We start from the raw sequence: 72,089 nt of genomic DNA, 5'->3' as shown, positions 1-72,089 counted from the left end.
TCATTTTTATAAATTATAAACCAGTATTAAGATAGTTGTCCACAAAAATCCAAGGTTTATTTTATTATTTTACATGAAAAAAATTGGCACAGATTCCCAAATAAACGTTGCTTAGCATCAGAGTAGAAGCAAGAAATTCTGTTTTATTGCTACCATTCTGCTAATGATAAGTCAGTTTAAAATGTAAATCTAGACATGTTTAAAATACTTCTGCTTCTTGCCTGGTCCAAGTTTCCATGCTCTTCATACTTTCACAGTTGTAAAGCTTAGAATTGCAAGGGAGGTGGAATGGAAGAAAATAATAAATGGTGCATCACAATGATTGAAGCACATAAATAAGGGTGGGCCATTCAATAGTGGGATATGAAGCTATTAAGTTCAAGGTCTAAAATAGTCTATCACCTTCGCAACTCAGCAGAGAGGGGAGGGTCACAGAAGATATGACAGTGACAATGACCATGCAATCAGAGTGGTGCCCCCCACCTTTCATATGCCCTATATGGCCAACACATATAAAACAAAGAATGTTGCTTCAGTTGCATGATTGTGAGTGCCATCTTGACCATTTTGACACCTTTTCCATGGGTGCCTCTGCTATTCAGGGTAGATGAATATGCATATAATCCAATAGTGCTTCTCTTTCCTGCAATAGGAATTGCCCAAGCTTCTCATTTGCAGGAGACTGATGTGTAAGTAATGGACCCAGAAAGAGAAGCTGGATAACTCCGTTAAGTAGCAACAGCACAGCAAAAATGCCGAATTGTGATGGATGGAGTCATATGAAAATATCAACAAAGTGCCTTAAGAGTTGGCAAGCAATGGCAGGAATGATAACATAGTTGAATGGCATGAGATTAGGACTTATTAGGCCTTTTCTTAGTGTTATGACAGAAAGTGGTGCTTTGAAGTAGAATGAGAAACGCAATAGGGTAAGACAGCAAGTCACGTGATAACATTCAACTGAGATAAAAGGAAAGGAGAAAAAGAGGATGGAAAAATACATTCAGTGGTAAAATTGATGTTGGAACAGGAATAAATGTAGATGGACCCAGATTATAAATTGCATGCTTTAATTTGCCACCCATGCCATGTAACATGGAAAGGCATTTTATAGACAGACTGCTTTTAGACTAAAAAAAATTGAAAGAAAGAAAGAAGGAAGGAAGGAAGGAAGGAAGGAAGGAAGGAAGGAAGGAAGGAAGGAAGGAAGAGGGGAAGGAATGAATCTTGGAGCATGATTCATAACAGGTACCATGACACGTAAATCCTGAGAAGGTGCGATTTTCACGTGAAAAAGTGTATGTAGGCTTTCCTGTGAAGTTAATTGCTCTGCAAATCATAGACTATATATATTCCCTGTTGTGTGTCAGCTTTGGAGAGAGCAAGAGAGAAAAAGACAGCTGAACTCTGGGAAAGCCACCCTTTCATATGTAGGTTTTGCCCTTCAAAGGTTGCAAATGAGACAAAATTCTATGCTCATAAAAAGTAATAATGATAATCATCTACAATTGAGGAAATGTGCCACTGATCTTGCTAGAGAGTGTAATTTCAGACTACAGTTTATGGAGTCTACATGTCTGCCTTCATCTTTTTTCCTCCTGCAGGAAAATTTCACAAGATATGAATCGTACAGACCATGGGAACAGCTCGAGTGGCAGCCTTTTCTCTGACTTGATATATACCGAATTTTTCTCAGTGGGAAGATTTAGGAGATGGGATTCCCAGTCTACAGGCTAAAGTACTATATTATCATGAACTGATCATGTTGGTGAGCTCTAAGGCAATTCATAATTACTGTCAAAGAGGCACTTGAAAAGCAATATATAAGAGCCTCTGTATTTCACTTTTGCTTTCCCTGTTACCCTTAACTTATTGCCTGCTATCAAAGCTAGCTTTAATTTTATGACCCAAATTAGATAAGGTCCTGAACCACCATTTCCACAGCTATGTTTGGTGCCTGCACTTATAAAAATGTACAAAGCAGATGATCTGGAGAACGTTTTAAAGATCCTCCAAAGAAAACTAACAGCACAATCCTATGCAAATCTACTTTGAGCTCAGTGACTACAAGATTAAAACATTGCCTGGGACTGAATATCATTGAACATAATTCTAAGATTCTTACAATTCTAAGATTCTACAAGTCTAAGATAATGCCTAGGAGAGATCCTAAGCATAGTTTTCTTAAGCTTATAGGCTTCAGAAAGGCCTCTGTTGATGGTCCACCACAGTGCTTCTCAAACTTAACCACTTTAAGGTCAGTGGACTTCAACTCCCAGAATTCCCCAGCCAGCATGCCAAATGTGTGTCAAAGTTCACATATTTTAAAATGGCCAAATTTGAGAAAAACTACATTTAAAATATACAGGTTGGGAAGCCTAATCTAATCTAATCTAATCTATGTCCCATGGTATGTTGGTAAATGTATAGCGTCTGGCTCTGCTAGATCCATTCCCATTGCCGGGTTGCATTGCTAGCTACCAAACAGCTGATTGGTGCTCTAGGTGTCACTTAACTTTGCTCTCCACTGGCTCATGAAATGCCAGAAAATTTAATAATTGGCCCCTACAACCAATACAGGCTGGATTCAGGAAAATACTGTCTGTATCTTATACACCCTGCATTTATAATTCGGCACCTGAATTATTGGCTGATGTTTTACAAGTCTATATAAGAATGGGCATGCAGGCATGCAGTAGGAAAGGCACGTTCCATGCATTTCAATAAACCCACAAATAGATTTCACTATTATCCATTTCCCAACAGTAATTTTCGCTAGAACTGTATGCTCTACCAGAAATGTCATACCAGAATATACAAAATAAAAATCTACTTCTCTGCCACTTGGCAGGTCTACAATGAATCCTGTAAATGAATGATCTGCCTTGCATTTGTTTACTTCTGTTGCATTCGTGGTCCAATCCTTGTGTTAGCCAAGAAAAAGTAAACATACATTTTGTAATGTCATTATCATATTTCCTAGTACACTGTTTAATGAATCCAGGAATACAATGAATTCTTATGAGTTTCAACAGGAAATTGGACCTGGTATTATTTATATTCCTATCATCTATCTCCTATTTCAAATGAAATTTTCTACAGTAATCTAAAATGAAGGTCATTTGTTTATCAAGATTACAGGTAGTTTTTTGACTTACGACCATAATAGACTCGAGAATTTCCATTGTAAGTCTTGATGGTCGTAAATCGAGGCATTCTCGTGGCTGACCTATCTTACGACTTTCTTGCAGTGTTCATTAAGTCAATGTCATAGTCATAAAAAGAGTCCATTCATTTCTAGGGATTATTTTTTTTTTGCCAGAAAAAGCCAAAAAGATCAAAACCTGGGAAACAAATTGTGGCCATGAGATTGCAGAATGCTATAACTGGCTGTAAAGGTGAGTCGGTCACCAAACTTCCAAAAGGCAATCATCCAGGAATACAAGGAGACCTCCATCATACTGTTGTGATCTGCCAGCAGCCTGCAGAGCTGGCAGCAGAGTTGGATGAGGAGGAGGCTGGGAAGGACCATGGGCCAGTCCTGGAATCTGGGGAAGGCTCGGACGATGGCTCTGCATCAGAGGCAGAGAAAGGGCCATCTGGGAGGTATGTGCCGCCTCCGGAGCCTCCAAAGTCAGACCTCAGCGAGGCAGAGGAACAGGGGGAGCCTGTTCCCAGTGCGCGCATGCGCAGAGCTACCAAGAACAGCTAAAACAAAAGGGACAACTCGGGAGTAGAGCTGGGAGATGATTGGCCCCTCCCATAAGACTTAAAAGAGGAGCAAAGGCACATGGGCCTTTGCAGGAAGCAACGTTTGTTCATTTGGTTCAGCTTAAAGCCTAAAGCTCTGTTTGATTCTGGATTCCATGTGGCTTTGCCAATTAAGTCTTTGGCAGCGTGTCAACGGAGATAAAGGTGGGTGATTATCCTGAAGGACTTCTCCTGAAGGACTCTTTATAACTAATTGGGACTCATCTGTGAATGAACAGAATTCACTGCTGTTGCAATAAAAGAGGTTTTTGGGACTACTCATGTGTTTTAATGACTCAGGAAGCCTAGGTCAGAACACATATCTTCAAATTGTCACAAAGCAAGCAGTCATTAATTGAGGAGTACTCTATACACATAAACAAAGGAGAGAGAAAGAGAGTTTCCAATTCATTTAAGACGTTGAGTACAGTCCAGAAATGGTTATTCATGCCTGGTATTCATAAGTGGAACATCCTATCAACAAAATGAGTGTTTTCAGTCTTGTAGATTTGCTTTACAGTTTGGTCCTGTAGACTGCATGCATATATAATATTATTAATTGCTTTTTTAAGATTGGTTTATCTGAAAAATAAATATATATGTTTAGTTTAAATTCATTATTTCTAATTTATTTATTATTGCTTCATTCTGTAGAGTCAATAACCTATATACAATAAAGCACTATCTACCATCTTTGTGATAAAAAAACCTCTTCACCTCATAATTGTGTATACAGTATATGTCTAATCACACTTGGCCAAATAAAGTGTTCTGTTCTGTTCTATTCCGTTTCATTCCGTTCCGTTCCATTCTGTTCCATGCCACCCTAACAATCCTACCCAATCCCATCCCACACTCCCTGCCCTACACCACACATCCCACCCCACCCCACCCCACCCCACCTCACCTCACCTCACCCACCCCACTCCACTCCACTCCACCCCACCCCACCCCACCCCATCTCATCTCATCCCATCCCACTCTATCCTACCCTACCCTACCCTACCCCATTCCACCCTACCCCATGCCATGCTATGTCATCCTATCCTACCCTACCCTAACCTACCTTATTCATTTCCATCAGGTAGAAAAAATAAGTTAAAAAATCTTTTAACAAGTAAATATCTGGCTCTGTATATGAAAATAATGTTTAATGAAGCAAATGTGTAAGCCCACATAAGAATGTAGGCGAAGTAGCAAGATTAGTAGAGTATTATGTTAAGGACATGCCAAATTGCAGTAATTTTACATAGCTGTTGGATCCCTAATTATTCTCGAAGGTTTTATCAATCAGTCATATATACTGTAATCACACTCTTTTGGTTTTGTAGGAGGAGAGCTATATTAGTCTAGGTGGCAAAGAAATCAAGAATCGGTAGCACCTTTTTCGACTAAGACATTGTATAAAAGGCACTTTTATAACTTTTGTAAGGAAATCAACCTTGACTGATCTTTGGAAGAGCAGATACTGAAGCTGAAACTCAAATACTTCTCTTTGAGAAAAAAGAGCTCATTGGAAAAGACCCTGATCATGAAGTCCATGGGATCATGAAGAGTTGGACAGAACTACACAAACCTTTGTAAGCTGCATCTCACTCCATCAGATCTACAGATGACTCCTGGCCACTACATTGGAGAAGTCCATGAAGTTTTCTTGGTATTATTTTTCAGAAGTTATTTGTCCATGCCTCCAACCTTGAGATAGAAGAAATGGCTTAAAATCACCCAGGTGGCTTTGTGCCTAAGATGGGACTCAATAGAATAGAATAGAATAGAATAGAATAGAATAGAATAGAATAGAATAGAATAGAATAGAATAGAATAGAATAGAATAGAATAGAATAACAGAGTTGGAAGGGACCTTGGAGGTCGTCTAATCCAATCCCCTGCTCAGGCAGGAAACTGTATACTATTTCAGACAAACGGCTGTCCAATCTCTTCTTAAAACCTTCCAGTGTTGGAGCATTCCCAACTTCTGGAGGCAAGTTGTTTCACTGTTGTTTAATTGTTCTAATTGTCAAGAAAATCCATCTTAGTTCTAGGTTGCTTCTCTCCTTGATTAGTTTCCATCCATTGCTTCTGGTCCTGCCCTCAGGTGCTTTGGATAATAGCTTGACTCTTTCTTCTTTGTGGCAATCCCTGAGAAATCGTAACACTGCTATCATGTCACCCGCTAGTCCTTCTTTTCATTAAACTAGACATACCCATTTCCAGCAACTGTTCTTTATATGTTTTAGCCTCCAGTCCCCCAATCATCTTTGTTGCTCTTCTCTGCACTCTTTCTAGAGTCTCCACATCTTTTTTACATCGTGGTGACCAAAACTGGATACAGTAATCCAAGTGTGGCCTTACTAAGGTATTATACAGTAACTATCAAACTCTTGGTTTCTCTAACCACTGTACCAAAATGCCTTTTCTCTTAAAAAAAAAAAAAAATCTAAATTGCTACTGCACCAGGTTCTAACTTTTATTCATCCCAATTCTGTGTGCAGAGGGCTTTCTCCTATTTATCATACCCAACTCTGTTGAAGGTAACCCCAATTATCTTTGGAATTCTGCTCCTGCATTTGAAGCTGCAGGATTTGTGCTATGCTTCCTATTTGAATTCAAACAGGAGCGGTCATGGGACCTGCCCATACATGATTCCCACCCCTTCCCTTGGGATTTTCCAGCTGCATCCGTCAGCACCCTCTGCGTCACAATCAGAATGACAGTGTATTGCATAAAGATGCCAAGAAAGCAAATAACTTCCAAGAATTCAATCAAATAAGACATGGCACACACTATACGGTGCTTGATTCAGTCCAATTTTGCTTTATTCCTACTTGGCCTGTAAATTAAAGACAAATATTATGGTCAGGTTAGCAATTGCTATTTGCATACATGCAGACACAAAGGTGTGTGCTGTGCATATGCACACATTCAGTGTCACATAAAGCTGTCCCCTCTGTCGCTCACATGGCTGATTTTTCATTACTGAATGCCAGATACCCCACTCAATTATTAAAGAGTATCCTGTTATATTTATTACCTAGCTGGCTGATATTACTGCCAATTGTCAAATCTCAGCTTCCTGTTGTTGATTTTCATGTAGGAGAAACACACAGCTGCTGGACTGGTGCCAGAGCCCCGTCAATCTCTCCAGCTAGCTTCAACCTCAGGATACATAAGAGCAACAGCAAAATTGGAAGATCGATTCCTTGTCCCTCCTGCTGTGCCAGCTGCTATTGAGAAATTAATATGAGGATCACTATAAATAAAAGATAAAAGATGATATGGCTTACTGTGTAAAATATTAAGGCTGGACACAATATGCTCTATGAATGTCAACCAAAAAGCCAAGCTGTTAACCCTTTAAGAGTAGACACTGCTGTGTGGGTGAGAGGAGAAAAATCTGCCTATAATTAAAAGGACCTGTCTTTGAAACTGAAATAGGCATGTGGGAGCATAAAGATGCAACAGAATAAAAATGCTGAACAGATATAGACACTAAAGATGGCAAGGTGTCTAGTATGCTAACCATCCTTTCAATGGTTTTACTTTACAAGATGGTATTATTGCTTAGGATGGATTTTGAAGGGAAGGACAAATGGCATTAGATAGATATGTGGAAGAATGATCTATACAGAGCTGTCCAAACTTGGCAACTGCTTAGCGCATTGTAAGCCACCCTGAGTCTCCGGAGAAGGGCGGCATATAAATCAAATTTAAAAAAAACAAACAAAAAAACTTCAAGGCTTGTGGAGTGCAACTCCCAGAATTCCCCAGTCAGCCATGGTCTTGCCCAATTCTTCATGCTGGTTAGAGAATTCTGATAATTGAAATCCACAAATCTTAAAGTAGTAAGTTGGATAGCCCAGATCTCTACTTTTCTTAAGAGAAAAGTGTAATATTGTTGAGGAAACCTGTTACCACTTTATTCCTGAAGAAACATCTGGGCTATTACCAGTCCTTTCATCTATTGCCAAATGGATAAAATGGGGTACAACATGACATAACATGTGCATATCTATCACTTCTGTTTCCCGGGCTTGTATTTGGCTCATAGTGTTGCAGAATTGGGCAAGGCCATTTGGAGCATCAAACCCAATTTCCTGGTCAGGGTGAAAATTCAAGTAAAACTATTCCCAAACAAGGTCTAGTCAACATTTCTTTCTAACCGAATATTTCTAACAAAAGAATCCATTTGTTGTAGTCTTAATGAAAACATTGGAGAGCTCACAATTCAGGACATATCCCTATGAAAACCCACTTGACAATTTGAAAAGAACTTGTCTGTGAGTGTTCTGATTCAGTACCATATCTAAACAATATTTAACCAATTTGCAAATTGGAAATAGTAGTATGCATCATCAAGTGTTTTACAGAAATAAAAATATATTTCATCCAAATTAATATGATTTATATCATGAAATAAGGCTGAATCTTGGCAAATTCATGTAGTGATTGCTATTTTAGACCTCACTTAAAAACATTGAAATCTCTTGTTGATATATTCCGAAAATGTTCCATTATTCCTGATGCACTGATTGGGATGTTATTTCTTGAGTTTTATTTCTTCCCTTTTTGGACAATAGTTGACCTGTTCCTGTTATTAGGTACGTCACTCAATCTCCAGGATTTCTCAGAAATAATAGATTATTGTCTAATTCAGACAGATTATCAAAACATTCATTCCATGTCCCAGGATGCAATTCTTCTGATGTTGGAGACTTTAAAGCTATTCCTTGCTTATCTTACTGTCAAGGTCAATCTGCAATCCTTTTCCTTCAACTTGCTGAGTGAAATTGGAGGAGACTGTATGACATTAAGAACTGAGCAGTTCTGTTGTTATCTCTTAGCTTTTGGCACATTCGCTGAGTAGTTGGTATACCGATCCTTTTTCTTTATTTTGAACATATTTTGTTAACATCTTTTCCTGACTCTAGCTCAGACTGACGTGATCTTCACAAATCAGATCTGCCTGTTTAAACTTTTCCTTAGTGATTTGTCCTTCTTTTTATTTTCCATTTGTATGTTTCTGAATCATTAGATCTTCACTAACTCTTTGGTACAACTGTACCACCTTCTACTGTCTTATTTTTTTCCCCATTTTGGAATAATTAGCAACTGTTCCTATGTTTTTAAGAACTTCTTTCCTTCTTTAACTTCTATTCCCGTGTGCTTCTCCTGCCATGAGAATTCCATTTAACATTGTTTTAGGTTTATTAAAATTTTATTTTCCTTACGTCCAAGATGAATAATCTTTTTCCCTTTTAGTATCCATCAAAATCAAGAGCTCCATTCTTACATGGTCTCTGCCAGATGAAGAAATGTGAAAGAGTATTTAAAAACTATTCTGGAGTGGGTCTGAAAATGACAGCCTCACACCTCATCAGTAAAATGAAGATGAAGGATAAAATAGCAGTTGTTATATTCACTATTGAGCATTCGGGGCACTATACTAGATCTTGAAGATTCTAGTATGAGCAGATTTCTAGATCTGAACAGGCAAAGAGGATATGGATAATTAGAAAGAAAGACAGTTGGGAGAAGAAAGAAGGACAGACTAATTATATCACTTTCTGTGCATCCTCAATAAAAATTACAGAGAACAACAACTGCAAAAAGTATCCTTCGCCTCACATATATATATAATTACTTCTTTCCAGCATCAAAAAGATTGGTTTTTCAATTGAAATATTTTTCCAACAAATTATTATTTTCAAGAATATACACTAGTGATAACATAGATTTAACAACAATGTACTTTCCAAATTCAACCAGGGAAATATATGATAAGTCACATGACCCATGGACTATAATGATCATTGATTGGAAGCAGAGGTGGGTTTCAGCAGGTTCTGACCAGATCTGGAGAACCGGTTTTGGAAATTTTGAGTAGTTTGGAGAAACGGTAGTAAATATTCTGACTGGCCCCGCCCCCATCTATTCTCTGCCTCCCAAATCCCAGCTGATTGGGAGAAAATGGGGATTTTGCAATAACTTTCCCCTGGATTGGAGAGGAAATGGAGATTTTACAGTATCCTTCCCCTGCCATGCCCACCAAGCCATGCCATGCCCACCAAGCCACACCCACAGAACCGGTAGTAAAAAAATGTGAAACCCACCACTGATTGGAAGGGCCTGGATTAAAGCCAATTGCTAGAATCAGAAAATAAATGGCATAGGTCTAGAATTGTCAAATGAGGAATGAGGAAAAATTTATAATGTCAAAATACAAAACGTTGAATGGTGAAAATAGTTTTTTAAAAAAGAAACTCAAGACATTAAAAAAGCTGAACAATATTTGGTTTTAAGGCTATGTCTGTTGGACCTACAGCTCTCTACTATAAAAGTGCAAACAGTAAGAAAGGAAGGCCTACTCTTCATAACATCCACACTAGCAATCATTGCATAGGAGAAATAGCCTTCCATGGGGAATAGCCTTGAAAACATTAAATAGCATTGAGGGAATAGCAGTGAAAACAGGAAGATCACCAAGTACTGAATGTCAAAGTAGCAGGTAATAGGAAATGACACTGAAAGGAAAAGAAATAGCCATTGAGAAAATAGTATTTAGTGGAGAAATACCATTTAAGCAATTTAAGGGAACAGCAATGAACAGCCTCTGAGAAATAGCAATGGGACAGTAATTACTGAGGAATTTTAGGGAAGAAAGAAATCCACATCTATCTTTATATCTATATATCTTTATCTTTATATGCTGTTTTTCTTTGGAGGAAAGAGCAAAAGAAAGAGAGAGAGAATGTAAGTGTTTGACTTTCCAAGCTAAGCAACTCTCCCTTTTCTTATCTAGAAAAGGTGGGGAGATTTGCTTGTCTTGGAAAGTCAATTGGAGGAATCAGGATTTCAACATGAGTAGCAGGATAAGGAGGGACTGAAAAACCAACTTATAAGTAACAGAAAGATGGGAAGTGGATGAGAAAAGTCAAGGAGTAAAAAGTGAAAGAGGAATGGGAAGTAATAGCAATAGCATTTAGCCTTATATACTATACTCTGTAGTGTTTTACAGCACTCTCTGAGCAGTTTACAAATGTCAGCATATTGCCCCCAACAGTCTGTGTTTGAGGATTGTTATGTGTGTTGGACCTGGTCTTTGGGTGTTAAATTAATTTTGTTGTATGGGTATACTGTGTATACATGGACAATGACAATAAAGTTATCATCATCATCATCATCATCATCATCATCATCATCATCATCATCACCATCATCATCATCATCATCTTGAAGGTCATATGTTCATCTACTGGAAGGCTCAGCAGTCTCCTTGATCTATCTGCAAGCCCAGCTCAGTGGAGGACTCCACATATCTCTGCCTCCTTCATGGTCCCAATGGTTGGGTTCAATGAGACTTGGCTTCAAATGGGTCAAAAAGGTGTTCTCTAGATAATGAAAGACTTTTGGGGAAATTGAGAACTCAGAGCAGGTTATCCAGCTTTATAGTTCCCCACTGAATGACTTCAGCTAGAGATAGAAAGAAATATTCAAAGTGAGTGTTTGTCTTCTCTCTGGGAGGTCAAAAAATGTCAGTTTGCCTCATGTAGGTTCTTTTTGGGGGCTTCTGAGCATCCCTTCACTTAGAGGCAACTTCATAGAAACAGCCTAATTCTGATTTTCTTAACAAATTGTTGATCTCATCAAAATGCCCCTTGCATTTTGATGAGATCAGCAACAGCATGGAGGAGGGGGAGGCAAGTAATGAAACGTGAGGCATGATGTGTGATACAAAAGCCATCCCTTATATAGCTGGAAGCAACATTGTCCTGACAGTATGAAAGAATAGAGTTTGCATTGTGAAAATGTGACTCACATTTTATCGTTATGGTGTCTTCATAGTTAGGAATGGTCACCTATACATTAATGAACTTTATAATCCAATCATCTGTTCCATGGGGTGCTACATGCTTGATCCATCTTCTCACAGGGGAAGTTTTAACTCACAGGCAAATGACATTTGCAAGATGGGACACCATGGAGGACAAAGACGTAAGATTTCTGATAAGCATTTTTCTATTGTAACCCCAGGTCTGTTCAATTATCCGCTTTTCTTCTGCAGTCGGTATAGAATGATGACATATTACAATTTCAATAGTGAGATTCTCTCAGAACAAGCTTAAGGGAAGGTAGGTTGATCAAATTTGGGCCTTTATTACACCTTACTATTAGTTAGAATCAAATGAAGAATTGCTAATTTCTTTGCACCTTCAGCCACTCCATGAAGGAGAACTTATAATTCTACTACCACCTCATGCCTATTGAAACAGCATTTTGTTTTCAGGAGTGCCATCTACATTTTCCTGACAATGTTGCCATTTTTTACTTGTTTCTTATTTTAACTCAGATGCTGTCCAAAGTGCTACAAGCACATTTCCAGGTAAACAGTGTTCATATCATCATTTCTCTTTCACTGATAGGATTCTCTTGACAGATATTGGACCAGAAGTCATGCAGGCATAAATCAAGTACACAAGGCCAGATAAAGTATGTTTATTGCAAGAATTAGGAAGGCTGTTAAGAAAGAATCCAGTGACTGCCAGGTATAAAACACAAGTCCAGTTTATAGTAAGATCAATGTTAAATTCTTATGCCTTTTTCTTCTGCCTGTGTAATACAATGTGCTGGAAGTCATGTACTTTGGAGTAAACTGAATGGATGCTACTTATTTTTTGTTACTGTATTGTAACTAACTAGTCCATTTTCAGGCCACTTATTTTTGAGGTCAGTTGTGGGAATGGAATTAGCTTTGACATTTACCTTCCAAATATTACTTGGCTTTTAAAATGCCTTCTTCTTCTCCTAAAATATCCTGAAAATTCATTGTGACTTGAGATCCTGCTCTGATATAATTAATTAATTGTATAATATATATACTTAAATATATTAAATTAAAATCTTATAATATAATATAATATAATACACACACACACACACACACACACACACACACACATTGTATTTTTCAGACTATAAAATGCACTGTTCCACCCCCAAAAAGTGGGTGGAAATGTCTGTGTGTCTTATAGAGTGAATGTTGCCAAATCCCCACCCATCTGCCGGCCCCCACCCTTCAGCCTCTGCCTCCCAGCAATTTGCCTCCTTGCAGCAAACAGCAAACAGCCTGGTCAGCTTCAGCACAACCTGATTTAGAACGAGCAGCTGATTGGCGGTTGGATCTGCCTCCTGGAATACCACCAATCAGCTATTCTATGCTGCCAGGATCACCGCTGCCCATCGGTGCCAGTGCCACCCATTGCTATTGCCATCCATCTCCACCTCCGCGTGCTCCATTTTTGGCCTCCATGCATCCTGTTTTTTGGGCCCATTTTTGGCCTCTGCAAGTCCCGTTTCAGCCCATTCCAGGAGGTGGGAACAGTGATGATCCCCACTACCTGAAATGGGACAAAAATGGGATGCGTGGAGGTGGAAAATGGGGTGCATGGAAGCCAAAAATGGGGCATGCGGAGGTGGAGATGGGTGGCAGTGCCGACAGGTGGCAATGGCGCCAATGGGCAGTGGCAATCCCCGCAGCCTGGAACAGCTGATATTAGTATTCTAGGAGGCAGATCCAACCACCAATCAGCTGCTCGTACTAAATCAGGCTGTGCTGAAGCTGACCAGGCTATTTGCTGTTTGCTGCAAGGAGGCAAATTGCTGGGAGGCAGATGCAGATTTTTTGTTTCTTGTTTTCCTCCACAAAAGCTAGGTGTGTCTTATAGTCCTGAGCATTTCTCTTATTATAACAATGGGGTGCTCTCAGATGTATCAGCTTTATGGAAGATGTCACAAAACAGCTTTGTACCAGGTTGAGGAAAGCTGATTTCAAAGCCAGAGCCAGCCTCTCTACTCATTGTTGTCTTGGAATCTAAGTGGGTAATCTTTTGTGTGTGTTACATTCTCAACTTTGTAACCAGTGTTTGTTTAATAAAAATCAATATCAATCTCCCTTTGTAAAATGGGACAATCATTTTTAGCTTATCTTCCAAATAGAAGTTAGAAGAAAATTCTCCATTCTGTGGAGGAATTCTTCCATTCTTCTATACTTAATATTTATTTAATACTTAATATTTAATTCCCTGATTATCAGTTATGTTAGTTACATCCCATCTTGTCCTTTTTAACTTGATCTGTGCAGAAGAACAGATGCTTGGATTTGTACTGTTTCTATATATATATATATATGGTACAATGGAATTATGTGGATTGGTATCAATAGGGTCCTTTAATCTGTTGGAAACACTTACTTTTCCCTGTTCTTTCCTCAGGATAATTCTTACATTTTCAAAGGTTGGCATTAGGGAATTTTAAATCCCTAGGAATAAGGACCGGTTATTGTTAATAGCATTCATTTAGCATTAACCAGAAAGAGGGTTTTCAGGAATGTTGTCTCTCAGAAGTAAAATGCAAACTGATTGATTAATCATGTGCTATCAAGTTGTTTTTAACTCCTTGCAACCACAAACATTGATTTTCTCCAAGGCGATCTATCCCAAAGCTGTTCTTTCAAGTTTCCCAACAGTGCACTCATCACCATTGTAACTGAATGCATTCATCTTGTTGGTGGTGTTCTCTTCCTCTCTTCCCTTCCACTTTTCCCAGCATTACAACTTTTTCCAGACAGCTCACACAATGTGTCCAAAGTAGGACAACATTGGCTGATCATTTGTGTCTGGAGTGAAAACTCTGTGTTGATTTCTTTAATGACCTATTGGTTTGTTTTCTTGGCTGACCATGGTATCCTCAGGAGTCTCCGTCAACATCACAGTTTTAAAAATGTCAATTCTGAACAGTTCTGATCTTTGTAATTACCGTACCCGAATATCTTTTGAAGACTTTCATGCATGGTGGGATTAAAAATATTTTACTACTGGTTCTGTGGGCATGGTCAGCGGGTGTGATAGGCGCACTCAGCCTCCTGCAACCCCCTGGGAGCAAAAACAGGCCATGGGGGGGGATGCGCTACCTCCCCCATGCCCCATTTTAGGCCTAGGAAGTCTCCCTGAAGCCTCCTGGGAGCCAAAATGGGGTGCATGGGGAATACTGGAAGGGGCAGGACAGGAAGGAGTGGGGCCAGCCAGCAATTTACTACTGCAATCTGTAGAGAGCAATCGACTACTGCAATGCTCTCTACATGGGGCTGCCCTTGAAGACCATTCGGAAGCTTCAGCTGGTGCAGAATGCGGCCACGCGGGTAGTGATGGTAGTGTCCCGACACTCTCATGTTACACCCCTCCTGCGGGACCTGCATTGGCTACCGGTTGCCCTCCGGGTGAGATTCAAGGTCCTGGTAATTACTTATAAAACCCTACATGGCTTAGGCCCAGGATACCTGGCGGACCATCTGCAGCCAGCGACAGCTCCCCATCGCCCGGTGCGTTCTCACAGGGAGGGCCTCCTTGGGATCCCGTCAGCCAGAGAGTGTTAACTGGTGACTGCCAAGGAGCGGGCCTTCTCTGTGGGTGCGCCTACTGTGTGGAATCAGCTACCCCTGGAGCTCCGGGTGGCTCCTGATCTTTGCTCCTTCCACCGTGATCTTAAAACATGGTTATTTGGCCTGGCCAGATTGGACTGAAGGAGTTTTAAATGTGATTTTAATGGGTTCTTATGTTTGTTATGTTTTACCAAGTGCTAGGCTGTGGCCTATTTCTTGAATGCTGGTGCCTTTATTGCTGATGGTTGACCCTAAAAGGTAGAAGCTATCCACTAGTTTGATATGTTTATTGCCAAATCTAAAGCTAGTTGTTTCTATCTGCTATTGTTAGTTTGGTATTTATATTTAAGTTCATCCTATTTTTTTCACTTCACTCCTTGACTTTTATTACTAGTGCTTACAGATCCTCTGCGTTTTCAGATATGAAGGTAGCGTCATCAACATAGCAACTCCTCACTATTAGCTAGGCTGATTGAGACTGCTGGGAGCTTTGTTTCAGAAACATTTGGAAATTCATAAGTAGACCATCCTTGATTTGATGAAAAGTAGGGATCCATACCAGTGGTGGGTTCCTCCCGGTTCGGCCAAACCGGTAGCAGTGACAATATGACATCACCGAACCGGTTCTCCCCCCCGCCCCCCCACCCACCCACGTTATTATTACCTTTTATTTGGTCCCACCCCCAATCTATTGCTGCCTCCTGAGTCCCAGCTGATGACTAGAGGGAAAAAAACTGTTTAAACTCTTGCCGCGGGGCTTCAAAGGGCCATCCTACAGCTGATCAGTGTTAAAAGCAAACAAATGAGTTGGGTCGTAAGTGCGAGGACTGGTCGTAAGTGCGAGGACCTTCCAGAAATGACTCTGACCAGCTAGCCACGCCCACCTAGTCACATGACCCCCCAAGCCACACCCACAAAATAAGCCACACCCACAGAACCGGTAGTAAAAAAATTTAGAACCCACCCCTGATCCACACAATGGGAAAATAAGGGCAGAAATGAAATAAAGGAAAATAAAAGGATGAGATTATGTATATGTAAATATGTGAGCTGGTGTATAGGCAAATATATAGGTTATCTCAAAATATTTCACCTCCTGAAGGAAAAGACAAACTAATCTTTCGCCATTCCATTTAAAACACGAACTAGAATGAAGTCCTGAATGAAGGAACCAGAATGGGTCCTTCTGCATCTGAGAACAGCCTCTTAATTTATGGAGTATTTCAATTTCAAATCTTTATTGTCAGTGCACAATGTATGTACAATGAGATTGGTTGAGCTCCCTCAATGCACCTCCTCCCCCACCAACACAGTACAACTCACAGTGAATTGGACTGGCTCTGTGGAGAAGAGCAGAACGACATCCTCATCTGCTATCTGCCCTCTGGAGCTAAGTTCATGAGAAAGCTGGGGGTGTCATGGTGGAAATGTGTATAAAAAAGATGGCATGGTCAAGTATATTGTCACCGTTACGTCTTCTATGATGCTCAAGTTTCTACGAAGAAACGTATGACATAACATAGACTCGTAGCCGTTGCTTCAATAAAAAGGAAAATCAAGCTGAATTAATTGCTTTTTCAAAATGCCTGTACCTCTGATATCTCAGTCTGTGAACTCTATGTGTGAATGCATTTACACTTTGCAAAAATTGTGGCAAGAAGGAGGAAATGTAGGCGGGTGTTCATTCGCATTGATTTCTTTACCATTTGGCATTCAAAGTTCAATTGCTGTGCGATACACAGGCCACTTCCCTGCTGGAAACAAAGGCACAAACTCTTCGTATACATATAGATATATTCTTATTTGTAGCTAAACCCCCTGCTGGGAGGACAAAGGCCGCTTTTGGTCTTCAGCTCCCTCTGAAGAATTCCCAAACTGTGTGATGATTCCCTCCCTGCCCACTCCTTTCTCTCCCATTCTCCCTTTGCTGTTTCTTAAGGGTCAAAGAGAACACACTACAAAAAGGCAGAGGAGGGGGAAAAAAAAGCATATTAAAGATCAATGCTTTCTTCCCCTGCAGTGCCAGCCTCGGTTGAGAAATGAATATGAAGATGACTATAAATAAAAGATAAAAGATGATGTGGCATTTGGAGTAAAATATTAACACCTAGCACAATGTGATGGATCAAAGTCCAACCAAATTAACCCCCTGGGATAAACACAGGCCTTGTTTATGTTGGATTTGAGAAATGAAGACCTCTCTCTCTCTCTTTTCTTTTTCCTCCTCTCTCTCTTGTTAATCCTGTGTGTACACACACAGAGAGAGAAACAGAAACAGAAGCCATGAAATTGGGATGAGAGGATGGGGTGTCTCAATGAGATATTTTGTTCTTGGATTTCTAAGTGATGCCACCAGATCAGTAGTGGGATTCAAATCCCGTTGCTATTGGTTTGCTTGTGGGCGGGCGTGCACATATGCGTGCATGTGTGTGCTGCTTCTGTGCATGTGCAGAAGCTTCTGTGCATTGTTGTAGCCCGTCAGCGGCCTGTGCAGTTAGTAGCTGATTCCGACAGCTAGGAGGCTGGTGTGGTGCTGTGCCAGCAGTCTGTGCAGTTGGTACTCAAGTCAGACAATGGGAAGGCTGGAGAAGATGTTGTGCCAAATGTGGGGATTCAGCCAGGGCCTTCAGAACCTCCAGAAGCTCCCATAAGTGAAGAGGAAGAAGAGAAGGAGCCTCTTCTCGATGCACGAGCACACAGAGCTGCCAAAAGGCAGGAGTGGTTCCTCAGGGGGAGGTCTCCTCGAGAGTAAGGCTTGGGGCTAATTGGCCACTCCCATAGCCTATTTAAGGAAGGATGACGACTGAGGCAATTTGCAGGAAACAACTTCATTCACATTCCTTCGAGTCTTGATTCCAGAAACGTTTGATTTCGGCTCTTTATTTTTCTTTTATCAGTTTTCCTGCAAATTGCTTCTGGGCATTCTGCCAACCACAGTAAGGTTATGGTTATCTGAAATACTGTGCCTCAGAACTTAATTATTATTCTTTGAATTCTTGTTGGCTGTTAATGAAGTTAAATTAACAACCCTTGTTCAGAAAAGACTGATTTAAATTGTACTTGTGTTCAAACAACTACTAAGAAAGCTCATTAGTAGTCCTTAATTAGTAAACTAAGGTTTGTACGGACTTTGTGTGTGCTGCATTCTTTGGGATCCATAGCTGGGGCAGAACATGCATGCACAGAGATGGGCGGAGCCTGCTGCCACCGCTGCTACTGGTTTGCTTGACCCAGGGTGAGCTGATAGCAACCCACCACTGCACCAGACTTTGGGGCTGGGCTACTATGTTAATTGCTCATCCAGTTAGGCAGGGATCTCAAATGCTAAGGCAGAAACAACAGACAGGAACACTTCCTCTGCATTTCCTGATCCAGAAGTCCATGTTACAATTTAAAATAAATCTTTAAAAGGTCATTTTCCATTAAGGGTTTACACCCGCTGCTTGCTCTTTTATCATTAAAGGGTCAAGCCTCTGTGTCTATAATCCGATAATAGTAGGATTCTTTTCTCTCTTTCTATTTATTTAATAAAAGAGATATAGAGGGAAAAATCATTAATATAGTAAAATCAAGAAAAAAGATAAATTGTATGCATAAGGGCTTCTCATACTGTACAATCAGTCTTGAGAGAGAGAGAGACAGAAAGAGAGAGAGAGAGAGAGAGATTATTAATTTCATTATAATCATCCATGCATAATCCACGTCTACAGGCAACTCACATAAGGTGCATGCAACATCAGTTCTTCAACCAGGTATCTAGGCCATAAATATGTCTTTCCTATATTAAAAATTAGCAGGAATAAGAATAGGGGGAATCAATTTTGGTTGACTATATATATATATATGCATCCCACGTGTGGCTCCCCTCCCCCCATTTACCCATGCAGCTATGTTGCCTTTTTCCTGGTTGTTCATGAGACACAATGGCCTTTGATACCTAAGCAAGACAAAGTGACTTTGGGCACTTGGACCTTCTGGTACCAAGATTTATCCACCTCTATTCCTAGATGGAGGTGACACTGCCTCAGACCGAACCAGACCCAATCAGGGGGGTCTCTTGGATTTAAGAAGAACAGCTGACAGTTGTGGCTATGAGGCCAGATATGAAGAACCTAAGTTTTGGGATGCGTTTTAGCACCTAAAGTTCTTGGCTTATTCATGAGTATATAATGTAAATGTCATTCCATTCTGGATAATTTTGGTGGGGAGACTAAAAGAGCCAGTTTTCTTGACATGTCAGATTATTTCTATTGCATTAGCCAACCACAACTCGGGTGGTTTTGACGTGACATCTTCAAAACTCACCAGTTCTTTTAGTGGATCCATATTTGAAACAAAGCCAAACTTATGGGTATTGATTTCAGTTGAGTATTGTCAGACTTAATAGCATGTGTTGGTTTTGGTTTTTGCCAGAGCTCCTTGTTTTGAAACACAAAGACAGTTTGATGAGGGAAAAAACTCTGTAAAACCGCATACTTATAGGGAAGAGAAGATTGCAGTATTTGTGTGTGAATATATTTTTAATTTATAGTCCTGAGGCTGTCCAGTCTGTGCTTAATTTCCACTGGTATTTGATCACTTCAGTAAAAATGGGATACTTTGAAGAAGAAAGTTCATTATGTGTTTGTTGATTTAGAGAAAGTCTATTGTTAAATGAAGTTGATATATTAAATTATGGAATGTTTTGCATGGATATAGCGTTGTTGAACATAAAAAAAACTGTACATGATGGAAGGCAAGAATCCAGGGGAATAAATGGAATGCTTTGCAAAGGGTTCAATATGAATCAGAGAATATCAAATATATGTGTGTTATCTTGTTTTTTTTAAAAAAAATAATTTTTGAATATGCTTATAAAGAATGCTTGTAAAATTAGAGTGGTGTTGGTTAAGAATATGAATGTGTGTTTATATTTGTATGCAGATAATGGTACATTGTTATCTGAGAAATGATTTGCGGTGGAGATTAGGTACATTATAAGATGAAACACAAAGTTTATGCATCTGAAAATTAGTTCATCAGAGAACCTGATAGTTACGTTTCAGAGGGAAAATGCAGTTTGTGTAGCTTGATAGAATGTTGGGGCAAATGAAGAAATGTAATTTAACATGCAATCAATAATTATTGAAAGAAGCTTGTATGTGTTTTCTGTCTCCTTTGTTACATAGAAGTGAGAATTGGGAATGGCAGAAAATGAAAATAAATTATATGGCCCATCAGGTGGCAGTATGCGACCAGCTTTGTTCTATATTGGCATTCTTCAGATGTACATAGCCAGATGTTTTCTATAGATGTATTCTATATATGATCAATCCTCTGTTAGGAATTGGATTCTTCATCCATTGTACTTTAGATCAGGGGTTCTCAACCTGTGGGCTGCAGAGCGGTACCTATCCATGGCCCACCAAGAACCAGGCCACGGAGGGGAATGAAGCCCCACCCACTCACATGCAGGATCTAGGCAGGGTGCAAAACCATGCCCCTTGGTCTGCAGAAAAACTGTCTTCCATGGAACCAGTCCTTGGTGCCCAAAAGATTGGGGGCTGCTGTTTTAGACAACAGTGCATAAGTATTAGCAACTATTCAAATCCTGATGGTCAGCAGAGTTACAGGAAGAAATACATAGAATCAACCAGAATGATTGGTACTTTATATACCGTACCACTCAGTCAGCGATGCGCCAGGAAACACAACATTACTGGTTTTGTCCTTATTGGGAATGGTCATATATACAGCCTCTGAAAACTTAAGGGATGGGGGACAGTATATGCCTTTCTGATAGCCCCAATGGTATATGCACCCACCTTCATTCTCAGAGAAAAGAGATACAGATGTACATTGTGTCATGTCCCCAAGCGTGAGGATTTGCATCGTTATCATGATGGGAGATTTCTCTATTTTTACACATTGTGTATCTTGTGTGGGACTTCTCAATTACACTGACCACTAGGAGGCAGCGAGCATCTAAGGCTCTTCAGAAAATATTTTTTTTATATATTTCCAAGTGTCATTGGATTTAGGGGGAAGGGAAAGGTAAAATGCCTTTTTTAGTCTCAACTTTACCAGTGACAACCTTGCAATGTTAAACAGATGGTCATATGTCAAGTGCAGGCCAAAGACCTGTTCAGTATATCCTAGAACCATGATGATGAACCGGTGGCATGCAGAACCCTCTCTGTGGGCACGTGTGCTGCTGTGCTGTGAGCACCAACCGCACTTCTGGCATCCAGTGTGCATGCCAGCTGGTCTTCGCAGGCACTGGAGTGCCAGCAAATGGCTTGAAAATGGCCAAAAACCAGGTCATTTTGGGGGGCTGTTTCCAGGCCTTTTTCCAGCCATTTTTTGGACTGTTTTTGGTCCAAAAATGCCCCCCAAAACAGCCCAGAAAATAGCCAAAAAAAAAAAAAAAACACAAGCCAAAAAAACCAGCCAAAAAACAGGCATGTGCACCGGCCAGCTGGTCTTCAGGTTTCCGGTGGTCTGGCGCGCACACGTGCAAGCAATGAACACGCATTCCCGTTTGGGCACTTGGTCCTGAAAAGGTTCGCCATCACTGTCCTAGAATATGAATTGTTCAGTATATCCTAGATTTGTGGACCTCAACTTCCAGAATTCCTGAGCCAGCATAGCTCAGGAATTCTGGGAGTTGAGGTCGACAAGTCATAAAGGGGCCATTGTTGCCCACCCCGGTTCTAGAAGCAATTTCTTTCAAAAACTGTAAATAGGTCAAGATAATAATGTCAGTCCAATCAAGTCTAAAGGGAAAAGTGAAACAGAAACCTACTAAACTTATCTCAAAAATGAAGTGAAGTCAATATTGTGGACGTCTAACTTTTCACTTTAAAAGAACTGATGATCTTTAAGGGGATACACCATCTGCAGGATATCAGCTTTTAATGCTGGCTCTGAAGAAGGGGACATATTAGTGCTGAATGGGATCACATCTAAGGTTTATGTCCATTTTGTATCGTACAAAACCTCCGTACAGAAATGATAGTGTTTGTAGTGACCAAGTTAAATATTTGGATACCTTTTTTTTATTTTGGTTTCAGGGATTGGAGCAGGATTTCAAGAAAACATGATGATAGATGATAGATGATAGATGATAGATAGATAGATAGATAGATAGATAGATAGATAAATAGGATTTTATAAATCCTAACAGTCAGACCACCGAAGGGAAGAATCTAGAATGCATTATATGTGACTAGTTCATAATCGCTTCAACTGGCTCTACAGATACCTAAGAAACTGGACTCTTTTTATGATGATATTGCCAGCTTTCATTAAATATCTTAATACTATTTAACGTAGCCATTTTGGATTTGTGAGTCTAACATGGCTGTGATGCAATGCAGCATTCCCAACACAGGAAATTGTGGGTCTAAATTAAATTGCAATAAACATGAACTCCAAATCTGATTACAAATAATTATTTGTAGAACATGGATGAACAGCCTTCATCTAGGAGCACCATGCTGCCCTCCGAGACCTCTTTGTGGATCATGGGTACCTTTTCAATGCCTATAGACTTTCAGTAAGTTATGATTAAGTATAGTGGTTTTATTGTTACATAAAGTTTCAGAGAAACAATCAATGAGAATCAAAATTAAAGAGATGCAAAATATAGCCACTTTCCTCCTTGATGGTATCTGCTTGCCCCACTTATGTTGGCCTTCAACAGATTTCACACAATCTATGTTCAGCTCTTAACCCACAAAGTTGTGCCCTGTATGCTCGAGCCATACAACAATCTTTATCAAACAGGCACTTGGTGAACCCATGTATTCCTTCCACCAGACTTGGTCATTAAGAGGGGAGGGAATTCTCATTTTGCTGACAATTAAGGAAAAAAGGAGAACATGATAAAATCTAGGGCAGGTGAGAACCACAAAAGATTGGAAGATGGAGAACAGTTTAAATATTAAACAGTGAATTCCAGTGAATTATCTTGAAGTATCCAGAAATAAATTGAGGTTCTTTAAGATTGCCATGGAACCTAGGGGGAGAGAAAGGAATATATTTGTAGCCTGCATAATCCATAGAGACATGGGGTTAAAAGAACCACAGTCCGGTTGATAAGGTCACCAATTGCACTGTTGGCATGTGTTATACAGCAATAATAGTGTGCAACTGCTTGAATGGTCATCTCCTCATTTCTAAGTAGAAGCATAAAACAAAAGCAACCTTGGCCACAGTCCTGGGCTCACTTACTCAGAAGTCAACACCATTCACTTGCTTCTGAGTTTATATTGCTCTGCACAAGACTGATATAAGAGGAAAATGTCAGGAATAGATAACAGAGCTAGGAGTATGACAAAACTGGGATGTTCTTTGATCTTTATGTTATCTTTCTGTAAGATGTCTTTATTGGGTGTGCTTTGGATAGACACAGAAGGAATAATGGATGAGCATGACAAGAGAGAAAGAATCTACACAATTCAAGAATAGTGCAATGTCTGATGAATTGTTATTGTCTATGGGGGCTTATGAGTAAGTATGCTCTTTGTATTTCCATTTACAACCCAGGAATATGTTTTCCTCTTCTCAGAATAATGTCTTTTATGTACTGTATAATTTTGGAAATGGGTATGTTTATTAGATGGGAGAGTTATAAAAATAGCATTTGTATCTTTTTCTCAGTTTATACTCATTTATCACAAACGCTGATCATATTCCATACCCATGGAATCCATGGTTCTAACTTATTGTATTTTAAGATTTAAGCATGTAAGTATTATGAGCACAATATGAAATATGGACCTTTGTACAAGGCCCAGTTCGCTGCCGAAAGATTGCAGTATAGCTAATAATATATAGTACAAAGGATTTCCTGTGTGGGAAAGTTAGAATCAAAGTTAGAACCAATGCAATACATTTTTCACTGTAAAGTTTTATTTTCTGACTCTGAAGCATATTAATAAGTGCTGGTCTTAGCTGTTGGATTCTCTATTGGATCTGGGTATTAATTGCTAGAGTACATGGATTTATTAATATTAAAGTGTTGGGGTTAGGGAATTAAAGTTGAAGCATACTAAGTATTTTTTTCAGTTGGTGATGTGAAGGTTGTGTAGGTTAATAAAAAGAATTCTTGCCCCTGTTAGCCAAAGGAAATTATGCTGTTATATCTTGGTTGAAATTAAAATTTGCTCTAATTCTCATGTGCAATATGCATAAGAATGAGTTTGTCAACCTTCTGATACTAAGTAATTTTATAGTAGAGGGGGGAAATATGCTTTGCTGTGACCCAGTTGTGCAAAATTCAGGAACAGTGCTCTGGAAAAGTAGACCTCACATTTCAATGAGTAGCCAATAAAGTATTTTCAAGAGTTATGTGACTATAATATGAGCCTGAGGTTCAGGAACATTCACTCCTGTTCATATAGGAACAGTCTGATTCTTATCACAATGTAGCTGTTAAAGCCATATTAAAATCAATGAATTCATCCAATGAAATAAATAGGTAGCTTTAGACCATGAAGAAAAATATCTTACAGACCTTATCTTTATCTGAGGACTTAAGCATCATTTTGTTTCAGGAAGGACAAGGGAAAGATACAGCAAAAGATATCATGGAGAATAATGATGATTCTTTTGAAACTAAGAATGCCAATGTCAACCCAGGAATTGATCAGAACCTTTTTATTGCTATCCTTATCATCTGCCATGGTCCCAATAATCATTTGGGCTCCCTCTTGGCTGTTGGGCCACAAACTTTTGCCTTGGGTTCCAGTCCTACCTATACACTTAGACTAATTTCAGCCAAAATGTGTTTTAAATAACCTTTGTGAGGATAAACTAGTCTATGCATGCAATCCTAAACTTCCCAGAAAATAGTGCAGCTAATAAAGTAGCCCCATTGATTTATTTAGCTAGGCATGCATTGGCTGCTTTAATTGGACCATAATTTAAACATGGGTAGGTATGTTGTTTCACAGCTAGACTGTTAAACAGTCTAATGGACTATAGTGACTTTTTACATGTAGGTAGTGTAAGACTCAACCTCAGGAACTTTAAGACATGTGGACTTCAACTCCCACCATGGCTGACTAGGAAATCCTGAGAATTGAAGTCTATGCATCTTAAAGTTGCTGAGGTTGAGAAACGTTGATATAAGTGAGACTTAGGCATTATACTTGTTAGTGCTGCATCTTCAAGACAGACATTTCTGAAAATCACTTTCTGATTGAGACTTCCATCCTTTCTATGTCTCTGTGTGTGTTTCAAGAGGAAAAAAAAGATCATTTGATTAAGGATCTAAAATCTCAAATAACTCATACTTTCTGCAATGTCTTTCACTAATTAAAGTAGAACAACAACCTTTCCATCATGGTGGACCAGTGGTTGTGGTGATGAGGGAATGGTGAGGCAGGCACACACATGAGTGCACACAGCTCCATATGTGCAAGAACTGTGCGTACGCACCTGGTGCTCACACAAATGGAGTTTTGCATGCAAGCATGAGCACATGCCGCTTGTGTGGCCCAGTTCCAAATGGGCCATTGCCCGATAATGGGCCACGGCCCAGGGGTTGGGAAAACCTCTGAAGTAGAATACCTTGCAGAAACTCTTTGGGTTGATTTCTCTGGTTTTCATTCATTCCTGCTGCTGTCAATTGAAATTTCCTCCTAGGAAATAAGGCCTGGAGTAGCAACCTTTTACTTTATACATTTAGTCAGAGGAACCCACAACCTGCAAGTGCTAAGAAACCGTGACAACTGACAAGGCCTGAGCCTATAAATCTTATTTATGCTTGTGAATGTGGAACAGGAAACGTCTTATGAAAAATACAGTGGGCTCTGTTAGATTTGGAAACAGACATATTATAATAAGATTACCTCACATTTTCATTTTTCTTTTCTCAAAAGGGAAAAGCAGCATAATGTGACAGGAAAGAACATTTGGTGGGCAGGAACCATATTTAACATTTGGGGTGAGACAGAGGAAGCTGTGATAATGCAAGGAAGATGGAGCTCCTGTACCACAGATGAGCAGATCCAGATCACAACAAACTTGAGAGGTCACTCTTTTTAAAGACCTTGTTGTCAACATCAGATGCCAGTGGCAGCAGTTTTGTAGAGTTTCAGCCAAGACCCATACTGAACGATCCCAGGAAATAGTCCTGCAAACATTTACCATCATATTTCCTTATATGATCTACCAGAAATTGGGTAGACATATTGATTCTCTTCTCATCTAATTCTGTGCTTAACTGAATAAAGCATATTCGGATATTACATTCTATGACAAACATGATCTCTTTCGTTAGGACTCCATTTAACCCCATTCTTTGCAGAAGAGCAGGGATTGTGGAAAGATTTTCCCACAGAAAAGAAGAAGAAAGAAGAATTTGAAGATTTTCAGTATAATTGAACCGAACTCCCATCAGCCCTGCTGCTGTAAACAATTATCAAGGATGATAGAAATTGTAGTCCACAGCTTGCCACTCTATTTTAGATTGTGTTGTCAATATCTATGACTTTCAGTGACAAAACTGTGATAGGAGGACAGAAAGATCCATCCAAGTGCAAAAAGTTTGCAACTCCCCCCCGCCTTTCCAGGGCCAGTAGAGCTGAGATTGCTTTGCAGAAGGACTCACAAAGAGAATTGTGAAGTTTGAATGGCGGGGGGTGGGTGGGTGGGGGAGACAAGCCATATCTTGCTGGTTTGTTTGGTATTCCAAGTTCAAAGAGGCTGAAGCACCATGGCCGGAATGAAGTTTGCAGATTAGCCACATTGCCTGAGGTTTGCCAAAAGCAGGTCAAGTTCATCAGGTGTACAGATACGTTCAGAGCTTTCTTATCTCCAAGGCTGATAATAAGGCTGGTCTCCAATCACTGCTGAAACTCAGCAGAAGGCTGTTAATATTGATATGGTTAATATACATCAAACAGGATCACTTTAATTTTTTTCCCCCCAAAATCGAAAAATCCTCCATAGCGTTGACATTTCCTCGGTGAACTCTCAGGACTGTTTGGTTTCCAAGACTGTATTTTGTTTTAAATAATCCTTCATAAAAAATTCAGCTTTCTGTCTAATATGATTGAAACCCAGCTTGAGTGTGTTTTATAATGCATTGAACTTGTAAGACTACGGGTGTTGCATTATTCAGAACATGACGGAGGGAAAAAAAAAACATAGCAATATACGTGTGTGTTCAGAGAGTGGAATCAAAGAAATCAGTGCAAACCGATCTGTCACGTTATCTCATTTTATTTACTTTTCAGCACTCATCCAAATATTAGAGGGAGAGAAAAATCAATATCAATTTTCACCTTTGTCACGTCCCAGGCTTCAAATATTAATGAATGTCAAATTTGACCACGTTGCTTCACACCACCTGCTCTGCAATAATATTTCAGAACCTTTATTAAAAATGTAAAATTGTCATTGAATTTCCAAATACGATTCTCCAGTGGCTAATTCAGCTTGTTTTATTAATAAGTGGGTTCTGATGAGTAATGCTAATTTAATATGCCTGCATGTAAGATTAAACCATAAATTATTTCTGCTGAAGGTGATGAAGTTTGACTGCTACATGGTTGTCAAGTAATAACTTTCCACGTTAACCCTGTAGGTAGAAAAGTGGAAGGATATATTATTCCTAGGAAGGACAGAGGGAATCAGTTTATATTTTACAATAAGGACTAATATAAGCTGTTATAAACCCTCAACCTACATCAGTTCATTTAGTGACCATTCAAAGTTACAATGGCACTGAAAAAAACTGACTTATGACCATTTAGCCACCCTGAGTCTCCGGAGAAAGGCGGCATATAAATTGAACTAAATAAATAAATAAATAAATAAATAAATAAATAAATTTTTCACACATACAACCATTGCAGCATCCCCATGGTCATGTGATTAAAATTCAGACGCTTGTCACCTGACTCATATTTATGACGTTTGCAGTGTCCCAGGTCCATGTGATCCCTTTGGGGACCTTCCGACAAGCAAAGTCAATAGGGAAGCTAGATTCGGTTAACAACCATGTTATTAATTTAACAGCTGCAGTGATTCACTTAAGAAACGTGGCAAAAAAAGATCATAAAATGGGGCAAAATTCACTTAACAAATGTCTCACTTAAGCAACAGAAATGTTGGGCTCAATTGTGGTCGTAAATTGAGGACCACCTCTACACCTTTTTCCGTAGTATAAATTTCGTCTATAGAACAATTTATTATCAGGTTGCATACGGGATAGTAGGAATGTTTGAATTAGTACAATGGCTGAGAGCTTTCCTATATTTTTTCCTCATTTTTTTCCCAAAGTTTTCTTTCCTGGAGAAGAAGCTTAAATTTTATTGCTTTATGATTAGGGTTCTTTAGAGTTCCTATCTGTAATATTTCTCGGCTTACTTTATTGTTCTAAGGAAAGAGAAGTTACTTTCTGTTTCATATGTCTGGTAGCACATTTGTGCAGCTTTCATGCCTACCCATGATTGGATCCCATGGCAAAGAGGACCTTATTCTTGGAATTTAGTTGTGACCATGGGAATCTGCAGCATGTTTAGAGTCCATTAGATTGATTTTTAAAAAAGTGTTTTTAGATGTCACTAGGCAAGGTCTGTCCCTTACATACTTATCTGCAGTGTTGTGATTCAAGTACAAAAGGACTGTAAGTTGTATTGTGGTGCTGTGTTATTCATTTCATCATTTACTCCTCTTATTCCCCATTAGAGAGGCCATGATGTCAGGAAGTCTGCAACACACACACACTCTCTCTCTCTCTCTCTCTCTCTCTCTCTCTCACAAACACAAGCCTCAAATGGCATTCTTTAGCCATTAGAATATCACTAAATGTTTTCTTCAGGAAAAAAAAAACAATTCCTGTCATCAAACTGAATAATAAAGGTTGAAACTATTACCAAAGAAATAAAATCTATGTATCCTTACTATTTATGGAAAGAATTAGTGATTGCCCTTTATAATTTCAAGGAAGATTCATCAAAACAAACCAAGTTGCTTTCTTTGCACTTTTTACAAGAAGCAGTAAAAAAAAAAAAAAAAATCTCAGCAGTTCTTTTAGGCTTTTCCAAATACAAGTGACCCAATCTTTCCTAAAGAAATTTAAAACAAACAAACAAACATAGCTATTCTAATCTAAAAACCTAATCTCAGAAGAAATTGCTCTGCTTATCCAACATCATAAAAGCTGTTTCAATGTGCAGTGATGCTGAGAAAACATTTTGGCATTCACAGTGGGGATAGCATCTCATTTTGAGAAGTATATGTTAAGAATAAAGATCATATTGATGTAAATCACTGCATTAGAAGACACTATGCACATGTAACAGTAGAGATTCCACATATTCTGGTGGTAGTATGGTTAGTATGTCTCATTTTTGTTAGCATTGTGTGTAAAATAAACATCAAGGATATATACGCGAAGCGCATGCATGAAGCGAACCTGTGGTAACACCAGTTGAAACCCACCACTGATTCACCAGCACATTATTATTAGAATAATAATTTCTATCATTAGAACTGGATTATTAAATAATAATGATAATAAAGGACAGTTGCAATTAGAGAAGAGTATATGCTCCAAAATAATTACCTGAAAGGTAGATGTAAGTGTTGATTTTATAGTGCTGTCAGAAAACATATCTATCCTCTTCTGAATTTGTACAATGAGTCAATATGAAAAAAGTTATTTCCTTCCAATTAAATCAACTCAGTTAAAAGGAATAGGAATGGGCAGTTGTGTGAGAAGTTCATGAAACAATTGGAAATAATCTGGGCCAGGTCTAATATATATATATATATCTCCCTCCCTCCCTCTCTCTCTCTCTCTATCATTATCTGCCTCAATTGCTGTCTGTCTGTTTCTACCTCTATCTCATTCAGATTCACTTTGTATATCAGAAAGACCCACACAAAGTTCTGATTTAGTTTTAATAATTCTAACAATATCTGGTTTCCCCCTATATGGGGTGGGGGAGGAATCTTCAGTGGATCCAAAAGGAATGGAGTTATAGTTTCATCGCATTGTAATTGCATTTGGAATGGAATACATTTTTGAAAACAATAATTTCTAAGTTCACACTAGCTGATTTTCTGAACACAGTTTTTTTAAAAAAAATTCAGTATGTGAGGAAGCTGCTCATCAAAATATCACATACAGCTTTGGATAGGTATTATAAAAAATATTGGCCCAATAAATTTACTACTCGAAGCTTCAGACTGTTGTAATCCTATAAAGAAATGGAGAAAAAAATTGTTTGGTCTGCATTTTTGAATGTGCAGACTTAACCTGTACTTTCAGGATTTATATAAGGACTGAAAAAGAGTTAATTTTGTGAATTAAACACTTCTCCAAATATTTTACTGCTGTTTTCAACTTTATAAAGAAGCATGTTAGGGTAAAGTATTGACATATTTGGGGTCAATTTGTATTTTAGGGAAAAATTGCATTTAAATCTAAAAAGTGAGATTGATAGATGAAACAGATTTGTGACTAATGGCGTATGAAATTGGCATAGAATGGAAACAGATGTATTTTCCATTCTGAATTCTAGGTATCTATTCAATAATGTGTCCCATACAGTTCAATGGGATTACCTTCATAGATAGAAAAAGGATTGTAGTCTAATCTGATTTATGGGGTAGGTTGAGTTTCTTAATCAATTCACGAGAAGATGAATATAAGTCTGCAGTTTGCTCTTGGTTTGTGTCACTTGTCCATTAATTATTTGCAGCATATTCACTATATCCATGATCGCTAGGAGAGGAAAACGAGAAATTGACTCAATAATTCAAGGGACAATAATTGGATAAAATGCTTCCACTCATAGACAATAGGCAAATGACAAAATAGTTCACTGATTTACTGCATTCAAGGTTATTCTGATGATGACTGCAACACACAACATATAATGGAATGAAAGAACCATAAGCTCAACATTATACAAATCAAACTCCAACACTTCCTGTACACATTTCACCTTCTAGTTTACGCTGTAAAACCTTAAAGTGCAAAATATTGCAATGGAAGTACAAGATTTGTGGAATGGTAGCTTAAGTTTACAACATGTGCATAGTGCAGACAGTATGATGTGGGTCTCAACCTTATACAATATAAAATGGTGTAGCCGCAAAATTACTGCTCAGCCTTTGAATATATAGGAAGCTTGTTGAGTTCTATACTATTACAAAAATCAAGAAGTAGAATAGCAACTAATAAGAAGTAGAATTTATTCTGTCTGAAATGAAGAAAAATATTATAAAACCTAAGAACAGAAAGATTCACTGTACCTTTATCATTTCATGTAACTGTATAACTATTATATGAAGATCGTGACAGTCATATGTTACTAAAAATCTGCTTGATCTCCAACTTGAGAAAGAAACCAAAAGGTTAATTGTTCTGAAGAGTTGTTGGAACACCTGGATTTTACTGGGGGTGCAATATTTTCAGGTTGCCATACGATATGGACACCCAAAGCAACATTTTAACTTTCTGTTCTTATTCAATACATGGGACTCTCATGGACTTTCCCTAGACATTTCTTTAACATTTTGTATGTTCCTCACAAGAGACTATCTTGATTTGAGCTGGGACACCACTTATTAGGAAAACAACTGGTAAATAAATGAGTGTCACATTTGAAAACTGAATTTGTTTTTATACAGACTTGGAGAAGAATCTGTCTCACCTGGGCTATTACAGTGTCTATTATATACCTAACGATGTGCTTAATACCTACAATTATTAAAAATAATACTAATTGCCATTGTAACCAGAAGGTTGTTACGTGGATGACTACTCTTCAGAAACCTTCAGAAAAGTGGTAATTTTTTATCAGTAGCTACGTATACAGTAGCTGTTATTCAGTGTTATTTTTAAATTGTTTCAGGACTTTCTTGCAGTTTTGTATTCCTTTTTATAAATTACTGCATTGCTGATCTTTTTTCTTGTGTTTGGACTTGAACCGTAAGTAAATTTTAATTGATTGGTCCATTACATGGAAAGCATTCTCTAGGCTGTGTTTCTAGTGCCTTTTGAAGAAATAACTTTTTACATAGGCCTTCCCTGGGGTTTTTGATGTACTACTGATTTTATTTCACCAACATTGGTTAATAACTGGCCCCATTCAAAGTGTTTATTGCAGCCTTTAAAGTCATAAGTGGTTGGGGACCAAATAATAGAATCAGAATGTTGAAGTACCATGACAAAAGTCTCAAGAGAATATTTCTCAGTGGATTCTGAAGGAAAAACATCACATGTAAAAAGAGGAAAAACTCTTTTGGGATTCCTTGCATCTTTTATCAGAGAACATACATCTCTACTAACTGCCAAAAGAATAAGCCATAAAATATTCACATCTGTATTAAGGTTGTGGTTTTATAAACTATGCTGGACCATGCATCAATAATTTTGGAGATTTAAAAATTTATCTTCATTTTTCAGAAACAGTTCTGTTTCCAAGAAAACTAGAGAAAGCTTTGAAAACCTGGATCTCTTGACAAAGCCACAATCAACATCTAAAAAGCTATGCACAACAGGCACCATATATTTTTATTTAGTTAGTTAGTTTGTCAAACATGTATAAGATAACAGATATAACAGATATAAGTATAAACATGATTATGAATACAGGAAATGGATACGAATAAATGGGGACAGTAGGACAGGGACGGTAGGCACACTGGTGCACTTATGCACGCCCCTTACAGACCTCTTAGGAATGGGGTGAGGTCCACAGTAGACAGTTTAAGGTTAAAGTTTTTGGGGTTTGAGGATGTAACAACAGAGTAAGGTAGTGCATTCCAGGCATTGACCATTCTGTTGCTGAAGTCGTATTTTCTGCAATTGAGTTTGTATAAATACCACGCACACAATAGCCTGGAGCACACACTTTTCTAGAAAGAAGTTCCTTGAGAATGGGCTCCAACATGAGTCCAAAAGCTCAGAAGGCTAAACCTCTGTCCCTATGACTGATCAGATTGGATCCTGCAACACTATCCTGGGACATGTATATTTGCCTTCATTCATGAAAATCATTGTGATTAACTTTGTTATTTTGCTTTGGTCATACACAATTCTTTCATCACCCATTAGGGGACATTCGTATCTAGATTTAGACAACATAGGTTGACTCTATCAAATATACAGGTAGTCTTCAAATTACAACCACATTTGACCCCTAAGTAAAACATTTATTGAGTTTAGCCCCAATTTACAACCTTTCTTGCCACAGTTGTTAAATGAATCACTGCAGTTTTTAAGTTAGTGGCACGGTTGTTAAGCGAATCTGGCTTTCCCATTGACTTTGCTTGTCAGAAGGTCATAAAAGGGGATCAATGACCCCAGGACACTGCAACTATCATAAATATGAGTCAGTTGCCAAGCATCTGAATTTTGCTCATGTGAAACTTAGGGATGTTGCAAAGGTCATAAATATGAAAATGGTCATGTCACTTTTTTTCAGTGACATGTGCTGATGTAACTTTGAATGGTCACTAAACAAACTGTTATAAGTCGAGAACTACCTGTACTACCTAATCCTAAATACATTTGTCCAAAACGAATTGATAGAAAGCCTGTTATTTGAGTTGTTACTCTATCCAAAGAAGGATACTGAATGATTTTGCTTGAAAATCCTATATTTTAGAATGTTGTATTACCTGAAGATTGGTGGTAATATTTATGAGTTTCAGTATGGTGAAAATCTGATTCAGTCTACAACAACTTGCCACAGCCAACTTGTCATGGTCAACTCGCGGCAGGATAACTCACTGCGGAACAAGAGTTATACTAATAGTGAAGAAATAGTGGAATAGAATCATTAAAGAAAGGATCCAAAAGGTGAGACAAAACAAAGTATGAATGACATAAATTAAAATACTTTTAAATCATTTTAAATAATTAAATTGAATTGTTGAATTGTCCCATGTCAAGTTGTTCCGTGTCAAGTTGGCCATAGTAAGTTGTCCCATGGCAGATTGGTCTTGGTGAGCTGGCCACAGTGAGTTGGCTGCACTGAGTTGGCCATGGCAAGTTGTTCCATTCTGATCTGATTTACCTCCATTGTCTTTGCTGGTTCAGGTAAATAGACTCTGATATCTCGGAAGCTGTCCATTTGTTACTGAATACTCAGTATTTCATTTTAATTCAGTTAGCCACTTTGGAGGCTGTTGTATCCAGATAAGCAAGAAAAAGTTTAGAAAATAAATTTATTTAAATGTGACATATATCCATCAAGGTTTTGATGGGTTGCACCTCAGTGTCACAGTGCAGTACTGCAAGCTTCTTCTGCTGATTGCCAGTTGCCTGCAATTTGGCAGCTCAAATCTTACCAGGCTCAAGGTTGACTTAGCTTTCCATCCTTCCGAGGTGGAAATCCACCAGATTATTGGTGGCAATATGCTGACTCTGTAAACCGCTTAGAGTGGGCTGTAAAACACTGTGAAGCGGTATATAAGTCTAAGTGCTATTGCTAAATAAGTTATATCATTCTATTGACATATTGCTAGCAAGGAATATGATACTTTTCAAAGCAAATGCAAAAATAGGAATCTGAAATGTTTCTGAGAACATGAAGATTCATTTTATATTTTGTTTATTTGCATCAATGGCATCTCTGCCTTCTTTTTCTCTGCAAATAAAATTTAGAAATCCTTGCACTTTCCTATAAAATATTTTCTACAAATTCTAGTTAATTCCAGAACTTCAAGGATTTCAGGGGAAAAAGTAATGGACAAAAAGCAACTCTTTCCCCTTTTTTGATAATTGCTTTTTATCCACAAAGGAGCCATCCTATGAATGGGAAATTAGCTTTAAATATAATGCAATGAAGTACACTTACTATTGTTTTTAAACAAAAGCACTTCAACCGAATCAGGTTGCTCCTCAGCTTGTTAAATCTTGGTCTGAACTGAATTTTGTGGTCAGTGCACACACCTATTAAAAACCTCAGTATCCATATAGAGCTGAATAGTCTTTTGAATAAATGAATTTTGACGTTTCAGCTTATGAGTCAGAACACAAGATTGATGCTTGTTTTTGTGACATTGTTCCATGGAAGCACAATATGGACAGATTGATTTAACTTTTCACTCTCATCGGTAAAATAATTCTACATAGGGGAATTAATTTATTGTCTAGGTGTTTTGAGCTTTTCCCCTGTTCACAGTTTGTAGGATGAACAGCATTAATAAAATCCATTTTTTTTAAAAAAAATACCAGTAAATGAAATAATATAATGTATTGTAGAAGTAACATTAAGGACTTGCTAATGGGGACAGATAGTTTCCTGCTGCAATGGTTAGTGCTCAAATCACATTTCTCTCCTTTGTTTAAAAAGAGCTATTAAGGTAGTTTTGATTTTCCTAGAAATCTATTGTAAAATGCCTCAGGCATTCATAATTATCATGTATTCTCTAAAGGCTAAACAGAAGCTCTGTTCTACATATAATGAAAAACTTCAAGGAACCAGTAGAAAAACAAGAATAGGATTCAATTAAAAAAATCCATTCAGTTAATTCAGCTGGGCTTTCTCCTAAGTAACCCTAAGTAACTTCTCTATCACAGTGGAAACTGAGAATCATTTTCTCCCTTTCTTCAGCTTTCTTGAGGTCATCCTATGTTGAAAATGTCTCCCACATATTTTCCTGACCTTCTTTTTTTTCTATTTGACAGAAAAGGAATGTTTCCTCCCCCTCGCACAAATAGCAGCAACATTTTATGATATTTGCAGAGATAACATTTGGTGGTATTGCGGTTAACTTGATCCCAGACATAACTACCAGGAGAGGAGTCAAGGGGGAGGAAATATGAAAATGGTGCCCTAACGTAACTTCTGCCCCTCTCGTGCATATGTCATGACATCACATATCTTTGATGCAAGGGATCTAACTTGCATCACAAGGGCACAAGGTTGCTTTTGTCATTTTGAACATTGGATCCTGCAGGCTGTCTCTGATTAATATCAAGAGCCAGGGAAATCAGGAGATTCAGGCAGTTCAAATGAGTATAAAGATTTATTGAAAACTTAAGATCTCTGCAAGAATCTGACCAACTAACAGTCAAGGGAAATGAGCAGGAGATAAGAAAGGCATTCAGAGTGGGCAGGGCTTAGATCTCTTGTGGACATGCAGTGATGCATGACTTATGATGCATTTGACCTCTACCTTGGGCTCAGCGTGGTCATCTCCTACATCTACAAAGCTACTGAGAAAGGTGTCTGGATATTCTGTCTCATCAGTTGCAGCCTGCCTTGTTTCCCAGTTTTCAATGAAATCCCAATGGGATCCATCCTCTTATAGTGAGGTTATTGTTGTTGTTGCTTTGCTTTTTGTTTTGGTTGGGAGTAAGGATTGGGAAGCAGGACAGAGATGGAGAGGGATGGAGAAACAGAAAGGAAGCAGGAGTGCCCTTTGCCTCTTCATAACCATGAAGCTAGTTCCAAACACCAATAAGAGAACTTTGTCAGAAATTCTAAAGTACCTTAAGATAAAGGAAGGGGGAAAATTTACAGGGAAAGAGGCAGTTTAAGGTATTGTAGGATACTATTCCTTTGTGATATCTCAATGCTGAAAATAGAAAATTGGATGTTACCAAAAACATGATTTTGTTTTCATTTTTCATTTGCCCCTCCTTTACTTTATCTTAGGGGCAAAAAGTTGCAGATTTAAATCTTAAAATAATCAAGATATAAACTCTTCCACAAGAAGCCCCAGAGAGCCAGCATCAACAATACTGGTCCATATAGACTGGTTGTCTAATAACATTGAAGTTCCTCTGTTCATCCTCACCATAGCTACAACCTAGTGAAATGACAAAATAATGCCTTATTGGGATGCAAATCTGCAGTTGGTAAGGAATGGCGCTGCCTCTCACCTCCGTGCTGTATGGGTGGATATGCATGATGCTTTGGTTTAAACTGATCTTACGCTGTTAATGTCACTTGACTTGATGCAGCCTCAAGGTATGAGAAAGAAGTCTTTTCATTGTGTAGAAGAAAGCTATTCAGTTTCATCGTCCCCAAGGGAGTTAGCCTGCTAATGGATTTTATTCCAGAGCTGTGCTCATTTTAACTAGTAGAAACCGATGGATTGGTTGGACCCTTGCTTTCAATTAAAATTTCTGTAACCAGAAACCATGAAGAAGCTGAAACCATGATATTAGCTCGCAAGTTAGTTTTGCAGTTGGGACACTTGTTGTGGAACTGAGAGGTTAATGCTTCAAAGAGCAAAAAAGTAAACCAACTGCCCTATTTTTAGCTAGGAGAAACTCTAGGGGAGAAAAATGACATTGTCCCTAGTTGGAAAATAATGATGTCAGAAAAATCCTTACACTCTGTCACTTTCATTCTTGTTTATTTGGACATTCAAAAAAGTTCTGTGCCCCAAACGTTTTTCTTTAACTAAACAAACATCAGCATTTCTTCACTATGAACTTAACTTCTACTGTGATTTCTTAATGGATGATTTCTCCCAAATGTTCATGCCAGGAAAGGAATTGTCAATTGCTTTTGCAGGATAAATCTTACTGGACATATATACTTTCTGGAAGAAAAATCCATTTACAAATTTAAAGCATCAAAATATATGAGTGTGTGTGTATATATACATTATCTGTCTGTCTATCTTTCTGTCTGTCTATCTAACTAACATCTATCTATCTATCTATCTATCTATCTATCTCTCTATCTATCTATCTATCTATCTATCTATCTATCTATCTATCATCTATCCCTATCATCCATCCATCCATCCATCCACTTGTCCATCCATCTATCTCAATCAATAATAAAATTTCCCTTTCCCCCTCTTCTTTTTAATCTCTGTTACTGCATTAATATGAGTTTCCCCTTCTAACATTTGCCTGAGATGCAGTCGATCACTGTTTTCAAATTTGGTTGAAATTTATTTTTCTTTAACTACTAATTTCCCTTCTGTGAGCTACCCCTGTCCATTACTGTATTTTTTTTTTTTAAACCAAGGCATTTTTCCCATCATATTTGCTATCACTTGTGCTAGAAATGTTTCATTTGAGCTCCCAAATAACCCAAACCAATTCATACTGGAAAAAGGAATCTTATCATTTTACCTGAAGGTGAATTAAAAACAAATAAAATGGTTTGAACATGTCAACAATGCACTTAGTAGACAGATTTTCCTATAATATAATGTAAAGTAGGTAGCTCAGACAAACCCTGATACAGTAATTAAGAAAAATATTTCTGCTAGATTTCAAGCTGATGACCTTTTGTTTATCATGCAAAAATTATAACCATTGCATTATTGAACACCACTGGAATTATGGCTGCAGCAAAGGTTACAGAGCCAAATATGAGAAAATTTCAAATTTCGATCAATAAATGCTCTGTCTTACATATTGGTAAACATAATCAGAATGTCAAGTATAAGCTAGGTGGCATTGATCTAGCAGATGACCCTCACTTTGTTAAGGTCCTAGGTGTACTTATCTCTGACAATTTATGCTCCAAAGCTCACTGTAACAGCATTGCTAAAAAAGCATTAAGAGTTGTAAACTTAATTTTGCGAAGCTTTTTTTCTTCTTCTGGAAACGTATTGCTGATTAGAGCTTATAAAACTTATGCTAGACCAATTTTAGAGTATTATTCACTGTTTGGAATCCCCACCATATATCTGACATCAGTACAATTTAGCAAGTTCAGAAGTACTGCACGAGAAAAGCCTTGCACTCTTCTGTACACAATAGAATTCCTTATGCTGCTAGGCTCCAAATTCTCACTTTGGATAACTTAGAACTGCGTCGCTTGCGGTCAGACCTAGGTATTGCGTACAAAATTATACGTAGTAATGTTTTATCTCTAAATGACTTTTTCTGTTTTAATCGCAATAATACGCGCGCGAACAACTGCTTTAAACTCAATGTAAATCGTTCTAAACTTCACTGTAAAAAATATGATTTCTGTAATAGAGTTGTCAAAGCCTGGAATGCCCTACCTGATGCAGTTCTCTCAGCTACAAATTTTCACAGTTTCAGTCACAAATGGACTTCCGTGGACCTTACTTCATACTTAAGTGGTGAGTAGAGGGGCGTGCATAAGTGCACTAATGTGCCTATCGTCCCTGTTATTGTATTTTTATTCTCTTATTCTTCTCGTTTTTGTTTGACAAATTGCAATAAATAAATTAAAAAATAAATAAAATGCCACAAAGGAATGTATTATTAGTGCTAGCACTAGTGGCATTAGCATTGGCACTGGGCATAGCATTAGCATTAGGTGAGGTGGCACTAGCCCCAGCCCTACCAGTAGATCAGAACAGGAATCATCTTCACAGTAAGACTAAAGCTATGTTTGTTGAGAAGGGCTAAAATAACAGAAGGCTGCAAGTCTGATTGTGCTGTACCTCCTCCACTTCTTAATTCATGTGAATTAGGGAGAGTGTCTGAGTTTTCTCCACATATTTTCTGTTAGATCGGGCGATGGAAGAGACAGGACACAGTTTCAAGAGTAACAACAGCTCTTTCTAAGTAGATCAGTGCAACCCAGCAATTGGCTCGTCCGACAGCTTGCCCTTTTATAGGGAGCTGTCAGACAGGTTAGCCAATGAGATTTGAGTATTTTCCCACTGGTTTGGCGGACCTGAGTGAAGCCAATGCTTCCTCCTATTCAATATGCATTTTCTGTTTCTTGTAGTCTTAAGATACATTTGTTGCTTTGCTGAAGGATCTTGCCTATGTCAGTCAAGGTCAACTACGCCACCTTTGGTCTGACCTAAGCGTAGTACATAAAAGCATCTGCTACAATGTCCTACCCATCAATGACTACTTCAGCTTCAACCACAACAACACACGAGCAAATAATAGATACAAACTCAAGGTAAACCGCTCCAAACTCAATTGCAGAAAATACGACTTCAGCAACAGAGTTCCAGGTCAAGGCCTGGAATGCACTACCTGACTCTGTGGTCTCTTTCCCAAACCCCCAAAGCTTTAACCTTAGACTGTCTACTGTTGACCTCACCCCATTCCTAACAGATCTGTAAGGGGCGTGCATAAGAGCACCAATGTGCCTACCGTCCCTGTCCTAATGTCCCCTTTCATTCGTAACCATCTTATGTATTCATAATCATGTTTATCATGTTTATACATTTCATGTATCTACAATTACATTTATACTTTATCTGTAACCTTATATATGCTTGAGAAATAAATAAATAAATAAAATAAATATAAATAAATAAATAAATAAATCTTCCATATTCTCTACAGTAGGTGATCCAATTTGAGAGCATTACCTAGAAGAAAGTATTGTGTAGCAATAAGTGTAATCAGGACAACAATGTTCGAGGTGCCAGAAGCTAGCAAATATTATTTTAAAGGCAGAGCACATAAACATAGGCCTATTTGGAGTGAGCCGGAGGTGAGTAGAAAATGCTGTCATCCATACCTACCTTCTGGAAATGAGTGGTGACCATTTGCACACACAGGGCATATTTATGCTGCCAGGTTACCCCTCATGAGTATCAATCATGAATATTAACCTGGCAGCATAAATGTCCTGTGAGTGCAATAAATACAAAGATCTTCCTTTAAATTATGCAAGTGGACTTCCATTCATATAGCAAAACTTCTCTTTCCTACCATCCCTCTCTTACTTCACATTTATCAAGCATGCTCTAGGTTATTCCCCAAAACCTTAGGCTAGACTCCCTGATGTGATATCTGAAAATATCTTCTTTGGTGCCCAGTGAGCTTTCTGCTGAATTGACTTTTTAATTTTGTACAGATTCTTTAATTAAAAAACAGCGAGGTGAAGCTGGCATGCTCTTAGACAAAGTGCAGGCCTTCAGGATCAGCGTTGCATCTAGGAACCCCAAGGCATGACTTGAACCCCACAATACTTTCACAAAATATAAAAACAGTGTGTGCCTTGAATCCAGTGTTTTGCTTGAAAGTGCTTAAATGGGGATCATCCTTATCAGATTACACTTGGAATACTGCATTCAGTTTTGGTCGCCACAGTGTAAAAAAGATGTTGAGACTCTAGATAGAGTGCAGAGAAGAGCAACAAAGATGATTCGGGGACTGGAGGCTAAAACATATGAAGAACGGTTGCAGGAACTGGGTATGTCTAGTTTAATGAAAAGAAGGATTAGGGGAGACATGGTAGCAGTGTTCCAATATCTCAGGGGCTGCCACAAAGAAGAGGGAGTCAAGCTATTCTTCAAAGCACCTGAGGGTAGGACAAGAAGCAATGGGTGGAAAATAATCAAGGAGAGAAGCAACCTAGAACTACTTTTAAGAAGTTGTTGTATAACCATTTGTCTGAAATGGTGTAGGGTTTCCTGCCTAAGCAGGGGGTTGGATTAGAAGACCTCCAAGGTCCCTTCCAATTCTATTCTATTCTATTCTATTCTATTCTATTCTATTCTATTCTATTCTATTCTATTCTATTCTATTCTATCCCATCCCATCCCATCCCATCCCATCCCATCCCATCCCATCCCATCCTATCCTATCCTATCCTATCTGCTGGAAAAAGAATATTTTGAAACGGAATTAATTCATCATAGCAGACAATTTGTGAATGGGCACGTTTTGCCCAGGTAGTCATTTTGTCACCACCCCTCTACCAGATTTTCAGGTTTCCAGATGTTCTCACAAACCCAAAAGGATCGGGCTGATTTATGTTAAAGTAAAGAAGGCTATGGAGAATTGAAAAGAATCCATTCCTTTATCACGCCTGTTTTGCTATTTGACAGATGCTACGAGCTAGAACCCACATCCTTTCCATCATGGCCAATTTTTTGAATCCAGAATGTTCAGTTTTAACTGGTTAAAGTGAAATATATATAAGGACTTCATTTTTATTGATTTATTTATTAAGAAAAATCACCCTACTCACTCTCAGTGATTCTGAATGGTTTACAAGAATAAAACTCCAAATACAAAAACCAATAACTCTCCACTGTCCTGTTGACAACAGATAAGCCACTTGATGGGCTCCATCCCACTCTGGTGAATCCAGTCCTGTTGGCCAAATCACAACTTCAGGGCCTTGCAAAAGACTAACAAAGTGGGGGCCAATCTTATCTCCAGAGAGATGATATTCCAAGGGAGGGAATCACTACAGTTCATACCCTATAAACCTATATGCTTAATTAAAAAATTTACTCCAAGGTAATGTAATTTCTTGTTCTGGCTTTACTAAATTTCTTGGTGTTGCAACATGTTCAATTATTTTAAAAGGAATCAATAATAATACCTGGAGCATAGAAATAAAAACATTTATTGCTACCAGATTTACAACTTTTCCGGTGAGTTCCTTATTATAAAAGCTTGTTGTGGTGATGGTTTACTTAAAGCATCAAACTAACAAGTGCTGTAAGAAGAGTCACCACCTACTTTTTTTTTTGTCTCAAAGATATAAAGATAAGTAGCCAGAGATACTGGCATGTTAGAGCAGTAGAGGCAAGGGCTTTTAGTCAGGTTAATTAGTCCAAATGCTTAATAGCAATAGCAATAGCACTTAGACTTATATACCGCTTCACAGTGCTTCACAGCCCCCTCTAAACAGTTTACAGAGTCATCATATTTCCCCCAACAATCTGGCTCCTTATTTTTACCGACTTCAGAAGAATGGAAGGCTGAGTCAACCTTGAGCCTGATGAGATTCGAACTGCCAAATTGCAGGCAGCCGGCAGTCAGCAGAAGTAGCCTACAGTACTGCATTCTAACCACTGCACCACCACAGATCCTAAACATGATTCATCATAACAAAATTAAGCACTTTTTAAAAATAGTAATAATACCAATTGGAATAGGTGCACCATCGGCATTGACAAACTCACCATTAGTCAATTGCAAAAGGCAGCTTTACTTGGAACAGTTTACATCCTGCAACAATGCCTTTAACATCCATATCTGCCTATCCCAGGGCCATGGAAAACACTTGATGGTGGAAAAAATGCCAAATCCAGTCTAAACATCTGGTTGACTGTGCAACCACCCATAATCATAACAAGTTGGCATCACAAAAAATGATCATCTTCCTGATTTAATGAGAAAAACCGGGGGGGGGGGGAATTAAAACATAAATGAGACATCTATTTATACTCCTCAGCAGTTGACTTACTGCTGTAGAAGAACATATGTATATACATATGTATATACAATACAGTTACAATTTAGCACCGTTTTTAATAATATCTTTGTATAGCTTTAATGTTTTAGTATTTTAATTATTTTTACTTGCTTTATAATGTTGTAAGCCACCCAGACTCACTTTGTAGTGAAGATGGGCAGAATAAAAATTAATTAATTAATTAGAGTGCTTCATGATACGTGTAACAAAATGGTCAGTGTTCTTTGCCCTTCATTTGTAACAACTGTAATGGGAGATTTGCTTTTTGGATACAGCTTTCTCCTAGGGAAGCCAAGGACACTTTAGACTCATAATCCCTGAGCCCCAAACCTTGTTAAAAGTAGTTTCAATCTTGGGGAAACCTAATGATTGCTTTCCAAGAAGGAATCTCACTGCTTGCTCCACTTGGTCCCTCTGCTGAAGGTCTAATTACATCTATTATACTGTTCAGTTTCACAGAAAGCTGGGGAGGGGAGGTAGAGATGGTGGGGGGGGTAGAGGAAGTGCTGGTGGCAATGGCGAGGGTGGGGGGGGGGAGATCTGATTCATTGGATGCCCAGGCCTTGGCTTTTGAGAAATGAACTGATGGCCAAACTGGAGCACTTTGTGAGATTATAGCTAAATCTCCACCCGGGTTACTGTAACAAGACAAAATGGAGACGGGGGCTTATTTTTTTGTCTTATTGCCCAGGCAACAGGGAACCAATTACTCTGTCAAACTCGGAGGTGCTAAAGCTTAAAAGCTTCACAAGGCCTTCTCTCGATCAAGCAAATGTTATCAGGAAGAACAAGGAAAGGGCCTTCAGGAGTGACAGAAGGAGGGGGAGGGGAGCAAGAAAAGATTTCTCACCAAGCCACAAAACATCATTTCCATTCAGGTTGCCCAAAGACCTTCCCGTCCCACTCCGCCCTGCCAGCAAATAATGCAAACATCACATGCCACGTTATGCTTCTGTGTAGTTCAGAGATTAAGAGAGTTATCATGGTCCAATAGAGCTCAAAAGGCAAAGCAGGGGGGGAGGGGGGGAGAAGAGGAGGGGGAGGGGGAAGACACTCATTATTTTAGATGGCTTCCCTTTTCCCATAGGGCTTCTATAGCTTTACTTAGCAGCAACTCATTCCAGCACTGATTAAGTGGGAAATGCACAGAATTGCAAAAGGTCAAACCTATAATCAGATGCCCTCAGGGGTTGACATGGAAAACTGCTTCATACAAGGGAGGCTTATAACAAGGTGCAGAAGGTAAGGTGACACACCGAAAGAAGCCGAGAACTCCAGACATGACCAAACTTCAGTTGGTGAAGAAATTAAAGAAAGAGGCAGAGGAGTGTCTTTGCCGACTATATAAAACCCTTTAAATTAAAGAAAAGATGGTGGGGTGAGTAATCTGGAAAGAGGGGACTTCTTCCCCTCCTCCCAAAAACCAAGCTTATTAAATCAGTGAAAGTTATTTATTCCAAAGAATAAATAAATAAATAAAGTGAGAAGAAACCTTATTGTTTGTTTCCAGATGTATATTTTCCCTTTTTTAAAAAAATAAGACAAAGGAGAGGAGGGGGAAAGAGAGGAGGGGAGGGGGTAAGGAAAGGAGTAAAGGGAAGGGAAAGGTAATTATTTTTAATATAAAAAGAATATATCACACATGACTATTAATAGTCTTAAATATTTGTCTCTTGGCTTGTAATTTTATTTTATTTTGTGATTTTAATTCTAAGGTTCTACATCCCCTCAAAATGATGACCTACATAACCATAGACATTCAAAGTAGTAGATACCAATTCTTATGGTATATAAGGTAAAGGTAAAGGTTCCCCTCACACATATGTGCTAGTCATTCCCAACTCTAGTTAGTTTATGGCAGGGGTCAGCAACCTGCGGCTCTGGAGCTGCATGTGGCTCTTTCACCCCTCTGCTGCAGCTCCCTGTCACTCAAAATATGTGTCACAACCGCCAATGTGTGACACCTGCACACAATTTATTGAGCTTTTCAACCCCTGATAGGCCAACCATAGATAAATCCAAGAAAAAAAAAGTTTCAGAAGAAAACAGAAAGTTTAAACTACATACGCTAGTTTTGTGGCTGCTCAAGAAATAGTCAGGCACAAAAGGGTTTTGTGGCTCCCGGTGTTTTCTTTTCTGTGGGAAACAGGTCCAAATGGCTCTTTGAGTGTTTAAGGTTGCAGACCCCTGGTTTATGGTATAAAGTCACACAAATCCAGAATTACCATTTGTTGCAGAATGTTTAGGTTAAAAGGATTTCCATGCATTGAATTTGAACTTTTTGTTCCACTGTGGTTATTGGCTCCTCTCAGAGGAACCATCTCTAGTTCGTCATTGCTTCCCCAGAAGCCTCAAATGTTGTTGTTGATTGAAAAGGCATACCAAAGAAAACACATAATGCTCATTTGAAAGATAAAATGCAGTTTAAAAGAAACATTTTGTAAATGCTGTTTGATTCTGTGCATTTTGTATCACATGGACAGTCCAACCTTACAAATGAACAGATACAAAGCATACACAGTATGCTGTCCTCACTGATCTTAAACTCTATTAGCAATCACTCCTTTTTTAATTCTATGTTCTATTCTTGACTAAAAGTTAAAACAATTTAAGATAGGCACCAAAGAAAGACTAAATACTTGGTGCTCTCTGAGCTTGGTGGTTTTCTTGAAGGCATTTCATTACCAAACTAGGTAACATCATCAGTGCATTGATGATATCACCTAATTTGGTAATGAAACCTCTGTAAGAAAGCTCAAGTTCCAAGAGCATCAAGGACCTTGAAGTTCAACCCTAAACTACAAATATTCTCCTTTATCAAAAGGCTAAATAAAACCACATACACTGTGCCATACCATTCTAGTCAAGTTGCACTGATGTGCTTTTTAAGAAAAAAAAAACAAAACACCAATACCAAGAAAGAGGCATCACTACGATCATTCATGTTTAGATATGGGAGCCCCTAGACTGCCCTTTTGCAAACTGATGCTCTGCAATCCATCTTGAAAATGAAATGAAATGAAAAATGAAATGCAGGTCTGTTATTTCGTCGATGCATCTATTCTGTCTCATTAGGGATTGCTTTGCTTGGTCACAAAGCTTCAGGGGCTTCCAGATGCTGAGGTCTTATCCTTGATTGGAGAATTGGGATTTATTTCAAGGCACTATGAATTATCTGGGAACTTTCATACCTCACTGGCTGCTTACTTGTAGACATTTCTCCAAGGCTCTTAGTCAGATTCCCAAACCACAACATTCTCAAAAATCAGTTGCGGTAAAAAAAAAAAAAATCCAAAGAAAACAAGCATGTGCCTCATTTATGAATATGATATAACCTTTTTGGTTTCCAAAACTCTTGAGGAAGTACAAACAAATGTTATTCTCTTTGAGACAATAAAAACAAATCAAGACTATAGTTCCTGAAAATGCTTTGTAATCCATGTAGCGTGTTATTCTGAACAAACACATAGTCATAAATGGAGCACATTAGAGTTCTGGGAGCATCCTCTGTATCTTCCAGTTTAGGAATTAAATCCCAAATACAGAATAACAGAGTTGGAAGAGGCCTTGGAGGCCTTCTAGAGCAACCCCCTGCTCAGATGAATTAATTGTTCTCAATGCATGTATTTTTACCCCCTAACTTAGACTAATTTCTATAGGCGCTTATATTACTATAAGCGACCTAAATCTACAAACCTTATCCTGTTCTTCTTGACTCTATTTAGACACTCTTGGGATGGAAGCTTATCCATGCATCATGCAGACAGGAATAGGACCATGGATTCTAGCTCCATTTCTTTCATTCCTCTCTTCTTACTCCTCCTCCATCTGATAACAGCAACCATGCACAGTGTGAAAGTTCTTGATTTGCCAAGTTTCCATCAAAGGGTGAAGAGCTACAGGGTTGGTGAGGAAGGAAAGCAGAATGTGTCAAGAGTCCTGCAATGGGAAGAACTTCCGATGTAGTAGCTCTTCTGTCAGGGTGTTTGCAATGTGACTACTATTAGGAGACAACCCAGGAGCAAAACACAGCACACAGAGACTTAGACATTTAACAGTGGTTTATATACAAGACATATACAGAAATATACGTGGTTGGCAAATACCTTACAAGCAATCAAACTTCTTCTTAACTCTACACGGAGGACTCTGCAATGAATACCGGACACAAGGAGAGAGAATACGCCCTCTCCAGGCTGAAATTTATAAACACCTCTTAAAGGGGTAAAAGACTTGTGTGGACCCCGTCAGAGTCTTAAGGAGGCTACACCAATGCTGATTCATTCTCATTGCATCAGTCTTACATTTCATCAGCTTTACAGTTGCATTAGCCTTACATTGGCTGGTCAGCTTTAAATCATCATTACCCTGACATCTTCTGCTGATCAGTATGGGAAGAAAAGAAATATATATATATTGGGAGGATGCTATGCTGGGAATCTTTCCTTTGATTCTGTCCAGCTCTGAATTCTGTGCTTTCATAACCTTTTTAGGGGAATTTGGTGGCTATATTTTTCTACTTGCCCAGTTCACAGAACAAGGTAGAGGGTTTTATTCCTGGAAGTAGCAACACACACACACACACACACACACACACACACACACAGAGAGAGAGAGGGGGGGGAGAGAAAGAGCAGGAGATAAGACCAGAGGCTTCTATTAATCTAGTATATAAAGCAGTTCCTCAGAGTAAAGGCCTAGGTACACAAGGCAGCTCTGCAAAACCAATTGGAAATTCCCCGCGGCTGCTTCGTAAATCCCCTTCATTCAGAGGTCATTGGTTGGTGTTTGCAGCCCAGGAGAATCTCCACTGGCTACTCTGGATTGCTTTTGTTTATATGACAGTTTTTATCCTGGTGCTAAGAGAACCCTGTCAGATGAAGTGTAAGCCACATTTACCTGTAAGTGCCCTACACTCGCTTGCGATGCCTAATCTCTTTTATTGATCCGATGAGCTGGTTTCTGGAGCCATTGATTTTCCTCGCTGTCAGTTTGTGGCTTTGACTCCTTAATGTTTATTTAGACCGGTCTCCATAAATTGCTTCTGGTGCGGAGGGTGAGGAAGGCAGCAGGAGGTCAGAGGTGCGTGTATACCTGTCCAGAAATATAAATCACGGCTTTTGTTCTTCGCCATTGTTTGTGAACAGTGTTTGCTAGGTGAATAAAAAGGAAGTCTTCTACGAAAACATGAAGAAACCATTACTAATTCCCCAGGGTCTGCAATTTTATGGCAGTCTCGGTTTTCAATTTTCTGTATCCTAATGGCACCTCTTGTTATCTGTTCAAACATGTAATGTTTCTTTTTGTTAAAGAGGAAGAAAAAAAAAAGGAAGGATGAAAAGTAGGGGACGGGAGGGGGGGCGAGTGAGGAAAAACTGGAAGAAATATCGCTTGTTTGTGCACATAAAAATGTATTCTGAAAACAGGGGGGAGCCCTGTTTGTTTGGGGCCCTTTGGCTTCCTTTCTTTTTTATCTTTATCTTTCTTTGTCTGTCTATCCATCTATATGTTTATGAATTCCAGCCTTTGAGGAAAACACTATGGCTCGGCTTTGGTGGAACTATTCTCATTTTTCGGAATAAATGAGCACCATCTGCGCCTGTCTCTGTTTGGTTGATGTCCAAAGCCTTTCCATTTTACCAGCTGAATTGAGCCTCAATCAAAAATGGTGACACATTCCGCGCAGGGTACTTTGTGAACTGGAGTGAACACGATCCTCACCTCTAACTATCCTGGCAGACTTAGAAATGGCTTTAATGAGGTATCTGTTCCGGATATAAATAATTCAAGGGCAAATCCAGAAAACTCCAAGGGGAAAGCCTCACACCTCATTATAACGGGGAGTTGTTAGAATACTAAGGCCTTAAATCATTGGAAAATGTTTTGCTGCAGCTAAGCCTCTGTTTTTCCCTCCCTCCCCCTATTGTAGCGGTAAACATCATAGTCCGTACAAGTTGACAAGTGGTTCTCTTGAGACCTAGAGGACAGTAATCAATAGAAGTACAGCTTGGGCCACTGCTGATGCAGAAAGTCTGTGCACACACAGAATAAATCATCAGAAGGAACAGAGCCCTCTTTGAGTCCCATAAAGAAGCACCTTACAGAGAATGCCTGCCTTGGAAACAAAACTCTTGGCCCTTTGCGCTGAGCCAGTTTGCAGCATGCAGTCCTGCCTCACATCAGGCTCCAAGAAGTACAAACTGTGTCAGAAAGATTTTCTCCTTCTGCAAACATGATCCCACTTTGCATCATAGCGCAGAAACTAGGTTGCTACGGTGGTTCTCAAGTCAAGCAAAGGAAGTTAGAGAAGGCTTAAGGCCCCTTATTTATTTTTTTATTGGACTTGGGTCTGTGTTCCTCTAACAAAGCTTTCTAAATCATCGCCTTCTTGAGATATTTGAGATGGAACATCAGATAAGAGCTCTACATCCAAAAATATGATAAAACTGAAAATAAAACAGGGTCATGTTCAGGGGTAAAATCCAGCAGGTTCTGACAGGTTCCGGTAGAGGAAATTTTGAGTAGTTTGGAGAACTGGCAAATACCACCTCTGGCTGGCCCCAGAGTGGGGTGGGAATGGAGATTTTGCAATATCCTTCCCTCAGGAGTGGGGTGGAAATGAGGATTTTGCAGTATCCTTCCTCTGCCATGCCCACCAAGCCACGCAGATAAACACAGTGTGGACGTCAGGAAGGACTCCTGTCCTTAAGTGCTCAGCTCCATTCAGTTGCCCTGATTCCACCCCGATGCAAGGGATTACAGGGTTATTAAATGAAAAAAAAAAGTAGTTAAAAGTAAGTCAGGGAAAAGCAGTTAAATTGCCAAGATAATTTTAAAGGCAATAAAGAAGTCAATAATTACATCACAAATTGTTAAAACAATTTCAAATAACACTTTTTTAAAAAAGATCATCATCACTGGTACTAATCATCATCATCAAGATCATCATTAACAAAATCAGTCAATTGCAAAAAAGTAACTTTACTTGAAACAGCTTACATCCTGTGGGGTATCTTTAACACCATCAAAGAACAACATCTGCCCATCCCAGGTGCATGGGAAGGACTCAATAGGTGGATAAAGTTAAATCCAGTCTAAACATCTGGCTATGTAACCAACTATAACAGTGATGGCTTTTTCCAGACCAAGTGCCCAAAGTGCGAATGCACACATGTGCATCCGAACCCCCAAAATGCAATGTGCACATGGCCCCATGCATGCGCTCCACCTCCACGCATATGCGCATGCCCCTGCATGTGCTCTGCTCGCATGCATATGCCGTCCCCGAGCATGCATGTGTGCCCCCCCATTCACCCTGCTCCCTCTCCGCATGATGGCAAAGACCCAAAAACCAGCCAGCCGGCGTGAGGCGTGAGTGCATGCACAGTGGAGCTGAACTGGGGCGAAGGCTCATGTGCCATCAGAGAGGGTGCTGCATGCCACCTCTGGCGCACGTGCCATAGGTTCGCCATCACGGAACAACAACAACAAAAATAATAAACTTGAACACCATAGGCATTGACAAATTTGCATCAGTCAATTGTAGAAGGCGGCTTTACTTGGAACTGCTTCCATCCTGCGATGATATTTGTAACACGGTCAAACATCCAGATTTGCCTATCCCAGGTCCTTGATAAGGACTCGATAGACAAAAATGCCAAACCCAGTCTGAACATCTAGCTGACTGTGCGAATAATAATAATAATAATAATAGTAATAATAATAGTTATTATTATTATTATTATTATTATTATTATTATTATTATTATTATTATTATTATTATTATTATTATTATTATTATTATTATTTACCGGACTTGAACATTTTGACTCTACAAAAAACCACCTTACTCGGAACAGCTTACATCCTCCGATGATACCTTAACAGTTCCTAAGTCCTTGGTTAGGACTCGAGCTCCTGAGCTATTAACCAGCCTCAAAGGCTGTGAATCTCACTAAAGATTAACCAATAATAAATAAAGAAGAAGAAGAAGGAAAGCTAACACAGACTTTTTTAAAGTCTTATTTTATGAAGATACTTGGTTGATACCTAGGACGCTGGCAGCAACCTGTATCAACCATTAGCACCAGTCAATGGTATTTATGATACATTTTAAAATCTTCAGTTGACTGAGTTTCATGTTTAATGAATAAAAGAGATAATAATAGAAAAGAAGGAAAGCTAACACAGACTTTATTCTGGAAAATAATTATCAAATTGTGAAGAGTTTTATTTCAGTGATGTGTTCTTCATTTTGTGTACCATTTAGCAACTTACACAATAAAACTTGCTGGTGTTCTCCAAAGGTACCTCTACGACAAGCATATTATATTGTCTGAATATGATGGGATTGCAGCATAATTCTTGCCAGATCAGGCTGATATAATTTATTGCCAGTCCTGGGGTTAAAGTATCTGTATAGCTCCTGACAATTTTTTGACAGTTATCAGTGTGGGTCTTAAGTGTTCATGTTTTTCCCCTTTTATATTATATATTCTTATAACTTTGCTGCAAGCATTCAAAGTCTTTTTAGAACTTGGGCAGCCTCAAAATTTAAGAACCAAAATCAATAAAGACAGATCGAGGGATAAACTCAGCAAGCTACAGTAGTCTGAAAGAGCCTCTCAAAATTTGGTTTGTTTAATAATAGCATTTGTCACAATGCCATTATGCTTCCGTGAATTATGTCCTTTAGTATGGCTCACATAACTCATGAAGACATGCTTTGATTCTGCCTGCATTCATATTTTCTGCTCAAACAAGGGCTTGCCCACCAAGAAGGTACTTTTCACCTCATGACCAGTTTGTTGTTCATCTTGGTGGTATTCTTGCCAAGTTCAGTTGGTACACAGCCTTGATTTTAGTGAGTACTTGCTGAACATAGCCTCTACAGCTTATCATAGGGCCTCACCATGTCTAAATCTGGCCCTGAAAACTCATCCTCTGCCTTCACCACTATCTGAACACTCAGGTGAAAATGCTTGCAAATGGGAGATTTGAAGGACAGTATCATCAGAATGTGCCAAACCACAAAAGCACATCTACCTTGCTAGATTTATTCCATGTTTGTTCACCTCCTTCCAGATATTATCAGAACCAGCCTGATTCAAGAATATTTACTACTTTTTAAAAATTAAGCTGTACAGATCAGTAAACTAGAACATAGTCAATGTTTCTGAGTGACATCATCAGTGACTTAATACAAATGCGAAACAACATGTGCAAATGGACAGAATCCAGCAATTGGCCAGCAATTGGGTTATGGTACAGAAATCTTCATTTTCTCAGCTTGACAGAAAAAAATAGCACTCCTATAATATAGCAGCCCTCAAGGCCCAAATCTGTGAGAGAATTAAGAATCCTTGATGATACTGAAAGCTATTTTATAGCAGCTATTATCCAACCTTGATATGGGTCATCTAGCAACTTGATAAAATCAGCTTTATGAAACAGTTGTAAGCCTGATATAAATTAATCGAGCTAATAAGTATTATTCAGATGTACTTAGAGGTCTACATCTACCACCTTCTCAATCATCTTGATGAAAACAAGTAGATATGAGATTGTCCTCTAATTCTCAAGGCTGTGGAGTCAAGGATGTTTCTCTTTAATTATTGTCTTCTTTAAGCAAGGAAGACAAGGTCCTTTAGCACATTGATATTAATCATTTCCTTTCTTCATATCTTTAAAATTTACAAGTTTAATCCAAAACAAAATCTGTAACCAAATTCTGTATGCCAAACCTCTCTAATACAGGAGTCAACATCAAAGTGATTCTTAAGTACATGAGTGATTTTAGTAATACATTTTCTAACACCCACTACCAAACACTGTGGTTATGAAGCACCCCAAGAATTCTGGAGAAAATTCATTCTCTTGACTTTATCAATCAATTCATTTGAAAGAATTTTCCTCTTTCAAAATTAAAGGTATCTGCATGAAACCTCCAAGTTTATATAAATATATAAATTAATTGCAAAAATATTATGCTCTTTAAACAATCTTTCCCTTCAAAAGATCCCGGATAAAATATACAATTAAACCAAGGTCATCTTATTGACTGATTTCATGAGCTCTAGGATAGTTATTTAGGAAAAGATAGAAAACCTGGTGTTCTCCAAATATTTTGGATTAGATCTCCCACAATCTGTTACCATTAGTCAAGCTAACTAAAATTAATAGCAATTGAAGTCCAAAACATTTTGGAATGATCTGATGGTCTACAAAAATGCATTTATAATGCAATGTTAAATACAAAAAATGTCTTCTACTGCCTAGATTAATGGCTATTAGAGATTGTATAAAACCAGTTGCTTATGCTATGATCATATAATTTTAGGTTTGCAATCTCCTTCAAAGTTCATTCCAATGCATGGCTGAACATGTAGCTTGGCCTCAGTCTTATTTTTGCACGTTGTTGCTTAAGCTACCTATTTTGGGCCAAACTAGATATGATTGTGGGGTACTTGTGATCTCTGAGCTTGGTTGTTTTCTTGAAGATATTTCATTACCCAACTAGATAGCATCATCAGTGTTCATCAGCACTGATGATATTATTTATTTGGGTAAAGAAATGTCTGCAGAAAAACAACCAAGCTCAGAGAGCACCAAGGCTTTCATTGTTCAACCCCAAACTACAAATATTCTCTTCTTGCTCCTCATATACAGTAGATGAACCAGGGAAGAAAGATACCCTGGTTAAATTATTTCTGGCAAAATATAAAGAAGGTTGGCCTCTTCTCGCCATTTGAAAATGAAAATTTAGAAACTTTCATTATGCGTATGGTTTTTCCTTTATGGGGATTTATAGCACCTGTAAAGAAAGGACAATTATAAATTAGATTTTTTTTAAAGTATATATTTCTTGTTGATGTGCTATAGTTCCAGAGGTGGTATTCTGACCAGTTCTGGAGAACCGGTAGTGGAAAATTTGAGTAGTTCGGAGAACTGGTAAATACCACCTCTGACTGGCCCCATCCCATCTATTCTCTGCCTCCCAAGTCCCAGCGGATTGGGAGGAAATGAGGATTTTGCAGTAACGTTCCCCTGGAGTGGGGAGGGAATGGAGATTTTATGGTATCCTTCCCCTGGAGTGAGGTTGAAATGGAGATTTTACAGTATCCTTCCCCTGCCATGCCCGCCAAGCCAAGCCATGCCCACCCACCAAGCCACACCCACCAAGCCATGCCACACCCACCAAGCCACACCCACAGAACTGGTAGTAAAAATTTTTGACTCTTACCACTGTATAGTTCCAATTCTGTTGCTTTTCCAACAGTTATTATTTAAATTGTTAAAAATTAAACCATCTAATTGGGTGTAATTTAGCAGCTTATCTCATTTGGCCCATAGTTTTATGCGCGTATCTTTGATTTATGTCTCTATTTTTACTCTGCTTTCTTATAGCAACTCTTGTACTGTAAAATTTGGCACAAGTTTTCTTGGAATTTTCTTCTGTTACCCAGTTCCAAATTAATTGACACATTGTCCAATAAAAGAATATGCACTGCTTAATAACATGTTGGATTATGTGCTGGGTTTGATTGACACTGATGTTTCATTTCAATAAGGATACACGAGAGATTCTGAAGTTGCCAAAGTACCTCATCTTGCAAAACATCAGGAAGAGTGCAGTTCTTCTGGTTTGTGGTGAAAACAAGAAGACTGTTTACTAAAAGCTTTTTATGGGCAGGTGAGTTTAGTTCAATACATATCCTGAAACATTAGAATTACAGGCATCACCTGGTTTTAAGTATACCACACAGTGCATTTAGTCATACATCCATTACTATACAAATATTTTTTTAAAAGATGACTTCATTCTCCATTGATGAACATTGAATGGCATGTTTCTTTAACAGTCTGCTTTTAGGAATGCAGAATGGGAAGCCATGCAATTTAAGTTTATTTTCTTGTGGAAAAGTAAAACCAAAAATGTTTTCCCAACCATTTTTTTCCCCACCTGATGTCAGAAAGAAATGGCATTTGAGTTTTCCTTCATGAGTGGCACATATACTCCAGCAGTGACATGTTTTCAGATGTGCTAAGGAATAATAATTTCTTTAAGCCTATAAATAGTCAGCGTATGCTCGGTTGGGATGAGACAGATGACCTAACAGAAGACTAAATCTTGGCTCTGTTGACTTGCAATGGACAAACTCTGCCAACAAAATTCTAGCCAGCTGGTTACCGCAAATCTTCTTCTGCTAAGTCTGAGCAATTTTGTAGGGGTTTTATGCCACATCCATTCATCTATCAATTGAAATTCCAAACAAAAACACATTTTGGGTGAGAATATATCACAGATGAAATGTCGGATGGCTCACTAGACTGGGGATAAAGCCAGCAACACTTACACATATATTAATTTGATTACATAGCCGTATCTTCACATTATGAGGCACAGATACATAATCTGAAGGAGTGAAAAACCATTGACCTGATGGTTTAGTTAAATGGGCAATTGAGAACAGGCTTAAAAGGCTTTGTTTAATCTTAGGTCTAAGTACTTTAGTTGTTGCTAAATTAGGAACTGTGAATACAGGTGGTCCTTGACTTGCAACAGTTCATTTAGTGACAGTTCAAAATTACAACGGAACTGAATAAAGTGACTTATGACCATTTTTCATATTTGCAACCTTTGCAGCATCCCCATGATCATGTGATCAAAATCCAGGTGTTTGGCAACTGGTTCATATTTACAATGGTTACTGTGTCCTGTGGTCATGTGACAATCTTTTGCAATCTTCTGACAAGCAAAGTCAATGGGGAAGCCAGATTCACTTAACCACTGGGTTACTAACTTAACAACTTCAGTGATTCATTTAACAACTGTGACAAGAACTGTTCCAAAATGGAGCAAAACTCACTTAGAATAGAATAGAATAACAGAGTTGGAAGGGACCTTAGAGGTCTTCTAAGGTCCCTTCCAATTCTGGAAGGGACCTTGGTCTTCTAGTCCAACTGTCTGCTCAGGCAGAAAACCCTATATCATTTGAGACAAATGGTTGTCCAATCTCTTTTTAAAAACATCCAATGTTGGAGCATTCACAACTTTTGGAGGCAAGTCATTCTACTGGTTAATTGTTCTGTCAGGGAATTTCTCCCAAGTTCTATATTGCTTCTCTCCTTGATCAGTTTCCATCCATTGCTTCTTGACCTGCCTTCAGATGCTTTAGAGAATAGCTTGACTCCCTCTTTTTTGTGGCAACCCCATGGATATCAGAACACTGCTATCATGTCACCACTAATCCTTCTTTTCATTAAACTAGACATACCCAATTCCAGCAGCTATTCTTTATATGTTTTAGCCTCCAGTCCTCTAATCATCTTTGTTGCTCTTCTCTGCACTCTTGAACAAATGTCTCACTTAACAACAGAAATTTTGAGCTCAATTGTGATCAAGGACTACCTGTATATCAAGCTGTAAAATTGTAAATTGCAGTTATTGATTTCCATTTTTTTTCTTAGGATTATAGTGAAGATAGTTTGAACTATATGTAGCTTAGGGACTGTCTGATCAGTAATAGCTGATAGGATGAGGACATTTAAGCCTGCTTCAGAAACGCTAACTGAAATTTCACCATTTTTAGTACATTCATTCTGAGCATATAACGTGCCAGCCTTGAAAAATATACAGTAGAGGTAGATGGATAGTTCTAATTCCTGATGGAGACTGCTGGAACCTTTGTTTTCTGTGTATAGGGTCTTCATTCTCCAATCTACTGACTTGTCAGCCAACAATCTTCCCTTCTTCCATCATTTCCTACGTGATTACATTTCCCAATGCTCTGTTCATTGCCTATATGCTAGAGCAAAAGGGACAGAAACATACTTCAAACTTATGAAAAGTATACTTATCATTAAATAAACTTATTAAGGTTGGTCACACAGTCAGATAGATGTTTAGGTTGGCATTTTTATCCACTTATTGAACCTTCACAAGGGCCTAAGATAGGCAGATGTGGTTGTTTAATGGTATTAAAGGTGTCACTGCAGGATAAAAGCTGTTCCAAGTAAAGCTGCTTTTTGCAATTGACTGATGGTGTCAAGGCCGACAGTGTTGAAGTGGTGCTCCACATGTTTTGGGATTGCATCAGGGGTGAAATCCAGCAGGTTCTGATGGATTCTGGAGAACTAGTAGCAGAAATTTTGAGTAGTTCGGAGAACTGGCAAATTCCATCTCTGGCTGGCCCCAGAGTGGGGTGGGAATGGAGATTTTGCAGTATCCTTCCCCTGGAGTGGAGTGGGAATGGAGATTTTGCAGTATCCTTTCCCTGCCACGCCCATTAAGCCACACCATGCCCACCAAGCCACACCCACAGAAGCAGTAGTAAAAAAATTTGGATTTCACCACTGGATTGCATTATTATCTGATTACAACAATGTGAAGTCACAGTTGCCAGTTCTTAGCTGTGTTGCCTTGATGTGCATTCAGTTCTTCCCAAGAGCCAAGGATGTAGTATATCAGCATTGTATAGGTGCAAACCCAAGCAGTGTAGTCTTTTGTAATTGACAGATGCAATTTTTGTCAATGTGCAGGTTTGTTAAACACCATCCACAATGTTTTGGTATGGCACCCAGTATGTGCCAATAACCACTGGGACTGGCAATTTATGCCATAATCTTTCAAATTTATATTTCAGATCTAGATATTCTGTGATCTTTTCCAATGCTTTGTCTTCTATTCTACAGGTAATGCTCTACTTATAACCTAAAAAGGTACTTATGACTTACTGTTATTCAACGGACCAAGAGAGAGGACCTCTGGTTTGAAAGAGGGATCAAAGAGGCCATCTTTGTCAAAATTGAACAGCCCTCTCTTAACAGAGGGGGAGGGATATGACAATCTCAATTGGCTCCTTGGTTCTCCGAGGAGCTGAGAGAGATGAAGCGTCAGAAAAGACGCCTAGAGAGCATTTGGAGGACTAGTCAATCCGATTCTGACTGGACACTGGTGAGGTCTTATATCAAGACCTACCTAGTGGCGATAAAAGTGGCGAAATCTAACAATTTTTCCGCTCTTATTGCATCTGCAGAGAACCGCCCAGCCGCTCTGTTTAGGGTGACCCACTCCCTTCTTCGGGGGGGAGTGCGGGAAGATCCCTTGCAGGGTCGAGCTGAGGATTTTGTGCAATTCCTGCATGATAAAGTCGCTCAGATTCAGGAAGGCTTGGACTCCGACTGGGTGAGTCCAGGGGGGGGGAGACGGGGGTAGGTCTTGAGAATATTACCTGGGAAGAGTTTGACCCTGTGGCTCCTGAGGACGTGGACAGGATTCTGGCTAGGCTTAGTGCTGCCACATATTTATTGGACCTGTGTCCCTCTTGGTTGGTACTGGCCCCCCGGGAGGTTACACGAGGCTGGTGAGGCCCCTCCTCAAGAAGTTGTGTCTTGAAAAAGTACTTTTGGGACAACCAAGAACTGGATGACAGAGAATTTCCATAGACATTAGAGGTACCAAATGCACAGCCTGCCCCATAGTTCAGTATCAGAGTGACAAAGCTGCTAAATTGCATTTTAAAGCTTTTACATTAAGGGCAACCCTTGAGTTTCTACACCACAGAATCTAGGGAGTCCTTCTACTGAACTGATCCACCATAGTTCAGCATGGACCACCATGATCTGGGATATAGTGAAGTTGGGCCAGTCTGAAAAAATTGCAGTCTAAATGTAAAAAAACCAAGAATGGCTGGCCCTTGAGAAGAAGAGAAGGGGCAGGGAAATCAAAGAGCAATGCACATAAACAACCCGGTAATTGTCAGTGGATGTTGCCCATTTAGTTTCTGTAATTACACAGGGAGTTGATTTGTCACAGTTTTTCTGCATCATTGAACTGACACAGGAAAGATGCATGTGTGGTCTAGTCAAGGAGAAGAAATTTTCCAGGAAAGCATGACATCATCTTTGTTCTTATTATCTCTAACCAATTTTGGCAACTTTTAATGGTATGAACTGAAACAGAAAACACATGCAGAATGAGAAACCTCCACACCATAAATAAACCCCTTCTGGCAGCATTCCATAAAAAGAAAGACTTTAGTTCCAATTAACAGAGAGTTCCGATAGATTGTTGGGTGCCATCCACTCTCACGTAAGTTTTCTCAAAAGCAAGTGTCATTATCTTCAGTGAGTTTCATTTCGCATCACAGGGAATGGAGCTCCATGAACAACATGAAAACAGAAGCTAATTTTGTGGATGTACCATGGAGGTTTTTTACCCAATGGATTTTTGACTCAGTAAAAAAACAAGAAGCCAGCTATGGTTGACTCTATCCATCAGAGGCAAACCTTTTAAATGATGTGAAAGAGCTCTTCACAGGGGGATAACATGACTCCTGTGTCTCTAAAGCAGCACTAAGAAGATTGAAAAGTAAATTCATTTGGCCTTGGGTCATATTCGTGGCTTCAGAACGTCATGAACTAGGACCCAAAAAGGCTTCTGAAAAGTATAACCATCTTGGATTGGTAAAATTACCTACTTGAGTAAAGGTTGGGTGTGGGAACTTATTATAATAATAAGTTGTGAACAAGAGTTGTTTAGCACCATAGGGATACCACACCTGCAGCGACTGTACCCAACTGACAGCTTCTCTCTTTAGAAGAAAGAGCAACATTGTTTTAATGTGCAGAGAACATATGCTAATCAGCTGTACTCTTCAGGCACAAATGAGATAATGTGCTCATTGTTTAGACACTGGAATTGTTCATTACAAAATGACACAGTGTTTGCCAATTTTGTCTTCATTATGAATGTAAATATTAACTGGTGATATGCAAAAGAATACAAAAAGTCAACAGCAATTAATTGGCTTCTGCAGTAATTAGCAACTGTAAAGCAAACACTTAGGAGCCGTTGTAATTATCTGCATTAGGAATACACCTCCTGTACAGATCTAATTAGCAATTTAAATAGTTCAGAAATTATATGCCTCTTGCCTTTACACTCCCTGAAGTACGGTTCATTAATGGGGAGAAAAGATTGCTAGTAAATGTCATTCGCATTGTCTCACATTAAGAGCTCTACATCAAAGCTTGCCTCTCACCAAACACACAGAAACTATAGTTTGTGGAGCAACTGAACTATAAAATATAGCCATGCCTTTGCAAAGAGGAAAGTGTTGTTTGCTAAGAACCCACTGTGTTTAAGAGGCGTCTACCTTCACCATTTTGACTCTCATGAGAGTCTGTTGAGTTCTAGTCCTGCCTTGGAGACAAAGCCAACTGAATGATCTTGGGCTCTTTCCCCGTAGGACAGTGGTCCCCAACCTTTATGGATTGGTGGCCCAGCAGGGGGGAGGCGAACTGGCCCGTGCAAGTGGTAGATTGGCGTGTGTAAGCATCAACCTACCGTTCATGCAAGTTGAGCTGTGTACGTGCGTGCCAGCCTACTTCTTGCACAAGTTGACCTGCATGTGTGCGATGGTCAGTTGCTCGTGCAGCCTGGTTACAAACAGACCACAGCCCAGTAGTGTCTTGCAGTCCAGGGATTGAGAACTCTGTCTTCCTCCTAGGAAGATGGCAATGGCAAATCACTTCTGAAAAACCTCATCAAGAAAACTGCAGGTTTTTATTTTTCCCATGGACTCTTTAAGAATTGGACACAATTGAAAGGAAAGGGGGAAAAATAACTAGGGCTAGCAGATCTGGGTTAAAGAGTGAGACTTAGTTTGTCTGGATTTTTGCAGCCCAAATCTAGTGGCCATAGTCTTAGCAACGAACCTTTCCCACATTTCTACTATCCAGTGGGACTAGATTCAGGATTGTAAGGATGATTATTTATTTATTTCATTTATAGTGCCCATCAATAGAGCTGTTTGGCTGGTTTGCAAACGGAATGCATCCATGAAATAAAATGTTAATTCACACACTCATTCACTGGTTTAAAAAAGAATTGACATAAAACCATCAAAACTCATCAGATAATATAGTTTCAGCACAAAACCAGCAAAAGCATCTCTTTTAGGAAGAAATTAAAATCCTAAAATCAGTCAAGATTTTAAACATATATAACTAAAATGTAGGAGAACAAGCTGCTCTTTTCTTCACATCTAGTAGATCATAATGTAGTTACCAGGAACAGCATAACCTACCTAACCACAGGGCCTTCACCAAAAGAAACTATTTTAGTTTAGCTCACCTTATCTGGTGGAGCTATAATCATTAGATTAAAGTTACACATTATGGGAACAAACCAGAATTAAGAGCTTCTAGGTCAGACCTGGGCATTTTACATACACACATACCAGTGGTGGGTTTCAAAAATTTTTACTACCGGTTCTGTGGGTGTGGCATGGCTTGGTGGGTGTGGCTTGGTGGGCGTGGCAGGGGAAGGATACTATAAAATCTCCATTCCCACCCAACTCCAGGGGAACGTTACTGCAAAATCCCCATTTCCTCCCAATCAGCTGGGACTTGGGAGGCAGAGAATAGATGGAGGCAGGGCCAGTCAGAATTTTTACTACCAGTTCGCCGAACTACTCAAAATTTTTGCTACCGGTTCTCCTTGGCTGTTCCTGTTTGGCCACATGTGGTCAATCAGAAATTAGAAATCAAATGTAATTAAGTGTGCCACTGGAGGCAAGAGAAGAATCAAGTTCGGCTCTTCAACGTTACTGTTCATTCCTTCAGTTGGCTGGCAGCCATGGGAGGATGAGGAGAGAAAATACTTGTGTGCATCTGCAGTGTTTCTCCCCTCATTTGGAGGAGTTGAGATGATGGAGTTTGAGGACATCAAATCAGATTCCAGTTTCTCATGTGGCCTCTTAGGAAAATTAATTACCCACCCCTGTTCTAATCTATACTATGCATACTTGAACCAAAGCAATGAAAAGGAGAGGAATTTGTTCCATTTATACTTTTAATGGAAATCTATTCATACTTTCCAAAGCAACAGATGAACATAAATCTATTTATTTGTCAGGATTTACACTTCTCCAGATTTTGGATTATAAAAGTGCATACAAGAATAGTTATTTAATGAATTAACCGATTCATCTCTAGAGCTGCCCTATTCAGCACATTTGTCAGAGCATGTAAGGCAAAGTGCTCCCAAATAAGTATCTGAATATAAATGAAAGATAAAACTGTTATATTAAGGCAGAATACATAGCAAAATGGAGATAATCCTCACATTTTATGAGGAAATAAAATAGAGCAAATTTAAAACTGAGGGGGGGGGGTGGCTGAGAAAATCAGATTCATTGATGATTTTGTTTACCCAATCTATCCATAATGAATCTATTTTGAGGACAGACCCTTGGAGAAATTGCATAATGTAATCAGTGATTCTGATTTAGAATTCCTCAGAAATGTTTGCCTCAGTCTATTCTTTCCATAGACTAACCCTTTCATTTTAAATAGTTAAATAATTATTAAATTAAATAAACAAGGTTCTGGAGAAGAATGATAATACAGATACTGTACCATAGAAACAAAGCAGGGAGAACATGTGATTGCATGGATATCAATGCAAAAGCAATGCAAAAGTAATGCTAAATTCATGTATATATGCCAAAGGTGTGTGTGTATGTGTGTGTACATACAATATGTATATGTGTATACATATATGCATAGACACACAGTGTCACACACATATAGATATACTTTCTCATAGTAAATCAACAGAGAACGTCAATCCAGTCTTTACAGGGATTTCCAGAGTTTAAGATAAATCATAGAGAAGGATTTTTTTTCTCAGATACATGTTAAATATGCTCCTGTTACTTCAGGATAGAAAGAATGTCTTTCCCCAAGATGAGGACTACAAACTACTTCTGTTGCATAACATTTCCAGAGAAGAATGAACTACTTTTATATATCTGAATTGGCACATTCTGGAAGAAAAACATAATTCTACAGGAGACAGTTGAATGTTCCATTCCTGTTTGTACATAATTATTATTTATTTAATACACTTCTGTGCTGGTCCCAGTAAACTTGCTTCTCAAGGTCTTCAACTCCCCAAATTCCCCCAACCAGTTGGAGAATTGAAATTCATATACAGTATCTTGCCAAGGTTCAGAAACATTGGCTGTCAATACCATTATTAAAACTCAATTCAAGCAGTACAAGATTGATGCCAATCCCCTAAGGTAGACCAAACTTGCAAAACAAAAACACAAAAGCTAGTTAACTTTTATTATAGGGTAATAGAATCTTTCCTGAATGTGCTTCCCCTCTCCCTCCTTTTATTTTCATGAAAATTAGGCGGAGTCATGGCTGAGATGCTTTCTCAAATTACATTCATGCCTCTTGCTCAGGTTTTTTTATCTGAGTGTTGTCCTGCTTGTGACTCTTCCTCCTATACCTCAAGGTTATTCCTTCTGCCCGTTACAATTTCCCAGAATATGTGCCACTGCAGTAAATTCCTTTCCCCAAATAACTGCTGTTCTGCTCACACAGGAAGATGACCTGATTTCCTCTAATCATCTCAGTGATCTGTAATAAAGAAAACAGTCTGCCACATATACTTAAGGTCTAATGCCGTGATGGTGAACCTATGGCACGCATGTCACAGGTGGCATGCAGAGCCATATCTGTGGGCATGTGAGCATTGCCCTAGCTCAGCTACAGCGTGCATGTGTGTGCTGGCCAGCTGATTTTTGGGCCTTCCGGGCCCACCAGAAGTCAGGAAATGGACCATTTCCAGACTCTGGGGTGTGTGGGGAAGGCTGTTTTAACCCTCCCCAGGCTCCAAGAAAGCCTCTGGAGCCTGGGGAGGGTAAAAAACAGGCCTAATGGGCCTACCGATAACCTTTTTGCTGTTGCATGCCAAAAATGGGAGTGTGGGGGGGGGTCGCACATGCATGTGCGACATGGCGTGGTGTGTTGGGGGGGCTTTGTATCATGGATGTGGGCGTGCACGAGCGCGATCCCCCCCGCTCCCCCTGCTTTTGGCACGCAACAACAAAAAGGTTAGCTATCACTGGTCTAATGCATCAAACCCAAAGCCTGAACCTGATTTAGTAGCCAATTGTCTGCTAGTTAGAATCTTTATGTTAGAATTTCTGATCACTTCTATGTGCATGTTTTCAGTAAGGAGTTTCGTAAGGCATGCAATATTGTTTGATTTATGCAAATATGAGTCACCATAGATACCCTCAGATGAATCCAAGAGTTAATTTAATACTCAAGAAGGATTCAAAATATCCAGATGTAAACCAAGTTGGCACCTATGCTAAAAATGTGCTTTAATAATAGAACAATGAAACAAGGGTTCTAGGGTCCATCATTGTACAATTTATCACAGCAGAGGTTTTCTAGAAAGCACCTGGAGCTCTGCAGTTTAGAGTTACAGAGTTTTAACTTAGTTTGGAGTTCCAAAGGTTAATCCAACAGAGTGGTTGCTGGTAAGAGTGAATGAAATCACTTAGCTTTTGTGATCTAGTAAGAATTTTCTTTAGGATCCTACTGGTATCTCTGGATCAAAATTGAATAATATTGAATAATTGAATATTATTTGAATAACATTTCTTATAACAGACACAGACACCAACACATGTATTTCAGGGATGATTTTTTTTTTAACCACTTACAGAAATAAGCCTTAGTCCTGCTTAATAAATAATAATTAAGAGTCTCTTTGGATAGTGAGATGGATGGCATATAAATTTAATAACAGAAAATGGAGCTACAATAGACTCAGTATTTCAGTTTGGTCTACTTTGGTCCAGTTTCATCTAGTGGTTAAGGCACCAGGCTAGAAAGTAGGAGACTGTGAATTCAAGACCTGATTTAGGCATGAAAGTCTAAGCCTTGGGCCAGCCATTGGCTCAGAGTTGTTGTTATGGGGAAAATAGGAGAAGGAACACCTGCGGAATATGTTCGCTGCCTTGGTTATATGTAAAAATAATAAAAGGCAGGATATAGGTAAACAAATAAACAAAATTTCAAAACTCTCCATAGCCAATTGCCAAGTGAAGTTTCATGAGATAAAAAGAACTAGAAGAAGAATAGGCAGTAACAATGTTAGAGCTCCTCTGCAATGATCTATATTGCCATGGACGTATTTTTATCTAGGTCAATTCCAGGTGGGACCTTGCATTGGCACTTTGCTACCAGGTGTTTCTGTTCCCAGACAAATCATTGACATGTTGTTTGTGATGGACCACCCACGAAGGTGACACAATAAAGCTCTTTGGCAAAACAGGAAAGGATTTGTATACCTCAGTTATAACTCTTACATATGCAAATACATACATGCATACAATATCCCATGTCTCATAGTTTATGAAAAATGAAGGCAAATTAAGCTGCCAGCTAATAAAGTAATATTAATCAAGAAATATGATGGCAAGGAGTGCCTCAGCCGAATTTGTGTTGGCATTTCTACTGATTCATAATATTCTCGTAAATATATTCTATATAGTAATAAAACTTGTTTAACTTTTATGAATAATGATTAAGACATACCAGACATATTTTTGGATGGCAATAAACAGAGTCATTCTATTGTGTAATGTATCGACTCACTTCACAAGTCATTATAGTATGTTCTTATATCTTTTTATTTCCAGCAGCTAGTCATAATATTAATAATAATAATAAGTTTACAAAGGAAACTCCAAAATATTCTTTGGACATGGTCCTTCCTTTAGTAGTAATTTGATCAGTTTGAGAACTCAGAGACTAGACATTAACTCAGTCTCGGCAGGTAATTCCTGGTCTGGCTGAGGAAGTTATGTAGGATCAGTTACATAGGTTACGTAGTGCTGATTAGCATTTGGATGAGATTCTTTTTGGCAACACAAATGTTGTAGACTAGATGGGAAAGAAGACAATAACCAAACACTTCCTCATTATTATGAAGAAAACTGCATGGACCCATCCATGAAGTCAAGTTTGGTTGTGCTCATCTTAAATAAATTTTAATTTTTTTATTCATCTGAAACTGGAAGATCAGTTTCCAAAAGCCCATGATTCAATCTCTGAAAAAAGAAAAGTAGTGACTTTGTCATTTCATTTCATTTCTTACTAATTGGCCAGGACTAGCTGCCTGAATTCATGGGTTTCTACAAAAGGAGGGCAAGTGATAAAACGTATTTCACAATGTTATGATGAAAAGTCGCGTGCCCTTTACTTTTGTTGTGGCCCGCCAGCGGCCAGCAGAGCTGGTAGGAGAGTTGGACAGTGAGGAGGTTGGGGAGGAACATGGGCCAGTCCTGGGGACTGGGGAAAGCTTGGACGAGGCCTCTGTGTCAGAAGCAGAGAGGGAGCTAGTTAACAGTGAGGCAGAGGAACAGCTGGAGCCCATGCCCAGTGTGCACATGTGCATAACTGCCAGAAGACAAGAACAACTAAGAAAGCAGGGTCGACCTGGGAGTAAAGCCACACCTTGGAGGTGATTGGCCCCTTCCATAGGAAACAAAAGAGGAGTGAACAGGAAACAATTTGTTTTGTCAGTCATTGCAAGAGTGGAGAGATCTGTTTGTGATCCTAAGAGCTTCTGTGCCAAGTTTTGCCTTGCACTGCATTTGGAAACTAGTTACCTGGCACCTTTCCAAGTGAGATAAGGTTCATGTTGATAAACATTCCTCTGAAAGACTGTTTGCCTGGCCTAGCTGACTGTGAATGAAAGGAATTCACAGTCGTGTAAATAAAAGGGGTTTTGCTGGGACCAAGACTCTGCTTCATGCTTTTTAAGGAAGCCTAGGTCAGAACAACTTTCTTGAAATACAAAAGGCAAAACTGCATTCATGACATCATTAACCCTTTTTTAAAATTTTGCCACCAATGCGGAAGTCTCCTTTTGTGTGTAAAACCTGTGGGAAACAGACAAAATAATATTAAAGATAGCAATCTGGGAAAGACATATGTAGTGGCAACACCAGCCAAGGTGTATCACAAAATCTAACAGCATGTTCAACTCAGTCATTCTATGCCTCATAAACCCAAAAATAATGCAAACAAGATTGAAAATTCAAAGGACTAGTAGACTGAGCAAAAATTATAGTGTAAGGAATGCTAATAAGAAAATTGCTAGGTTGGATTTGTTGAATAAGCCAGAGGTGTCTTTTTCTCCTATAAAATTAATGAGTAAATCTATAGGTCCCAATAATAAAGCACATTAATGCCCAATAGGTTGTGTGAGCAAGCAGTTTCAGCAAACAGCAGCTCAAAATGGCAGATTTTAATACCCTCCTTTTCCCCAGCACTCAAGTGCAAAAAAAAGCCTTATTATTTGCAAAGAACAACATTTGTTGGATGAGTTCTTCTTTCCTTTGCCACCTTGTACCTTCTGTGTTCTCTAAGATTGGGAAGTTGTCTGACTGGTGATTTAGACAAGTTTCCTCAATCGTAGCAACTTTAAGATGTGCGGACTTCAACTCTTGGAATTCCCTGGCCAGCATGGGGAATTCTGGGAGTTGAACTCTACATGTCTTAAAAGTTACTGAGGTTAAGGAACACTAGTTGAGATCAAGAAATATCCATACAGAAGAAACCAGCCCCAGGGAATGTCCTCTAAAGCAGGGGTCTCCAACCTTAGCAACTTTAAGACTTGTGGACTTCAACTCCCAGAATTCTGGGAGTCCCCTGCTCTAAAGGAGCAGAATCTCCTCCTCCTCTTTCTTGTCCATCCTCAAGATTTCCATGCAACTTCTGAAGGGCAGTTCTGCAAGCATTTTCAAAATGTACTCAAGTGATATTCTAGTTGTCATTGAAGGGGGGAAGTATCCCATAAAATTGTCATTTTTAAATAAGCAAATATGAGTAAATATTCAAAGCAGACTTTATTTTAATGTCGAAATGGGGGGGAGGAAATCCCCCCATGTCCTCCTTTTTATTTGATACCATTTGAAAAACAATGGCTTAACCCAGAGCCAGCACTTCTGACTTGATCTGTCAGACTGTGGAAAGAGTGAATAATTATAGTAGGGTTTTGCCTACAGTCCTTCTCCTCTTCATTCCAAAATAATAATCTGAGTTTTAATATATATTTATAATCTATTACAGCAGCTTGAAGGACTCCAGGCATCTGGCAAAAATGCAAATTTCTTCAATTGATTATTTCTACCTCTCCCAAACAGTGATGAAAAAGTGATTGCAAGCCAACTTTCTTATACTTTAAAGGAAGAATTCTGTCACCTAAAATCAAAGGGTAGGCAATTCTGAGACACACACAGAGAGAGAGAGAATTTAGAAAAGTCCCAGATCTGCTGCCAGCATAAATTGTCACAATGTACAGTAAATTTGTGAGAATATTAATTTGTTGCTTCTACACTAGGAAAAAGGAGGAGGAGGAGGAGGAGGAGGAGGAGGAGGAGGAGGAGGAGGAGGAGGAGGAGGAGGAGGAGAAAAAGAAGATGTTTCCTAAGGTAATTCCCACATACCATTACAACACTAGAGCAGCCCTTCACTGCTGGGTTTGAATTCTCAATTTTCAAAAATTTTTAAAAGGAGGCTGGATAATCATCTCTCAAGGATTTTCCAGCTCAGTTAAGAGAGCTGGAGTAAATTATTGTTTGGTCCCTTTGAAATTCACAATTCTATGATTTTTCTCTCTCCTTCTCTTTTATGTGATCTGCAGAATGAGAAGGAGAAGTATACACATTTCTCATAGGTAAATACACTTCTATCCCAAATTGGTACAAAGTGACTAACGTTATGAGAAAATTCACATGCGATCCAGTGGGCAAATTTCAGCTAATTAATACTGTAGGATTCCATGGCACATTATAATGATAGAAAAATCACGGCAATCACGGCATCTAGAATAAGAGGTATGTTCTTTTGACAATAGTATTTATTAGACTTTGTTGCAGAAAATAAATCCAGAAAGCACACACAGGCAGACTGATGCAGCAGGATTCATTAACTTTTTATATACATAATAATACATGAAGATAAAGGTACAATACCAATAGCTGGTTCACAGGCAGAGGAGAGAACAGTTCTTAATTTCAATTCAGCAGAGCAGACAAGTTCAGACTTGTTTCATTTCAGAGCTGAGCACAGAGCTTAACACAAAGAGAGCCTCTTCTGTACCGGGCAGTTAAGCTTCTGCACAGACTCAGTTGCCTAAGCCACGCCCAGACTTCAGACTTAAATTTGTTTCCAAATAAGCCTCATTGGCTCAGCCTGTTACCATGTCTCCATTCAATCCCCATTGGTTGATCTATTCCAGCCCATGAGTATTCATACTCTGACAGTATTGATTATACATGACATTGTGGCACTATGAAACAGAAGTAACTGAGAATTAAATTGCCTAGATTTGGATAAACATTACACATTTCAATCATTTGAAATTGAACCTAGTGAAAATAACTCCCCAATTAATCCTCTTTTGATATGCCTGTTGGTCCTATTATAATAGGGTTGGATTTAGAAATGTCCACAAAGCCCAATGCTTTGATCACATGCCATCTTAGCTCCCCCTCCCTCTCATCCTACTGCAGACACCCATGATCAGAGTTTACCTTCCACAATTGTATGGGAATGACACCATCTTTGCTTCTCTAGTCAGAGAAAAGCATGCACGTGTTCTTCCTCTGTTCAGGGAATAAGATGCTGTCACAAGTAAATGCCTTATTCTCCAATATGTAAATAGTATATGAACGGGATATCAGGGGTTAATTTATTCTTCACTTCTTAATGTATTCATACTTCACCACTCCCATATCTAGCTCCACCCATTGTATATATAAGGAGCTGCACGCACTCATTCCTTGCTTCTATCTGTGAATATTCAGTGAATATAGAATGCCTTGTGTAAATAAAGAGAGATATATTTGAACTATTAATTCTTAAATGATTTATTGAGTCTGATCCTGAAAACATTGCAACAACCTGGTAGCAGAGGATGGTTGAATTGACTCAATAAAAACTTAAATATGTCTAAGAGAGATAGGCCCAACACCAGGGCATACAGCAAAGAAATGGAAACGGATCAAGAAATAATCGATGAGTCCACAAATGCGATTTCGAGAGAATCTGAAGAATACACCACTGAAGACGAAGAAATAATAAATGAAAATGATGACCGAGAGGAAAACAAAATAGAAAACAACGAACTCAGGTCAGAGATATTAAAACTGTTAAAAAGCCAGAAGAATGATGAAAGCCTCATCGCGAACCTCCAAGATATGCTGAAAAACAGCGGAGCAGCGAGAGAGAAGCACATCGCTACTGAAAAGCCAAAAGATTCAAAAATAGTGAGTGATACGATTACAGACAAAAACACTGTGAAGAAGAAAAACGGTGATCCCGCGCAAAATTTCGAATGGCAGCCATCTTGGTTTCAACAGACCTCCAGAGTGAGCGAAGCAGAGCCAATCAGAAAACTTGATTCAAAATTTCTGGCGCAAAAGACATTACTAGATAACGAAAATGAAAAAGAAAAGTCAAACACCTCAGAAGGATCAGAATCGGAAAGTGAAGGTGATCCAACAGACATACAAATAAAGTCAGCAATGAAAACGCTTTTTGCTGCATTTGGACCGAAACTAAAGATTACCGAAAAATCAACTAGAAAGCAAGCGAGCAAACCAACGCCTCAAAATCTACCCGCTCCCATCCTGACGACGAGAGCACTGACGCCTGAACCCAGAGAGCCCTGCAGATACCGCCCCACACCGCAGATCGATGCAAGCACCAACGCTCTCAAGAGAAGAAAAAGAACAACCGCCATCGTCAGGACTCCCAAGATTGAGCCGGAGACCGATTCATCTGAGGAGGAGCAGAACGAGCGAGCCGCGACGACGAGAACCTCTCATGACGACTCCAGGAATGAAATGAGCAACGCGCATGCGCAGGACTACGCAGACGGTCCAGGAAGACATGAGTTGCTGAAAGGATCGTGCAGACTCGTTGCGAGCATCCCCACGCCGTTTTGTAATTTCCAGCATTTACGAGACCACGGACTACCCCCGGTTGTAAGTAATGGACCCAATAATGTCGGAAACTTGCCCAGTGACTTCCCAAAGCTGAGAATAGATGGCATTAATTTACAAGAATGGTATCAGCAGCTCCAGGTTGTCTTTATGAAAGAAAACTTACTGTTTTTTATCACTAATCCCCCAAAAAGACCTTGGACTCTAAAGTTAGACTGCTTACACCATAGAGCATTTTTCTTATTAATTTCTAGTGTATCTCCTGCAATGTATCACAGCATTAAGCAAAATCTGACTGTCTCAGAAATTATTCAATGCATGTTCAATTTATTTCACAGTGATAGTGTAGCTACTACCACAAGAATGTCTAAAGATTTCTTTTCTTCTAGGATAAAACCAGGGGTTTCCATAAGTGAACATTTAATATCTTTAAACAAAATTAGAGCTGAACTGCATTTAAGGGGGGAGGTGATTTCAGACCAAATGATGAAAAGTGTTATCATCAACTCACTTGACCCATCATGGGATAATTATATGTCACATTTAGACACAATCAATCTAGGATACTTATCCATAGAAAGTCTATCCAATAAGTTAATAGCTGAAGACAATTCAAGGAGGAGTCGCTCTAACAACCACATAGAACACAAACCATATAGAAAGGTAGCTTTTCAAGAAAGATATCATGAAACATTTAAATGCCACAACTGTGGATCCAAGGAACACAATAGGAGAGATTGCCCCAAAATTCCAAAAGAAAGACATAGGTCAGAACACAGAAATAAATACAACTATAGACAGTCTTCCATTGATAGACATAGATATAGAAGCCCACCAAATTATAAAGAGCATAGAGGGGGCAGAGATAATTCAAAGGATAGAAAATCTGGTTCACTGAATGGACTAAACAAACAAGACAACACTAACATACAGCAAACTGAGAACAATAATTGGCTTATTGATTCTGGAGCAACTAATCA

General features: G+C 38.9%; 1 long non-coding RNA gene across 2 annotated transcripts; it reads left to right on the top strand.

Annotated features, from left to right (window-relative positions):
* The first annotated feature begins 21,922 nt into the window (after nt 1-21,922).
* On the top strand, nt 21,923-26,421 carry LOC117661966 (uncharacterized). 2 transcript variants are annotated; one of them, XR_004590192.3, is made up of 4 exons: nt 21,923-22,133; nt 22,627-22,721; nt 23,574-23,677; nt 26,053-26,421. It is a non-coding gene; the product is annotated as an uncharacterized LOC117661966 (long non-coding RNA). The 2 variants fall into 2 exon arrangements; XR_004590191.3 differs by having other exon boundaries at nt 21,931-22,133; nt 23,546-23,677.
* Nucleotides 26,422-72,089: the final 45,668 nt, after the last annotated feature.

The sequence above is a fragment of the Pantherophis guttatus genome, chromosome 2 (genome assembly GCF_059756535.1).
Source record: "Pantherophis guttatus breed Tessera chromosome 2, ASM5975653v1, whole genome shotgun sequence".
NCBI lineage: Eukaryota > Metazoa > Chordata > Lepidosauria > Squamata > Colubridae > Pantherophis > Pantherophis guttatus.
This window is presented reverse-complemented; position numbering and strand designations above follow the sequence as displayed.